Source organism: Lactuca saligna, chromosome 8 (genome assembly GCF_052625555.1).
Source record: "Lactuca saligna cultivar CGN05327 chromosome 8, ASM5262555v1, whole genome shotgun sequence".
Classification (NCBI taxonomy): Eukaryota; Viridiplantae; Streptophyta; class Magnoliopsida; order Asterales; family Asteraceae; genus Lactuca; species Lactuca saligna.
In genome coordinates, this window is record NC_136424.1 from 32448540 (window position 1) to 32520628 (window position 72089).

At 35.5% G+C, this 72089-nt stretch overlaps 3 protein-coding genes across 4 annotated transcripts; 2 read left to right on the plus strand and 1 right to left on the minus strand.

Annotated features, from left to right (window-relative positions):
* Positions 1–8557: 8557 nt before the first annotated feature.
* LOC145008040 (filament-like plant protein 4) lies at positions 8558–14648 on the minus strand. 2 transcript variants are annotated; one of them, XM_078966653.1, is made up of 7 exons: positions 14324–14648; positions 13028–13135; positions 12632–12944; positions 10433–12440; positions 10296–10353; positions 8961–9477; positions 8558–8831 (listed from the first exon to the last, which is right to left on the minus strand). In XM_078966653.1, the coding sequence occupies exons 2-6, from the start codon at positions 13130–13132 to the stop codon at positions 9019–9021; spliced, it is 2943 nt and encodes a 980-aa protein (XP_078822779.1). In that variant the 5' UTR covers positions 13133–13135; positions 14324–14648; the 3' UTR covers positions 8558–8831; positions 8961–9018. The 2 variants fall into 2 exon arrangements, with proteins under 2 accessions (XP_078822779.1, XP_078822778.1); XM_078966652.1 differs by having other exon boundaries at positions 13028–13138.
* A 3963-nt stretch (positions 14649–18611) lies between these two features.
* LOC145009532 (uncharacterized) lies at positions 18612–19220 on the plus strand. Its single transcript, XM_078968213.1, has one exon. It carries the CDS (start codon positions 18612–18614, stop codon positions 19218–19220), a length of 609 nt encoding a protein of 202 aa, XP_078824339.1.
* A 123-nt stretch (positions 19221–19343) lies between these two features.
* Positions 19344–19949, plus strand: LOC145009533 (uncharacterized). The gene has a single exon (XM_078968214.1). The coding sequence runs from the start codon at positions 19344–19346 to the stop codon at positions 19947–19949; it is 606 nt and encodes a 201-aa protein (XP_078824340.1).
* Positions 19950–72089: the final 52140 nt, after the last annotated feature.

The window sequence follows — 72089 nt, forward strand, 5'->3', positions numbered from 1 at the left end:
TTTTTTTTTTGTAAAATTTGAGTTTGGTGATTCAAACATATTTATTGGAAGAGTGGAGGAGGAATGCATAGAAAGTTATCTTGGGTTTATTGTTACTCTTTATCGGTTATTATTAATGGATTTTTTTTTCATTTTTTTCTTTATGCTATTTTCATTTTCGAATACAAAGCTATATGCACATTCCAATACGAGATTATTAAGTTGATGCAAAATTCAATTATAAGTTGTATTTGATTGGTATTTTCTTTAAGAAAAAAAAAAAACTAAGGTTTAATTTGACTAAGTGGTTCGAGAATTACATTTTATTGATGATTGTTATTTTCTGATTAAGTCTATCACATTTATAGCTTTATTCTCTTAGAATGCATGGAAATGTTTAATATTTGAAAATTGATTATATTTTCTTTATGGATTTAGTATTTAAAGAAGCAACTATTGATGTGGAAAATAAAGAAAAAAACATTCTGTCAAATATATAAAACGTTTTTAGCAATAACATTCTTTAAGAATAAATTATTGTTTTTGTTAGATTTTGATTTTTTTTTTCTTTTTTAATTAATCATACTTAGTTTTAATCTTTAAGAATAAATACAATTGTTAATTATTATTAGTCATATTTTTTTTCTAAAATGAATGTAATAATTGTTTATAATTTTTTTTAAGAATTAATTTAATTAGTGATTCTTAAAGAATAAAATTCATTTTATATAAAGGTTATATCATTTAGTACATGTTATTCTTGATAATATGTTGTATAATTCTTTAAGCATGCTAATTATCAAAAAGATCATGAATGCGACCATATTTAGTAAGAATAAAATCGAAAATAAATTTACTAGTTTATGAATAACATTCTGACATTCTAACAAAATAAAATCGGTTATTATTAAAGTTATCTTAGAATTAAAATTGAATTAAATTAAAATATTCAAAATTTTAAAATTAAGAGAACTAGTTATCCCTTAAAATCCGAAATTTTCTTTTTTAAATATAGTTTAATTGATAAAAATACCATTATCCTGGAATTCATATGATTATATGGTACATGTTATCCTATTATAATATCATAGATTTTCTTTACGACAATACAATACATATCATCTGCATTATATATATATATATATATATATATATATATATATATATATATATATATATATATATATTGCAATTTAGTCCTAAATACCAGTAAATGTAATCAAAAAGGGATATTTAATGGGTTAGCCGGTATCCCACCGGTACTATGCGCATGTGGCACCTTACGTGTACAAGAGAGTTTTACCCTTCCATTTCCACTGCATTCGACATCTGGTAAATCAATTGAGAGAAAAAGTTAGGGTTTTTACAAAGTGAAACACGAAGGAAGTAGGGTTTTACTGAGAGAAACGAAGGTAAAACCTAATGGTTGTCAAATCAGAGAAATTTCACCATAAGTCATCTGAAGAATACGACTCTGAAGAATACGAAGATGATGAGGAGGTAGCTTGATACTGAGCACATAGATGTGGAAATGGAAGAAGATGATTTCAAGACACAGGGTAAAGAGAGATGCAAGGATGCTTTCCTTAACTTCAGTTCCGATTATGAACATAATGAAGCCGATGAAAATAATGAATTAGTTGATGAAGAAGGGTTTGGTTCAGAAGAGGAAACCGATGACATAGCAGGGGCTAATGATCTTGATTCGGTAGATGCGGTTGGTGCAGGCTTCCACATTCATGACCCATCAATTAAGTGGAATAAGATGAAGCCCCTTCTTGGTGAAAGGTATGAATCACCACATCAGTTGCAACAATGTCTCACTAATTATGCTATTAAGTCAGGGTATAACATTAAATTTGTGAAGTGTGACACTTGAGATTAACTGCCAAATGTGGTTCTAAGATGAAGTCTCAACCCTGTCCATTCAGAGTTCATGCTTCCTAAATGACTCAAGAAAGGTATTTTCAGATTAAAACCTTAGTCGATGAGCACAAATGTGTTAGAAATTTCAATATTTCAAATTTATTGAGTCCCAATTGGCTAGCAAGACACTTTTTGAAGGATTTGATAATGAAACCTAACTTGAAGTGTAAGGAGATGCAATCAATAATTAGGACCAAATTTCATTGTGGTGTGTCTTGGTCTAAGGCTTACAAAACAAGGTGTAGAGTAATGACCACTATAGATGGTAAACTCACAGAACATTATGCTAGGGTGTAGGAGTATTGTCATGAGTTACTAAGGTCAAATCCTAGTAGCACTATCTAAGTGGGTGTCACTGTAAATCCAGATCAAACAACATACTTTCACAGGATGTATTTGTGTTTTAAAGCAATCAAGGAAGGTTGGAAAATAGGGTGTTGTAGGGTAATTGGTCTAGATGGATCTTTCTTGAAATGGACATATAAAGGAGAATTACTCACAGCAATAGGGAGGGATGCAAACAACCAAGTTTATCCAATTGCTTGGGCAGTTGTTGTCATTGAAAATAAAGCTAATTGGAAATGGTTTCTGGAAATGCTCACAGAGGATCTTAATCTGCTAGATAGAGGAGGGTTTACTATAATTTCTTATCAACATAAGGTTTGTAATTTCTTAGCATATTTATGATTTTTCCTTACCATCATCTTATATGTTTATGTATTCATTACATTGTAAGGATTGCTTGAAGCAAACAAGGAAGTACTACCAAATGTGGAGTATAGACAGTGTGCAAGACACATATATGCTAACTTTAGGAAGACCTATTATGGAGTGGAGTTCAAGAATATGTTCTGGGCAGCTTCCTTTTCAACTGTAGAGAGTGAATTTCTGAGGAAATGGATGATATAAAAGAGGTTAATCCCAATGCATATGAATATTTGCTTGCATGACATCCTCACACATGGTGCAGGGTATTTTTTAGCACTGATGTAGCATGTGGGGTAGTTGAAAATGGCATTGCAGAGTGCTTCAACGCCATCATATTGGATGCTAGAAAGAAACCCATTCTAGCAATGCTTGAAGATATTAGGTTGTACATGATGGATAGGTTCTACCATACGTTACAAAAGGTAGAAAAGTGGGAATCAGTGGTTTGTCCAACTGCTATCAAGAAAATGAACAAGTTTGGAGAGGATTTGAGGTTTTTCTTAGCATTTTTATTGTTCCTTATCATCATTATTCTAATTTCATTGTTCTGATTTCATATAGTAATGCCATTATAGGAATTGGAATGTGAATCTAAATGGACCATCTATTTTTGAAGCCATGAATGGATTAGAAGGGTACGTGGTTGACTTACAGGGCATAGTGTGCAATATTATTCACTGGACAAGATCATGTTCAATTCATAAGTGAGTGCTTTAACATGGACAGGTTTAAGGCCATATATGAAAACAATATACTACATGTGAATGGTAGAAATGTATGGCCTAGAACATCATACACAAAGCCTCTAACCCCTTTAGCTAGAAGAATTCTAGGGAGACCAACTCTAAAAAGAAAGAGGTATGTCACTGAATCTCAAGACAAATACTCCTAAAATAAGATGAAGGTTACTGGAATAGGAAGGACAGTCTAATGCAAAAATTGTCTTCAAAGGGGTCATAACAAGGCATCATGTAAGAATCCCAAGGTCACACCAGAACCCAAACCCATGAAAAAAATGGGTAGACCAAGATTGGATCCTGATATCATTCATTGAACTAGAGGTGGTGTCAGAGGTAGTAGAGGTGGTGCAATGGGTAGTAGAGGTGGTATATGGGGTAAGAGAGGTGGTGCAGCAGGTAACACAGGTGGTGCAGATGCAAAGGGTAACAGAGGTGGTACAAGTAGTAAAAGAGGTGGTAGGGGCAGTAAAACATCTGTTGGAATTGAAAGTAGTGGAGTGGCTGAAGTTGAAGGTGGTGGAGTTGAAAATGAGGATGCCACTATTCCTGAAAAATAATTAGTCCATTTATGGAAGACAATGCAAGATTTGAAACTATCAAGGTATTCACTTGAAGAAATTAAAAATACACTTAATCTGATAGATTCACATACGAAACAGCTCAATGATTACAATGACATTATTGATCAAGTTCTTCCTATGTCTATGGTAAACCCTCTATATTACCTTAATGTTAACATTCATATGTGTTATTAATTGCTTGATGTTATTAATTGCTTGATGTTTTACAGGAAGAGGAGTATCCACCTCAGACCGAGACACAAGATGGGGCTGAAGAAATTATCCCTCAGACACAACCAAAAAGTGAAGAAGAAGAAGAAGAAGAAGAAGGCATTAATGACACCCAGGAATTACCAATACACCTTAGGATTGTGAAAAGAATAAGGCCCTCTGAGAGGATTGTTAAAACCAAGCTGAAGAAGATGGGATGTGTTGGGACTTCTACAAATTCAGCATTGGAGTTGGATTAGGGTGTTAGGGTAGTAAGGGTATTATGGTACATCTTTTGTGAATGCTACTTTTGTGCATCTTTTGTGAATGCTACTTTTGTACATCTTTTTTGAATGCCCTTAAATTACTGATAGCCATATTTTGTACATCTTTTGTAAACACACTGAAACATTGTGAATGCCCTTAACATGGTTGGTAATGACATATTGGAGTTTGTTGTTTAATTATTTTAGCCACAAGTGTGCATACTTCATGGTTATATTTATCAAGTGTACACTATTTATGCAAACCATAATAACATATTGCCATTTCATTAACCAAAACATTACATGATGCACAAGAACATATATCCATTACATCATGATAACAAACCAAAAGATTGCATCATCCCTACCATACATAATACCCTACAACTTACACTAAACTAACCATACATCATCCCTACAATTAAACAAACGAAACAAACCATCATCCACTTGCAAAATCCAAATTCATTACCAAGCACATGTGTATTCTCACGCATTGCAATTTGATTATCAGGTTCAAGAGCATTTACAAGGGCAATAGGGACATCAACATTCACTGGGGCAATAGGGCTATCAACAGGTATTTCACCTTCATTAATAGGGTTATTGAAAGGAATAGCTACACCCCCATTAGCAACAGCTCCTAATTCATACATTCTTTCTCTATACCACTTATTCAATTGTGGTGGGTCAATCCAAGGAAAATACCCACAGTCCTTCTCCTCATCCTACATGACATAGAAAGATGCATGTTTTTAACATAGAAGAATGGTAATTTAGTGAAATAGAAGAATCTGAGTGAGATTTGAATATTCTATACCATGTAATTTGGGCAACCAAAAAACCTCCGAACTAGATTCTTTCGAGTCCATGATGTCCACATTCCATCCATATCTCCACAATAGCACATTCTGATGTTGGTGCTTGACGAACTCGACATCGATTTCCTGTTTCCAATTTGCCCTAATTGTTCGCTCCTTTGACAATCGAATGAAGAAGAAGAGCTCGATTCATTGATTTAGCCCTCTTAAATGGCACGTAGGATGTTATTTAACATGATGAATTCCACGTAAGCTACCACATCAGTTAGATACCGGTTAACCCATTAAATATCCCATTTTGATTACGTTTACCGGTATTTAGGACTAAATTGCAAATATATATATATATATATATATATATATATATATATATATATATATATATATATATATATATATATATATATATATATATATATATTTATATATATTCTAGTTGGTCTTATTTGCTTCTATTTATCATCATAATTATAATAAGATCACATGAACACATAGGTTTTCTTGGACTATAAGTTGTCTCCTCATTATGCCCATCACTCTAGCATTCCTTTGATCACATGTGGAATTGTGGACCCTTTATAACTTTATGATCCTTTCGAGAAGCCATAAACAACTAAAAAAATGCTGCAAAATTAAATCATTTTACGGTTTAATCGTAAGAAACGAATAAATTAGTATCTAAGAATAATTTAAAGTGACAAGGATGGTTGTGTCTATGCTCTCATCGACAAAGAGACCAAGACTAGTGGTTCAAATACATAATTGATGTGTTACAAAAACTTTGTTGGGCCACCAACTCCAATTTGATCTTATTAAGTACGTAATTTCAAAGCATATAATTATTATTGACAACGTTTTGTCTCTTGTTTGCTCATGAAACTATTAGGCCGATACTTAAGTGGTAAGGATGGTTGTGTTTTTGCTCCCCTCGACAAAGAGACCAAAACTTGTGATTTGTTTTTTTATAATTATAATTAAGATTGGTTTTGTCTCTTGGTGTTCTATGGACTAGAAAAATGCATATTTGTTTTAGAAACAACCACATATAATTTGTAGGTGGCATGTAGTTTGATGATAAAATATTTTCTGTAAATAGTTGAGAAAAAACCATATTCATAAATCAGAAATGCCACTTGGTTGGCTATAACTTATAAGGAAGGGAATGAGAGAATTTTGATATTATATGGGCCTTGAATTGAAGACTCGATCACCAGACCCGTTTCCTCCTCAGCCGGCGTTAATTTGGACCAGACCCATGTTTCTGGACAAGAAGGGGACGCGAAGCCTTTTAGAAAGTCGAATGGATAATCCTTCAATATTTAAATGTCAAGTGGGTTATCAGGAATTGATTTTATAGATTAGTTCGGATTAAATGATTAATGGTTTTGGATCTTGTAATAACTATTATTTGAATTATTTTTTAATTATCAAATGTTATTATATATATATATATATATATATATATATATATATATATATATATATATATATATATATATATTGCACCAATTTATTACTTAGATGGTTTTTATTTTTTGTTAATTGTCGTATTTGTTAAACTAAAAAATAGTTTATAAGTTAGTTTTATAAAGAAGATGAAATGTGTTTCATTGTGCGATAGTTGCATATGTGATGTATCTTATGTGGATTAATCAACTTATTAAGTAGAAGACTTCTACTTTGATTAGCATTTATTTTTAAATGGAAAAACCATTCTAATTGTTCGGTAGTTAGTTTTTGGGATCTTTTAGCTTTTAGTTTTTAATAAAGAAAATTGAATTAAAGAAAAAAACCTCATTGATAATACTAGCTTAAAGTTTTAATTTTCAACAAAAAAAAAAAAAAAAAAAAAAAAAAAAAAAAAAAAAATCAAATCCAAAAGTTCAAATAGCTTTATTTTATATTTTGTATATTAACTGAATTATCTCTTACAAAATAAATCCATATTTTATCATTAAACGTCTATTATTTTTTTGCTTTCTACCATGAATAAATTAAAAATGTTCTTTCATAAGTTTAGCCACTAAGGAAAAACACTATTAAAAGTGAAACATTCTTCACATGGGTGGTACTGTTGACTATAGTCACATGTGTATAATATAATTCGGTTATTTGGTGGGATATTAAAAGGTTAATATATTTTTTAATTTATATATATTTGGTAAGTGAGGTTTTTTCTTTCGGTTCACATTTAACCTTTCAACTTGTTAAACCGTACACATTCAATCTTTATGATTGGTTACTCCAGATTAATCGGTATATTTCTCATTTTGTACACATTTAATCTTTAATATTTTTGTACATATTTAGTATTTGATATTTTTATACACATTTAGTTCTTAATATTTTTTTATTTCAAAATAAGTCATTTTTGTTTTTGTACTCATTCAGTACTTATGAATGATTTATTTAGGTTTTTCTACCGACATTTTACGCGAGACAATCGTTGATGATGTGTTTGAGACTGCTAATGCTTATGTCCATCGCGATCACGACTGTTTGGTTACGTAGGTCTTGTAGTTTGGCTTAGGTCTTCTGTTCTGAACGTCGTAACTTCTCCATCCGATATCAGATCTAACGATCTTTATATGCACATGCTCGGTTTTTAAGTCTACTACAACTTTCGTTAAGACTACTCCCACTAAAATATAATATATTTTTACTTATTATTTTATTAAAAAAAACATCCATACATGCATTCATAAAAAACGTATAAATATAAGATCATAAATAAAAATATATTCTTAACGGAAGTGATCTAAACGAAAGTTGTAGTAGACTAAAATACGAATGTATGATTAAAAAAATCATTAAAATCCAAGATCATATGCAGTTATGACTTTCAGAATACATGACCTAAGCAACCAAGTAATCGAGATCGTCATGAACATAAGCATCAAAAACCCAAACATCTCATTAATGACCGTCCCATGTAAGATGTCGTAAGAAAAACCTAAAGAAATCATTCATAAAAACCAAATGGGTACAAAAAACTAAAATGATTTATTTTGCAACAAAAAAAATATTAAAGCTGAAATGACCGAACGTGTACAGTTTAACAAGTTAAAAGGGATAAATATGAATGAAAAAAAAACTTAATGACCAAATGTATATAGATCGAATAATATATTATCTTTTTAAATCAGTATCCTGGTTAATTTTTTTCTTATCAAACTACCATGACTTTGAATAAAATCTTATAATTGATTTAACTTTTGTAATGTAACATAATTATAAAATATTTCAAATTTTGATAAATATAGGTAAGTGCCCTATGATTTCATCAAAAACTCCTTATTTACAACACGTAGGAGCTACCAAAAAAAATATAGAGATATGAAAATATGTTTTGAGATATTAATCCATAAATTTAATAAATAATAAGATAGTACAACACATTAAAGTTGCAAACAAGCAAATACAATCATCTGAACCTTATAAGCCTACGTTTTTCCCTTTACAAACTTGTACAATTACCACAATCCAAAACCAACAAACCAAACCAATTTAAAACCATGCAAATCCAACCACTCTGTTTCGTTTTAACTTAAAACAACAACAGTTGTTTCTTCAAAAGTTAAAAACATATTTCATCAAAAACTTATGTCATCATCATCTCCACTGAAAACAAACCAACAAAAAATAACAATATAACAATCCATACACTACTTTCATCAAAAGAGAAATGGAAGACCCACATACAAAAAAAAAAAAAAAAAAAAAAAAAAAAAAAAAAAAAAAGAAATTTACCTCGCAACAATCCCAAAATCTCCATAGTAGTAGTAGTAGTAGTATCTACACAAGTTTTTCACTTTGCTTTTGTGGAAAAGAACCTGCTGAATCCACGTCCATTGTTGTTCTTTTCAGGTGTGGGATTTGATGATGATGAAGAAGATGATCCGGATTTAGTTGGGCGATGTTTTGAGGTTCTTGAATTTATTGGTGATTTTAAAAGATTGTTTCCTTCAGAATCCCAAGGGTCTAAATGAGCTGGAGATGGAGACTCATTTCCAATATGATGAACTAAATTATTATTATTATTATTATTATTGTTCATTCCATTGCTAGTTGTTGTTACTTCTTCTTCTTCTTCTTCTTCTTCTTCATCTTCTTCTGTGAATGTTTGACTTTTTTGACTTGTCTCTCTTATTGGAGACCCCATGAATTCGGTTGTTGGAGGTCGCATGCCTTTTAATTGTTTTCCTAGGAGGAATATTGTTTCTTGACACTCTGCTAATTTCTCTGCAGCTGCTGCTAATTCTCTCTCCTGAAAATAGTTTTTTTTTAGAGGAAGTTACGGAAATGGTCCTTGTACTTTCTGGTTATTAACGTGTTTGATCCGATATTGAAAGCTTTTTCAGTTTTGGTGTTTATTTTGAGGTTTTGTAATTTTGTATCGATTTTGGTTTAGTCCTTGTTTTGACATTTTATATCGGATTTGGTACTTATTTCAAAGTTTCAGGGAGTAAATCGATAATGTACCTTGAAATAAGGACCAAAAGTGAAAAAAGGGTTTGATTTTGGTCATTTTTCAAGGTTCTGGGGACCAAAATCTTTATGAAACCTTAAAATAAGGACCACATTTGGAAAAGATTCTCTTTTGAAAAAAAAGGTCCCTGTACTTTGTGGTTTCTATCATGTTTAGTTCAAAGCTGAAACCTTTTTCACTTTTGGTCCTTACTTTAAGGTTTCATATCAATTTTAGTCCCTAATTTCAAGGTTTCATATCAAATTTGATCCTTTATTTCAAGGTTATGAATTGATTTTGCTCCTTCAAAGTTTCCAGGAACCAAAATCGATACAAAACTTTAAAACAAGGACCAGAAATGAAAAAGTTTTCAACTTTAGACTAAACACAGTAAAAATCAGAAAGCACAGGGACCAGTTTGGTAAATTACTCTACTTGACTACACAAACAGTGGTATAGTGAAACTGAAACTTGCAGGTCAGTCCAATTTCAGATTTTGTTACATAACTCATCCTTATTGTTTCGCTTTGTTTCAACTTTAGTCACTGGCTTATTATATTTATAATTTTTAAATGACCATTTTGCCCTTGGACCAAAACAAAGATTACAGATTTTACCTGGTTACTTTTACCATCCGTCTCAGCAACTGGAGGTGGGGTGTTTTCGGTTTCAATCCTAAAACATAAATTAAATGTTAGTATCAAGATTTAAAAATAAATATATAAATTAGAATTTAGAAAATATATTTATTTACCTTTGCAATTGTTCTAGAAGATCTTTGCACTTTTCCTCAGTCTCCTTATGATTCTTCTTCTCTTCTTCTAGCTGATTATCCAACACTGTAATCTTTTCTTCTAGAACATTCACCCGATTTTGCAACTCATTTGCACGAACTTCAAGCGAATTATAAGATTCAGCCATACACTTAAGCTGAGTCTCAAACAACCCGTTTGACTTTTGAGCATTGGTCAACTGAGATTTCACTTCACTCAAACTCAACTCAGTTTCACTCAACTGTAGCTTTGTATTTTCAAGATTCTCATTACATTTTTCAAGATCCATAAAAATCTTCTCTTTTTCCAACTTCAACTCTTCAAACTCCTCAAATGAACATTTCCATGGGGATACGGTTGTTTCAGAGGTAGGTACAGAGTTCTCATTTTCATGGGGTATGTCAGGGTCAGAAGTGGAATCTGAAAACTGAGTTGAATTTGAATAGTCAACTTTATTTTCAGGTAAAGCGATTTTGTCAATGCAATCTGGACTACCTGTTTCAGCATCATTCACAAAAGTAAAACGAAGCTCACCAGCTTTACCAAGAACACCAGAAAGAGAAACAACAAAATCTTGCAATTTTACTTTTTTGTCCTCAATCTCTTTGTAAATGACCGAAAACCCCTCGACCTTCTGCACAAACCCATTCTCTTCAACTCCCACCACAGATTTTGCTTCCTTTTCAACAGTCATTACAAAATTGTAAATCCCAGAAATCGCATCACCCAATTCTTGATCATCGTGTGAAATTACGTTTATACCCTTTGGATTTAATTCTTCGGTCTCTGGTGTTTCTTTACTCACTGAGTCGGTAGCTAGCTTTTCCATCTCCAAGAAATCATCCATGAGCTCCAAATTGTTTGCATTTTCAGATCTTTGAGGACTTTCAGGAATCTTATTATTATTATTATTATTATTATCTTTTTTATTATGAGTCAACTCAGAAATCAAAGCTGTAGCCCAAGAACCTGTGACACTAACTTCATCATCATTACCCTCTTCAGAAAAGGAAGCCACACTAGGGGCGTTACTTGCGTTTTGAATTTGACCAGAATACCCTTTGACTTGACTTTCAAGACTCTGAAGCTTACTAACTGTTTTAGCACAAATGTTTCTAGAAGCTTGTAGCTCAGTGTTACGTTTAGCTAAAGCTTCTTTCAACATCTTTGTTTCCTCTTCCATTCCTAGTATTCTCTCTGTTAACATTTCGTTTTCTTTTTTGTAATTTTGTAAACTGTCAAGGGTAAAATCGGGCAAAGAAGAAAAGCTTTGACTATGTTGACTATGTTGACTGTGTGGACTATGTGGGCTCGGGGGTTTGACCGGAGACCGTTTGACTCGTGACTCACCATAATCTCTCCCTAAACTATCAACTTCAAGTTTCATTTGAGCTAAAGCAGCGGGACCCGGTAATTTCTTTCTCACAAGTCCACGTAGACGTTGACACTCGGCTTCTAATTTAGCTATCTTTCTCACACCTTCTAAATGCTGTTTATTTGCCACGTCAGCAGACCTAACACTCATGTTTTTTTCCTCATTTCGAATCTCCAACTCTTTAGCAACAATATGTAATTCGTATTTCAAAGAATTGATTTCTCTTTCACATGATTCGATATCGGATTTTAACCTTTCGATTTCTGCTTCCTTTTCGGATTTTTCTTCACTCATTTTGATCAACATGTTTGAGCGTTCTTGTAAAGATCTTGAAATTGCAGCATTGTCAGCAGCTGATCGCATCAGTTCTTGATCAAGATTCGAGATTTTTGTATCGAATTCGAGTTTTAATTTGTCCCATTGTTTTGTTTTTGCAAGAACAACATCGTGGATGATTTGTTCGTGTTCTTCTTTCAGGTTTCTTATTTGCCTCATGCATTCCTTTAAAGCTCCATCTAAATGTGAGGCTCGATCTTCAGCAGTAAGTTTTAGTAAAGTTACTGATTCTAAATGGTTTTTTAGGGTTGCTGCTTCTGCTTCTGCTTTTTCCCAACCTATAAAAATTTTGCTTTTTAGAAAAAATAACTATTTTTATTACCCATAATAGTAAGAAAGTTACATTTTTTTAACAGATGATAGCAAGCAAGATAACAAGATTTTCTTTACCCATAATAGTAAGATTTTCTTTGTTGTAGAATGAATAAGTTTTATGCCATAATGTGATAGAATGAAAACATGAACATACCACAAACAGCTTCTTCAGCAACTTTTGCATGTTGTTTGACAAGATTCTCCTTTGTTGTCATTTCTGAATGGGCTTCAGAAAGCTGCTCATTCAATTCCTTGACTTCATCTTCTAAATTTTTAATTTGATCTTCATATACTAGTTGTTGATCTTCGTATCGTTTCACTTGTTCATCGTATGATTTCACTTGATCTTCATATGATTTCATTTGATCTTCATATGATTTGACTTGATCCTCCAATCCAGTTAAATGGGAATATGACTCCACAGAAATCTGGACATAGTTTGGCTTTTTGTAGCTATCTTGTTTCACCTGAAATGTGATGAGGATAATGTAAATAAAGAGATTTTAAAGATTTTATAAAGAATTATTAAAATGTTAGTGAATGTAGAAACCTTGTCACTTTGTGAGGCAGCTGAAGAAGGGACACCAGCAGATTCTGATACAACAACTGCTTTATCAGATGACTTTTTCTTCCATGGCCAACTCCGGCGATCCATGGTCTACTGTTACATGTGTACAAAAGAATAAAGAAAATCAAGTAACAATAATATAAAAGATGAATCCAAGATAAATATGAAGTTAAATGCTTCTTGATTATTCAACCATAAGTTTGCTTGCAGAGTAAGACTTATGTAACATGTTTCTTATAAAGAAATAATCAAATTGTCTTTAATGTAACAAAGAATATTGAAAACAAACCTGGAGGAAGAAAAGAAAAAAAAAAGTAAAAGAGTTTCTGGGTTTCTGGTTTCTGACCCTGCACAAGAACCAGGAAGATGATATTGATTCCTCACTGTACTTTTCTGCTCATGCAGGGCATTCAGAAACCATGGTAACAGTTAAAAGGTAATCGAATTTTCATTTTAAATAATATTAATTTGCGATGAGGGAGGGGTAGGGAAAGAGAATGCAGATTGAGACCCAACACCAACAGCCCTAGAAAACAAATGTTCAGAATTGACATTCAGGAGAAGAAAAGGAAAAAGAAAAAGGCAGGCGAAGATGAAAAGTGACAATCTAAAGTTGAAGAAGGATAGACTAAAATGAAAGGAATCCCAATCAACAAGAATAGCATGCATCACCAAATCTGGAGAATTATCTCGGTGAATAAAAATATAAAAGAAAAACCAAAAAAAAACAAACACCGACATCATTTAGGAAAAAATCAAAGCTAACCACACTAAATTACTAATTAATTAAAATACTCCATGATGAAGAGTACACCGGTTGGTTACAGATTCCTCCAGTTCATATACGTAATCTGTCAATTCATAGGCTAATTGAAAAAGAAAAAATGAAAAAAGCCAATAAGGAATCAATTTTCAGTGAGAATTTTTTAGTAACAAAGATGACCTAACAATGTAATGTAAAATGGTTTCAGATTGTTACTCTTATCAGAAATAGTCAAAATTCATATCTAATTGAAGATCAGTAAAGTTGAAGTAACACCGAATCGCCGATAAACAGTATACTAGATTGAAAGTAGATAAAAAGAAACAAATTCGGAATTAAACTTTTAAAAAAAAAAAAAAAAAAAGTATCAACGCAAATAACCTTATCAATCTAGAACTCGATTAGATCAAGGACGGATAGGAAAACATTTAGTCTCGAGAAAAGCGCAAAGCGAAAACCGATTAATAACTTGAGAACTAAACAGAGATCGCAAACATCGATGATAATAGACTTACCAGTAGCAATGTAGTTCTCGGAGAGAGAAAATGAAAGTGAGAAACGAAAACAATAAACAGATAGAAGTCGATTGATGAAGCTCGATTGAAGAATTTTGTCTTTTCAGTTCCTGTAGCAATTAGAGATCCACACTTTATGCTTGTCTGTAAATTCAGATTCTCGTCAGATGTGTCATATGGCGGTTGTGATGAGTGGACGTGGTGGTGGTGGTGATGGTGGTGGCCGATGTGGTGGTGGTGGTGGGTGGCGGAGAGATAAAATTTTATATATCCGGAGGGGGAAGGCTGCGTTAGGTGTCACTTAAAAACTCAGGGGTTGAGAAGCACTTTAAAATACATCACCATGTATTGCAGTATATAGAAATTTCACTTTCACCCCCTACTTTTACTTTTAGTTGTATCTGGAAATTTCACTTTTGATCCCCTTAATTAGAACCATGGTACATATTTGTACCTTAAAAATTAATAAGTCTACTTAGTTTAAAAATTATGAAAAATCTAAGATTTATTTAGTTTAAAGTAAGAGATGCTATATGAATATTATGAACTATTTAAAAATACAATTAAAATAATGTTTTAGTGTCTTAATAGTTCTGACGACAACGAAAAACCATTATTGTTGCGTCTTGTACTATCACTCAATATTAATAAATGTTTTTTTTATATTATATATGAAATACATTGCATAAATTTGTGTAACACACAATGCTTCATACATTTATTATATGTGATTTTTATGCTAGAAACTTACATTTTAATGTATAAATTTTAAATGATTAAATAACTAATTTATATAATTGTTGATCATTTAATTTTAAAATATCGAAGGCAGTACAATTTGGAGTTGGTGTATTTGATTACTATTTAACGTGTAGAATTTAAATATAGATACATTTTCTCCCACTTTTTATTTTTATTTTTATAAGATTTGTCAAATTAGCGTTCAAAAAATGTATTTTTATTTATTTTAACTTATTTTTGGTATGCATTTGAAAACGTCACCTTAACCCCTACATTAACTATTGCGTAAGTTTAGAAATGTATACTTGACCTCAATATTTATTTTTGATAGTACTATTAGTATACTATACATCATTTCTATCATCATCTCTTTAAAATCCACCAACTTGATTACTTTTTCTTTCAAAGTATTCATTGAATTATGTCTATACTCAATATTATTCATCCCCTCTTGATAATTATCATTTTATTTTACTTTTCTAGGCTTAGGTCATTAATTAGTGTTCGGATATCTACATTATTAATAGATTATTAATAGACTGATTCTATACTACTAATAAACAAATGAATTAAAATACTATGGTCTTTATTATAAATTAACTTAATTGACATCATATGATATAAAAAACTAACCATAATATATGAGCAAGATGCCTATTACATGCAAGGTTCTACGGATTAAATAATTGGTTATTAAGTTTCTTGATTTAATAATTTATGTCTACGAAATCAACCTTGGTGTTTTACCTTCAACCTCTAGTACCATGACCATAGTCTATTATTTCTCCCTTCAAAGGCCCCCAACTTCAATAAATATCAATGAACCCACATGAATTTTATATATGTGTGATAAGACTATTATATAAATAACATTTAAGTTGATGTTTATGAAAAAAAAAGTATTTTATTTGTAAATATTTCTAAAAAAAGTCAAAATATTGATTATATGAGAGAATAGTGTTCATGTTTTTATAAAGAAATAGTAATAGTGTTTCCCTTGGAATTGAGTAACCTCAACAGTCGTATTTTTTGCTAAAATCAGACATCATACATAGTTTTTAGGGACGAAAAAGAATAGTTTTGGGTGAAAACTTAGAATAGAATCATAATTCCAGATTTTTGTGAAAAACTAGAATAAAATCAAAATCCCAAAATTGTCTTGTTTTGGATGCTAAAGTATACACATATTATATTTATTTTATACACTTTCAACTTCTCTATAAATGTTTTCTATTTATTTTATATTAATAAAATATGTTTAAATAATATTTTTAACGTTTTTCTAATTTTTAAAATTTATTTTTCATGTAACAATCCAAACATGATTTATATCCAAACTCTTCATCTTTTTTAGAATTGGTTAATAAAATAAAGAGTGTGACTAACATAAATGTTACGATAATAACTTTTCATATTAATATGACTAATTTTCAAAAAATTATAAATAAACCAAAATTACAAACTAAATGACAATGGACTCTTTGGGTTTGAGTATCTTGTTTCTTTATCCTTTTTTTATTAGAATTATTTCCATTTTGTTTGCCATAAATAATGCAAATGGATATGCATTATGTTGATTGCGTTCTCAACGTTTTGTAAGGAACACTGGAAAAATATAATATTTTCATGACGATGGAGAATTACAAAAAAAAATTATAATTGTGGAAAGAATGCATCTTTCACATGAAGGGAGCAAAGTGCATATAGCCATATAGGAAACACCAAAATAATCATTTTCTATACCTGAAGGGTAAGTACTGCATCTATTTAATATATAAAGGAGTAGAGTGTAATATTAGAAACAGTTAAAAAGAAGTGGGAATAATCATATGATATCATAATAAGATTTACTTCTTTCCTCTATTTACAAAAAATTGCAAATCACTCCCTCAATAAAACCTAAATTACAACTATTTTTTAACAAAAACTTACATAAATTAAATACGTATGATTGGACTTTGGAACAAACGTCCCCAAAATAATAAAATTAGTATACATAATATAGAAATAAGACGAATTAATATAATACTATACTGAATAAGACATGATATTATAAGTTTAAAAAAGAAATATGCAGTTATATTTTATAACCATACATCCATAACAATATAAAAAATCATGAGTATGGTATCACATTTTATAAATAAAGGGTACATATTAGTGCTGTTGATTTTATTAGTTCAAATTACGTATTACTGAAAGTATTTAGCTGAAAATAAGCTATTAATTATTTGAGTACACAAGATTCTGAAAATCCATTAATTGCGTTTAAATAGTAAATACATATACTGAAAATGGACAAACCCTAATCTTTGTGTACCAGTTTTAACAACAGTCTCAAAACTACACATACATACTAAAAGATATACACATACATACATACTTCTTAGAAAGGAAAACTTGTAAATTACTCAAAGTTGTTTAATTGGTTTCTTTTAGAATAATATTTTAACCCTAACTCTAGATAATATAACCCTTTCATTTTAATTGATATTTTACAACTTTAGCATCAAATTGTTTTTATTTATTTGGTTTTCATTATAATATGTAAGAGTTTACTTTATGTTTCATGTTAATCATCTTAGTTAAGTATAGTTAAGTTGTATAGATTTGTTGTTTATGCCGGTGATCAATGGTTGGTCTTGTATAATAATAATATAAATATCAAATTAGTGGTTATACTACGTTAGTGATTTATATTGACTTAGACATGGTCTATTTGTCAAGATAGTTTTTATATATGGAATCTTTATGGTCAACAATAAATTTTTATAGTTTGTATGAACGTAACATAGTTACGTATAAATTATGTATATATTTTGCCTTCTTTCTTTTTCTTTCTTTGATTTTTTAATTCGAATACATGTAAATTGGTATCAAGGTTATGGTTAAACATGGGAAGGTTAAGATCGACATGTTTAATGGCTACAAACTTGGCTTTTATAAGATACATTTTGATGATCAATCTCTATTAGAAGAGGCTTCATAAACCCTTGTTCGAACAAACCCTAAATTGATGAAACAAGAGGACCGGTGTTTTGGATTAATAGGTCCTTGGTGTGATGGAGTTGTCATTGCCAAATAATATTGTGTACAATACCGTCTACAAGATTACAATGTTTAGATTAGTCATGATGTTTTATGATATGTAAAAAAAACATTAATTGTTAATAAGATATTTTTTTGATTAGTAAAAAAAAATAAGGAAGACATGTTGGTAACAACCTTAGGCTTTGCGGTATGGATTGGGCTTGGCTATGCGTAGTGTATACGTGGCAAGGTCACCTATACGTGAACACCGCCCCAGGTGTGCGTAAGTGGCTTGTGGCGTGGGGCTCGCTACGGACGAAGACAGCAGATGTGATTGGTGCAACATTTTTTATCGTTCTTTTTCCTTTCTTTTGACCGTTACCAAGTTAAAAGAAAAAATCAAACAAAACTGAACACACATAGATAAATACATACACAACATATAAACAAACACATTTCCATTCACATCACAAGCATATTTCTATTCCCTCTTTCAAACACACTTTCAAACATAGATATGAATAATTTTGTGGATTCGATTTCTTCTTCTTCATCAGATGATGATGGTAGCTCTAATGAAGATGACTTGGTGTTGCACACATTGTCTGCGACACGTAATATGGTGCAACAAAGAGGCGAAAGTTCAAATATCGAGAAGAGGCATGGAATTTCAATAGTTCGGGACCATATGGCGGCACACGAGCTTTTGGTACGTGATTACTTTGCACCTAATAGTTTGTATGACCTATTAAAATTTGAAGATTGGTTTCGTATTAATAGAAATTTATTTTTACGTATTGCTAGAGATTTGGAAAACAATTATGAGTTTTTCCAATTGAGATGGGATGCAAGAGGTAAACGTGGTTTTAATACACTACAAAAATACACAACATCCCTTAGACAATTGACATACGACATAGCAGCAGATGCGCCAGATGAGTATCTAAAAATGTCTGAGAGGATTGGGCGAGAATGTGCTTATCTTTTTTGTGAGTGTGTCATAGAGCTTTATGGTGACATATATTTGCAACATCCAACTAGAAATGATATCGAACAGTTGTATGTCGTACATGAAGCTAAACATGGCTTACTAGGAATGTTTGGCGAAATTGATTGTACATATTAGGAGTGAGCAAATTGTCCCAATGTATGGCGAGGTCAATTAACACGAGGTGATCATGGCGTGCCAATTATTATACTAAAGGTCGTTGCTTCACATGACCTACGGATTTGGCATGCATTCTTTGGTATGGTGGGGTTAAACGACGACCCGAATGTGCTTGGAGCCTCTCCGATATTTAATGATATTTTGCAAGGGAAAGCATCAAACATGTCGTTCGTTGTGAATGAACATCAATATAATTATGGATATTACCTTGGTGATGAGATATATCCAGTGAACTCTACGTTTGTCAAGTCATACTCATTTTCGGCCGATGAAAAACGAAAATTGTTCAAGTTAGCACAAGAATCGGCAAGGAAGGATGTGGAACAGGCGTTTGGGGTCCTCAAACAAAAGTGGCACATTATCAAATATATGGCACTGTCATGGGATAGGGTGAAATTGACGAAGGTGTTGACTGTTTGTGTTATTTTACATAACATGATAATTGAAGAAGATGGTGGGGCTATTTGTATGCATAATCCGAAAGATATTCTTAACCCACCTGCAGTAATACAAGTCGGCAATCCTGCATACTTCACACAACTTTTGAAAATACAAAAAATTGAAACACATCACAATTTACGTTATGATTTGACTGAGCATATATGGAAAAGGCAATTCCAGCAACACGGTGACAATGACAACGACGGGGATGACGACGGGGATGACGACAAGGAGGACGACCAGTAATATTTTCTATGTTTTTTTAGTAATTTAGGTTTTAAATTATTATGTTTTTTAAGTAATGTAGATTTTAAATTTCTGGTTTTTAATTTAATGTAAAATGTTTTTGATTAATATCTATGTTTTTGTTTTTGTTTAATAACTATTTTTTAAATTATTCTAATGTAAAAAAAATTAAAAAGAAAAAGAAAAAATGATGTGGAGTGTTGACCATTTCCAAGAGTTGCTGGGTTGGTAGTAGGTTGGTAGTGGAACTGACAAAGCGATGTGGTGGCATCACTTTTTCGGTAGGTTGGGTGTGACCATACCCCTTAGCCTTATAGTCAAATTCAATTTAACACTATCTAAAGTGGTATATATTGAAAATAAATTTGATGATAAAGTTTAGGCTTTGTTGTTACCATCTTCATTGTTAGAGAATTTGTTTAATATTGTTATAGAAATTAGCAGTTCATTTGGAACTACTAGCTTACATTCGAAGAAATTCACAATCTAATCCTAGGAGAGGTTATTCATAGAAACAATGCATTTGAAGACTAAAGGTGGGGCAAATGTATAGGACCGTTGAAATCAAGAAATATGGTTTAATCTAAGAACATAATGATAGTGAATAGGGTTAAAAATATGGATTTGGTAAAATAAAATTTGGATATTTCATAGATCGTATATTGTCACTTTGTCACTTTTGGTATTGATATTTCTTGGCTATCTATGGTTTGTTGAGAAATGCAATGTGGGATAATCTATGAGTAACACTTCAAGTTTTAGGCATAAATTTTAAGTATTTTACTAAAGAGCATATGGAATGTTATATTTCATAAGAGTGGACCAAGCTAGCGAAAAATGAGTATGTATACTCATATATTTGAAATTTTGACAAGTTCAGTAAAATTTCTAAAATATAGTTGACTTTTTTTGGTAAAAAATAACTACTAGACATCTCAAGCTTCATGTCAAAGTTGGCTAAAGAGATGGTGTGGGTTGTCATGAAACTTAGTTGTTAAACAACTTTGCCTACCATGTTGCTTAAGTTGTCCTCGGGAAGACCTAAATTTGTCTAGTTCTTTTACATTTCTTCATTATGATCATGTTTATGTATTTTATTCTAGCTCTAACACTCTAAGAAGTTTTGGGTTGTTGTCCTTCGACCCCACCCTCTGATCATTCAGTAGGACCACCACCAAAGGTTCTTCCCTTTAAACCCCATAAGGGTCTTTGATCATTGACCATGTAATGATACATGACCTCCTTAACCCCCTCCTTTCATCATTTTTTGGGATCAAACTCCATTTATATATAAGTGTGCACTCAACACCTCCTAACTTGTATTATATCATAATTTAAATCTTCATTCAGTTCTCGTATTAATTCCAATTACACTAAATGGCCGATGAAACTAAAATCATCAACATATTATGGTAGGAAAATGTGAGGGTATTAGTCAATTTTAGTGACACGTTGGTATGTTATGTAGAGAGTATATTCAAATTTTAGATTATAGATTTTGGTACATCATTCGATGACTAACATATGTTTGAGAAATGATGTTAAATTTCAAGTATTGTAATGACCCGAATTTTCTACATCTAATTAACCAGGGATTATTAGAGTTTTTCTTACAAAGTGTGGAATTCTATAAATATTAAAACACTTTACATCCAAGGGTTAATCACGAGTTTACAATAAAATCTATTACCTAATAGAACAACAAGGAAATACAATTAAAATAACAATCTAGTCTAAGTCTGTAACATTCGAGATTTGGTATGTTTCCCTTTTAGCCCCTCAATGCAAATTTTCTATCTTTTTAGTCCCTATCTAGTACGTGGGGCGTACTATATGAGTACGCTTAGCGTACTGGGCCGTTTATGGATCGTGCATGTACCAACGTATGTTGGGCGTACGTGGGAGTACGCACGACATACACAAGGCTGGGGAAAACCCTAATTTTTAGGGTTTGTGCCCTATTTAAGCAACTTATATCACCTTTGGACCTTCTATTGATTACCCTCCATCACTTTATACCCTAATATCGAAACCCTAAGTGTCATTTGTGAGTTTTGAGCTTGAAAGTGATTTTTGGTGGTGTTTTGGTGAAGTAGAAGAGGTAAAACACTTGGAGGTTGCTTGGGAGTGGCTTGAGCTTGTAGATCCAGGATCATCTTCATCTTAGCAAGCCATTTGAGGTAAAAAGCTCTCATCTTGATGGTTCTTTGTGCTAGATTTAACTCAGGGTGCTATTATTACATTTCATGGTCTCTTCAGAAGCCATGGAGGTTAAATCTTAGCACCTTATCCATAAAAATGCAACCTTTATGAGTCATTTTGGTCCATACATGAGTTAGGTTCTTTTTTATGGTTCCTTTTGAGTTTTGGGTCTTATTAAGTCGTGCATAGGTGTAAATTTGCCAACTTTACGTGTTAAGTAACATTCTAGAATCAGATTTGAGAGTTTAGCATCTTGGCTTAACTGAATAAGTGCTTAATGAGTTGAGTTAGTTGTCCGCGGCGTACACAAGGCGTACTCAGCTCGTACGTTAAACGTATTGTCCCCAGAAGGAGTATGCCAAGCATAAGTCAAAGTACGCCCATGCACTCAACGTACTCTGTTGTTTGACTTTTGGGTTGACTTCCTCGGGTTTGGGCTATATTTTAGGCTTTTAGGGTTTAGGCCTTGTTGGGTCATGGATAGACTATAGGCTTTCTTGGAATTAGGTCCATGATGGTTTTAGGGCCTAATTAGAAAGTTGAGCCATATTGGGCCTTGGGATGCCATTTAGGACTTTGGGCCTTTATAGCAAATAGGTTGGGCCTTGGTTTTGGGACAAGTAAGAAAATGGTAAAATGGTCTTTACCCTTGATATGGAACAAGTAACTTTGATTCTAGACTATGGTCGAGATCCAAATATTAATTGGATAATATTTGATGATGTTAGAGTGGGGATTTTCCGAATCAGCAAACCAAGATTTATTGAGAGATTCAGGGCTTGAGATGAGTTTCCTCAATGGGTTTAGCAGGTCGAAGGCATCAATGCTAGCCCATGGTTTATTATGTTTAGGATGCTAGTTGTATGTGCTCTTGCATGTGTTATGTGTTTATCTGTATACCAGGCGGGACTTGATGATTATTTTGTATGCTATTTATCTTTGTCATTTTTGCATGTGTTTATATGTTTGTATGTATATCAGGCGGGGCCTGATGACTGATAGATCTGTTTCGAGCAGGGCTCGATGCCGGGTGGGGCCCATTATATGTTTGATATGTACGGTATGTGGTATTTTGGGGAACTCACTAAGCTTTGTGCTTATAGTTTTCAATTTATGTTTCAAGTACTTATGGATCGAAGGGGAAGAGCTCAGGATGATTACAATGCACACACCATATTGTTCTGCATTTTATATTACTCTGATGTACTTGGATATTTATTGATACACTTTGATTCACCATGATTTTTAAGATGTTGTTTTGGATAATGGTTTTAGTAATTTTAAAAATTAAAACTTTTAGTCTTAATTTTTGGGACGTTACAAATAGTATCAGAGTCTTAGTTTGAGGGATTCAGGTATACTCTCGAGTGTGTCTGAACTCAAACTGAGGGTTTGGTAGAATTTCTCAAAAAGAAATATTTATAAAAAGGGTTTTCTATTAAAAGAAAAGGGGTGTGGTTCATGCAATTGACCGAGCTCAAGTAAGTTTTTCCAAAATATACATACATGTTTTATGACATGCTTTTAATTGTGAATCTGTGAATCACATGCTAGTTAGGGCTAAGGATCTGCTCAGGATGTGCATGATAGAATGCCAGGAGAGATGCCTTTATATGGCTACTATAAGAGCTTGTAAACTAGCATGCTAGTACTAATCAGTCAGTGATAGGATGCTCTATTTAGGTTATGCTTATTCTGATTACTCAATGCTCAAATTTTTCTTGCTTTGTGCTTTTAGGAGTTCCCATTAGCTCCAGCTAACTAGTAAGAGAATATACTAAGTTACATATTTTTTAGACTAAATAATTTTAGAAGGTTAGGTTTTAACTCTATTGTGCAACTCTTGTCTGAGTCCAACCATTATAGTGTGAGACCTTTCATTCGAAGAATTATCTAGTGTTAGCGATATGTAATTATACTCGTGAGCTAGTTATAGGATGTTAGGGGGAGTTCCTTCTATAGCTATGGCGAGGAGTAGTATGGTGGTTGCCCTAGGAAAACCTAGGAAGAGATTTAGTGTTGGGAGCCTTGTCATTTTGAGGATTGTATGTATATATAAGGACTGACTTGGAGGATTCAAAGTGATCCTTGAGGAAAGTACAGATAGATGTGGAAGGTAGTATGGGCTAATAATACTGGAAGCATAGGATCCATACTCGAGCCAAGGAGAGCTGCTATGAAAACAGGAAGCATTTAGAGTATGAGACTCCCCGATATATATATATGTGTGTGTGTGTGTGTGTGTGTGTGTTTTGGTGGTTTGTATGGTCAATTTTTAGTATGGCGACCTTTCGAGGCATACTGGTTAGTAGTTCTTGTGCTGGTGAGGGTTTAGGCTTGGGTTCTGGAGCTGGGCAGTTGAATGATCAGACGTAGGAGTTCATTTCATCTGAGATTACCCGTAACATACTTGACCAGAGTCTTGTGACCTTTGGTACGGTCAAGGAGGGCATTATGGAGATTTTGGATTAGAGTTTGAGCGCTTTTCAGTCTAACATGGTGGTATTGATAGGAGCTCACACATTAACCTTTTGTGAGTTTTGAGCATGTAGGGGTCCAGAGTACTTTGGGGAGAAGGACCCGATCGCAAGCAGAGGATGGTTAGCGGATGTCGCTAACGCCTTCCACACTAGCAGTTGTCCCGATGGGGCAAAGGTCAGACTTTGTAAGTCCCCAAATCTAAGAACCAGCTAGTGATCAACAAATAAACAAGCCAAGATGATAAGAACAAGAAGGGGTATAAACATAATTGATCCAAATTGCACAAGTTTTATATCAACCGAAAACGTCAGGCAGAATGGACAATACACACACAGTTGACCGAAAACGACTCCTGACAACTAACAAACTAAGACACTATTTATATGGAACAGTAACAACAAAAGTGTTGCAGCCGAAAACACCACATGGAGTGAAAACGGGACGTTTTCAGTCCACCCAACCGAAAAACCACAAAACACCTAAACAAAGTGTAACAAAGACTACAAACCATAAATTCCTAGCTCAAACCAACAAAACATGTCCTAACAGTCTCCCCCTTGGTTTGAGGCTAACATAAATTCAATCCTTCTCAATGAGCAGCACATCAGATCTTCCCATTGCCCCCAACCACATCTTCTTGTTAACTATCTCTGCGACCATACCAATAAACTCTTTGGAATCAACCTCCGAAAGATCATTCTTGACCACGATTTGATGTTGTGCTAGAGTATGGATGTTACGCTCCCCAAACTGCAGAAGATCCTTGGCTTCAACAAGACAGAAAACACCTTCAGGGAATTTGATGATTGCGGTGGTTGTGGCCTCATCATAAACCCAATATTCCATATTGTGTAGAGACCCGTCTTGGAACTGCTAAACAATAGGAATTTGACTCGTTTCCTTTGTGGGAGGCCACATCACAGATTTTACTGTCCGGTTGGTTTTGGGATCAAAGACGCCTTTGAATTTCTTTACAAATGAATATGAAGTCTTCATTCCATCTAATTTCCTCCTTACTTGGTTCTCTAAAAAGAGTTTGAAATCAGACCCGCGAGGATCATTTGATGGATTATGGAATGGAGCTTCAGCAAGTTCAGTAAGGTCAACTTTAGTCCAAGAGTTAAAGTAATTTTTGTGTTCATAGTACTCCAAATTTCCACTTTTCCTCCTCACCACCCATATATATAATATATCATGAAATCCCCACATTAAAATTCCAGACCGGTTTCTGTACTTGACCTTCAATCATTTCTTCCTGAGCTCAGTCACATTCAGTTAGGGCTTATCTCCATATACATTCTTATTAGAATTCTTCATGAAGAGCAGATTCCTTTTTCATTATGTAGATATTTTCTTCTGAGCTCACTTTAAAGTTACTCTTGGAACAGGTTGAGCAGGTTCAGTTTCAAAACGATCAACAACATGGGTCGTTCTGACAGGTTGAGAAGCATCTTGAGGATCTTAAGTCGCTTGGACAGGGGCACAATGGGAAGCCTCAACTTCATTGGGTTCACTGATCGATGATTTGAATTTTTTGCCAAATTCACTTATAAACTTATTCTTTAAATAAAAATAACCAACAGTTAAAGCACCAAGATTAAGCTACAAGTCAGAGATTTGTTTTGATTTTTGTGTATTTTCTTTCTCGAGCTCGAAAACTCTAATGTCTAGAGTTCCAATCAAAACATATTTTTCAATGAGATTTTAACTCAATACTCAAATCTCCTCCTCGAGTTAAAAAATAGTTGAGTCTTATTTGACAGGGCTCCCTGCACCAATTGATATTCCTTTGCCCCTGGGTGCAGGATCAACACCTTCACGAGCCAAAAATCTGGCAAGCCGTTCAGAGGTTGCATCGTGCGCATGTTGAGGAGTTGATGAGCCACTAGGAGCTGAAGATCTCCCGGCTTCAAAAGAAGTATGAACAATGTTGGGCTCCTCATGCATCATTTGGTTGTCAAAATGAGTTGGTTGGGTTGGTGAAACAGATGCAATTGATTGTTGGACTGGTTGAACTTGTTCCTTGATAAGCACTCTTATCCTTGGATATGCTCTTCTTCTTTTAAGTGGAGGCTGGGAGGCTTGTGTCTCTTGTATATCACTCTCAGATGGAATAACGGTTAGAGTAGTAACTGCTTGGGGAGGAAGCCTCATAGTTGAATCCAAATCAACAATAAAATCGGCCATCTGATCGGGTGTTTGTTGTGGCAACTTGAGAATATTTGTTTCTCCCTGAGTCTCCATTAGTGAAACTCCAACATCATCGATATTATCAAAGAACGAATTGAGGTCTTCATCATTCGGCTCGAAATCAAAACAGAAGGCATCATCATCAAACCTTAAGGCATTATCCCCTAGATCCATCCCAAAATCACCTTCATCATCATCTTCATCATCATCATCATCATTATCATCATCAACATTAACCATGGGGACATGTTCCTCTACAATAATTGCTACATGAGGAGTAGTGTCATCTTCATGATCAGAGACAGTAACTTCATCATCTTCATCATTTGAGGCTTCTTCTGAATCTGAATCCTCACGAATCTCAGCAAAACAACCAAACTTCTCTAAGGGCCTCGTTCCTTGAAACACAAATTTTGAACCCTTGCGGGTTTGCTTCATTAGGCCAAAAGTGCTAGGACCCAGAGACTTCAAATCTAAAGTTTCTCCCCTTCCTTTCAATTCAAGATATTTGGCTAAAGATCATCTGGAGGAACCTTGGGTACAATAAAAAGATGCCCTTTCTCTTCCCCTGTAGATTATTCTTCATTTCATTCAACACATATCTTGAAAAATTAAAGTCAAGATCCATGACTAGAGCATCGAGGGCATCGATATTCAATAGAGAAATTTCATATGCACATGCTTTCCTACCAGAGATGCATATAACAAAGGAATGGGAAAGAAAATTCCAGTATGGAGGGAACAACTTTTTTATTGTTGGGGGAAGACTCCTTGATAAACCATCCTGTCAAGGATCTTCTTGATCTGATCCACATGAATTTCAGTTGGAAATCCTGGCTGATCCTTAAATTGAAGCACATCTCGAATATCCTGTTCAGAAACAATAATTTCTCTTCCTTGAATAGATGATTTCACTATGCCTTCTCCATTCGCTCCCCTTTTGTTAACAACAGATTTGTCCTAAAATTGATTCACTAACTCCTAATAAATAATGGGATTTTATTGTAAAGCGTGAGTAAGTCTGTAGTTTTTAAGTCCATGAACCATGGACCTAAATTCTTGATATGCCCATTGGAGGATCTGACAAGCATGCTGCAATATTGTGGTTTTCTGAGAATTTTAGGTCTGCCATTTATGTGCATCAACCAAGCCAAGTGAGAAGATTTAAAAATTTAAATAGTTAGGATTAAATTTCTCAAATGTATGTTTATTTGGCTCCAATTTATTTTTATCCAAGTTGAAAATAAGGTTGATTAAGGGTTTTTGAACGAAAAAAAACTACATTTAAAATTTAAAAGCATTTTAATATTGGTTTTCGTCCGCAAACGGTTTTCAGTCGCAAATGCATTTTCGGCCGCAAATGGTTTCGACCGAAAACGCTTCCTATTCCAGTTTTGACGAAGAACACTGTCGGGATTACATTTTTGGCTTCCAAAATCTGCAAAAACAAGTTCGAATCACATGAGAATTAGCAGAGTAGGTTTCACCATCGTTATACCTTGAAGAATCGAGGGTCAATTTCAAATTATAACCGCAAACTATGAAAAATCGATGAAGGGTACTGAAGATCACTCAAGAACACATGAGAGAAAAAGAGAGGGGTTTTCGGCCGCAAATGAAAAGGTGAGGGTTATCAGCCGAAAATCCCTCCTTTAAAACCCTATACTATTCTCACCCAACACCCATAATCAAATGAGTTGTAAACCGAGAACTTTTTAAGACAAAACCAATAAATTCAATTTTTTAAATCAAAATTGAAACATTTTGAAGACACAAAATTAAATTTAAAGTAAAATAAAATAAAATATAAATATAAATATAAATAACGTAAATTCTAAAATTTAAATGCAAACTAAAAATTAAAAAATTTTAGAAAATAAAATAAAAATAAAAATAAAACCAATTACTTTTCAAAATTAAAAGTTTTTGGGATCGTAAGTTCTGACACAGTCTTAACATGTTTTTCGGTACCTCGACCTTCATGAATAGATCTGATCAATTGTCAGTATTGTGGTCCACTTAAACACGAAGGACTTTTGGCAATTTTGATAGAAATTAAATGACAAGTCATTTTACCTAAATTCTTAAACGGACCATTTAACTGACGGCGACCAAGGGTATTGTTGGCCACTTAAATTTAGCAGCAAGATCTACCGACAACTTATTAATTTATTCAATTTTAGATAAACTAGAGTATGTTTCCCACTTCCTGATATACCATGACAATCAAGTGTTTCCAAAGAATTCCTTACTTTAGATGAGTAGACAATTATTAGGAGAGAAAATAGATTTAGAAGTGCATATGTTGTGCCCCAGGTCGGAGCTCTTCCAATCACACAGAGGGGACAACATGTGACTAACACAGATAGCGGGGTTGAGAGATAAAATAATGCATATGTTGTGTTCAAGGTCAGATCGTTTCAATCACGCAAATGAGACAACATATGACTAATAGACAGAAAGAAATGCATTGATAAGAAGGTGCATAGAAATAGAGTTGCATATGTTGCATTCCAGGTCGGATACCAATCATGCAAAGGAAGTAACATATGACTGACAGATAGAAAGCAAGAAAACAATTTTCTACAGACCTACTCTATCAGAACCCCCCAGTTACCCTACCAATACCAGAATTAAGGTCATGAGACCATACACCAAGGAAATGTTAAACCACAGCTCTCTCTATCTCTCTATATATGTATATATATATATATATATGTATGTATATATATATATATATGTGTATATATATATATATGATTTTAATGTATCCTGCAGGTTCTCATGTTTATCTCATTGTTCAATATACCCAAGCATCGTATATTCAGTCCAAATGAGACTATGTAAGTTCATATCGTCTAGTCCTTTCATTGTCAATCAAAGTCTAGTCCTTTTAAACCCTTCGTTCCTACCAACACATTGAACACAGAGTCTAGACAATTCAGATTCATTACCTTACACTTGTTTAGACCGCCCTTTATCACTTAATCTTGCTATCACTTCCCAAATGATCACCTAGATACAAACACCATAAGAACATATTTTTGGATTTTTTTTTGTTTTATAATTTTTTATGTTTTTATTTCTCACCCTAAATTTTTGCATAGGAGAGAAAAGAAATGAAAATAAGATATGCATATGTAAACGAAAAAAATAGTCTTCAAAACGAATCATTTTAAGAAAACCCACAAGCACATCGAATCGAGTTTTGCTGAAAGGTTTGGTAAACAGATCCGCCACATTATTATCAGTGTGGATCTGCTTCAAACGAATAAGTTTACGCTCATAGATGTCTCAGGTAGAATAAATTTTGATATCGATGTGCTTGGTTTTGGAATGTTGAACGGGATTTTTAGTAATTTGTGTCACAACATCATTATCACAAAATATGAGGTGTCAAGAAAGTTCAAATCATAGTCTAGCAATTGGTGTTGAATCCAGACCACCTGTGAGAGTGCCCAAAAGCCAATAACAAGAATGTTGGAGGTACAGGAAGGGTTTTGGCATTAGGGAACGAGGAAGCCATGAAGAACCCCATGGTGGTTACCTATACATTTCTCCTCAATAACACATATGCATGCATACTTTTTGATAGCTGTGCGGAGAGGAGTTTCGTGAGTCATAAATTTGAACATTTCCTCAAACAAAAACCTCAAACACTTAACAAAGTATTTACCATAGAAATGGCTAACGGGAAAACTCAAACCGCAAACGACATATACGTAGGATGAACTCTAACTCTAAACAACCATTCCTTCCAAATCGAATTAATGTCAGTAACAAGAAAGAGCTTTGACGTTATCATTGGCAAGGACTGGTTACGTCCTCACCATGTCGATATCATGTGTTACGAAAAGGCCGTTCGCCTTAGCCTACTAAGTAATGAAACCCTTGTCATCTAAGGTGACAAACCTGGCACAAACCTCTGAATCATATCTTGCATCAAGGCTCAGTTACTATCTACACAAGATGTACCACACGTTCCTAGCTCACGATATTGACTAGAAGAGAGAAGTGAAAGACATCAAGGATATCCTAGAGGTATGTAACTTTCTCGATGTATTCCCGAAGACCTTCCGGGAGTACCACCCATGCGAAAAATCCAGTTCAGAATCGACTTGATTCTAGGAGCCACCCCAATAGCCAAATCAATGTACCGATTAGCCTTGGCCGAAATGTAGGATTGTCCAGTCAACTAAATGAACTGCTAGGTAAAGGATTCATCATACCAAGCTTCACACCTTGGGGAGCCTCAATACTTTTCATAAAGAAAAAGGATGGATCATTTCATATGTGTATTGACTATCGGGATTTGAACAAACTCACCATCAAAAACGATATCCCCTACCACGAATCGAAAACCTATTCGACCAACTTCAGGGAGTGAGCTACTTCTCAAAAATCGATATGAGGTCGGGGTACCATCAGCTATGAGTCCAGGAGTAAGATATACCTAAAACAACGTTTAGAAATCGCTACGATCACTATGAGTTCATGGTGATACCCATCGGATTGACTAATGCGCTCGCGGTGTTCATGGACCTAATAAACTGTGTATGCCTACCTTACATAGATAAATTCATGATAGTATTCATCGATGACATACTAATCTATTCACGAAGTAAGGAAGAACATAGTCAACACCTACAAGAAGTCTTGGGGACATTAAGGACGTAGAAACTATATGTGAAGTTTTTGAAATGAGAATTCTAGATCCGAAAAGTGGACTTCTTGGGACACGTGGTTAGCAAGGAAGGAATACATGTGGATCCTTTCAAAATCAAACCAATTGAGAATTGGGAAGCACCAAGGTCACCGACAAAAATCCACCAGTTCTTAGGCCTTGTTGGCTACTACAGGAGGTTCATACAAAAATTTTCCAAGATCGCAAAGCCACTCATTACCTTGACTCAGAAAGGAGTGACCTTTAATTGGGTAATTGGGTTGATTGTTTGATGTTTAAACATAATAATTATATTATTGTGGGTTGAAAACCCTATGTACTCACCAAGTTTCCCAACCTGACCCACTCAGTTTATTTATATCACAGGTGTTGATATGAAGTCACATTACACTAAGAGATTAAGGAGATATAAATCACTAGTGATAATGAATGTAGGTTCTGTTTATGCTTATGTTTATGTATTGACAATGACATCCCAAATGTTTTAAAATGAATAAAAAATACTTTTCTTCGGAAATGCTTTGATAACGTATTTATCATGTCTTATTGGGAAAAAATTTCACAACATTTTTATTAAAAGAGGTACTCTGATTTTTATAAAGCATAAACAAAATCGGTTTTTTCTGATCGTAAAATGGGGATGCCGCATGGTACTAGATAATTCTTCAAATGAAAGGTCCCACACTACAACTGTTGGACTCAAACAAGAGCTACATAATAAAGTTAAACCTATCCTTTTAAAATTATCCAATCTCAATAATATGTAACCAAACGCATTCATCCACTGGTTAGTTGGTACTAATAAAATTTCCTAATATCACAAAGCACTCAACATTCGACCAACAAGCAATTCAAGTCAGAACATAACCTAAACATGTCGTCCTATCAAATACCAATCTCATACTAACATGCAAATCTATAAGCTCATACAATATGCACATAAAGGCATCTCTACTAGGGATGTCAACGGGACCAAAAGGGACCGGAAATAGCCTCCCCCGCCCCCACCCCCGAATTCAATTTTTTCCCCGGGTCCCGCCCCCGAATCCCCTGGTATCCTAACCCCCGATCCTACCCCCGAATGCATCCATTGCCCCATGTCCCGCCCCCATTCCCCCGTTTCATGGGCTTAAAAATGGTTTTTTGGGCTTAAAAAACTATTTTCTATAACTATAACACCTTAACATCTAATTACAAATCCAACATAACAAAAACAATAAATCCTATGTTACAAAAACTATAAAATCAACATTACAAATATAAAATACAGAACTATTCAAAACATCTAAGTGACAACTAAAGACATGAAGACATAAATCAAGTTAATAGAGTCGATAAAAAATTGGTAAACTAATAAAATAACTAAGCCAAAATTATATGCTTTAAACTCATGTCTCTAATTAAGAAACAAATTAACTTTGGAACGTAACAATCCATGACCAAGCCAGCACCATCTTCACTTTTTTCACCATATTTTTGCACCATTTTACTCCAAACCAGCACCATTTTCTCCCTGTAATCATGTGTAGCATCATTAGTATAACAAAAAACCAATTGATTCAAATATCATACATATAAAAATATCAAGAATTGAACATGCCTTTTTAACATGATTATAAGTTCAATGTATTCATCTACATTGGATTAAGGAGTAAAAATTATCACACTAAATAAATTGTTAAAAGCCAAGTTCCTCCAAAGTTCATTATTTTTCTTGGCATTAGTAATACATATGTTCATGAAAACCTAGAGTGAAAAAAAAAAGTTCACATAAAAAGCTTTGAAACTCACTTACAGATTCATAAAAGACATAAAATTGCAAGAACCATTTTTCATTTAACAAAATAAAATACGAATCGATTAACAAAGATTATGTGACTTAAAATTTCATATAGAAATTCACAAAACTCAAGAGATGACAAAAGATGAGAAATAAACCCAAATCATTATTAGATCCAAAGATAAAAAGAGTGGACTAGTGAAAGATTTTACCAGTGAAGAAAGACATGGATCAACGTCGTGGATTTGAAATTAGGTTGTCAGCAGGAGGACGACGACAAACGGATTGAAGCAAGCGGCAGAGGGTGACAGTGAGACGATAGAAGCACGATGATCGACAATTACAGAATTCAGTGGGTTGTTCAATTATATAGAGAGGGACGATAGTCAGAGATTGCTAATAGGGTTTGATGAATACGAAGAAATGAAGTGGCAAGTCGGAAGCATGAAGAACTAAAGTTGTGAGTGTGAGCCTGTGAACACTGAAGATGAATTTCTCATTCTCTCTATGTCGGCGACCAAAGGAAATGAGAGAAACAACCCTAAAAATCAGATTATATGTCTATATATATATATATATATATATATATATATATATATATATATATATATATATATATATATATATATTATTTATTATATATATATATATATATTATTTATTATATATGCAAATGGGGCCCCGGCAGGAGTACGGGACGGAAATACACACTCCCGACCCCGATCCTGAAAATAAACGGGGTTTAATCTTTCCCCCGCCCCCGCTCCCGCTCCCAAATTTTTAAAAAAATTAGCCTCATACGGTATCGGGGTCCCACTGGAGTTTTGGACATCACTGATCTCTCTTGTCATTCTATCATGCAATTCTAACCAGATCATTAGCCCTAATCTAGCATACAATTCTCATATCATATTGTAAAATATATAACATGTATGTGTATTTTGGGAAGACTTACTTGAGCTCAGATGATTGTACGCATTGAACCCCTTTATTTTATTAAAATCCCTTAATTAAAATATTTATTTTTATGAAAATCTACCAAAGCCTCGATTTGAGTTTAGGCATACCCGAGAGTACGCTCGAATCCCTTAAATCAAGGCTCTAATACCAACTTGTAACATCCTAAAATCTCAAATAAAAATTTTCAGTTTTAATTCATTCCAATCATACAATAATCATGTCAAAACAGTCAAAAGTGTACCATATTAATATAATATCAGAGTACAAATTCCCAAAATCACATGATGTGGAAAACGTGGGCAGATGCAATGTGATTAGGTCAGGCCTTTCCCTTTCGAGCTAGAAGTACCTGAAACATAAATTGAAAACTGTAGCACAAAGCTTAGTGAGCTCCCCCAAAATACCTCATACCATACAAGCATAACAGTCAAACATGTATTGGTATATTTCAATCCTTTTGATTTTTTTCAAATGGTATTGGGTGTATTTCAACCCCTTCAGTCTCTTTCAACCGGTACTAGGTATTTTTCAACCCATTCGATTTCTTTCAACTACTAATGGGTCTATTTCACCCCCTTCAGTCTCTTTCAACCAGGAGTGGGTATATTTCAAGCCCTTCGATCTCTTTCAACCGGTATCAGAACTATTTCACCTCTACAGCTAGCATGCAATCAAAACAGCAAGAGTCACAGAGACATCAAGCATATACAGGCATAACAGGTAATAGTCACGAAGAAAATCATCATTCTACAAACAAAATCTAGTGGGCCGACATTGGTGCCTTCGAACCACGAGTATAATGGAGGAAACTCACCTCCTACTGAAGGTATCAAATCAAACTCGAGCTATTGACTCGTGAAATCCTCTCACTAAGTCATAAGAAAAAAACCCTAATCAAAATCAGAGGACATAACTCAAAGTGGTGTTCAGGGTGATGATGATTTATTTAATGAAGAGGATATTGCTCATACTTTAGATGTTCCACCAAAAACTTCTACATCAACTGGAAAAACTACAACTCCGATGGTATCTACTCCACCATCTTCATCTATTTTGACTCCACCTGAGTCATATGTTTTTTAGCAAGTATTAAATGATCCATTTATTAATCTTTCTCAAACCCTTACACCACCTCCTCCGAATTCTTATCTGATTCAAACCATTTTACCACCTCATCCAAAATCTGTTTCTGAATCGACATCTCAACTATAAAACACTTCACCATTTCAAATTCCGATCTTTACATATTTTATGAAAAATTCTTATGTGTCATAAACTACGACGACCACATAACCTCCACCAGAAGTTCCTACTTTTGAATCTGATAATAAGGAGAATAGGACTTCAAGCATCCTTGAGAACACATCTGGTGTGGACTCAAATGTCAAAATTGTTGTGAACACATCGGAGCCTACATCTACTTCTACTCCTCACACATCTCCACATTTTGATGAGGATTTTCTTATTGGTGATGAACTTGAACTAATTGATGATCTCTTAATTCTTACTTTCAATTTTCAATTTGATAGTGATGATGATGTTGATTTAACTACTCTAATGACTCATTGTGAATATTAGGAGTTAAACAAAAAGTTGGATAGGATTCTTCTACATACCAATTATCTCTCAACAACCAACTAGAAAAACATAGTTATATCTCATCAAACAACTATAGAGATGTTAACACAATCCAATGTAAATACTTTTGAAGCTCTCAAGAAGTTAACTGAAGAGTCAGCTAAGAATGTGTCTGAATTCAACAAGATGATTGAAGGATTCGTTGATCTCTTCAAACCGAGAAGGAGGGTCTTTCAAGTTTGCGATTTGGTCTTAAAAAAGACAGTTTAGCTCATCATACATCTATTTCAAATTCAGTTATGAGGTTGAAAAATGGCCTTACACATGAGAACAAAGTTAGGGATTCACTTGCTGAGTCTACTCAAAAGGCCAAAGTTCTCAAAGAACAGTTGAAAATGCAACTATTCAGCTTAGGAAAATGAATGAAGAAGTTATTTGAGTGAAGGAACATGATTTTGAGATCAATCAGGGTCTTGTTCAAATTGTTAAAAACAAAGATGCTTTGTATTCTGATTACATTTTGCAGCTTATGGATGCGAAGTTGAATCCCATTCTCCCAAAACTTAATAATATTTTCAATGTTATGAGTAACAGAGCTACGGTGCAACAAGGGAGAGATCAATTAGTGAATGAAGAGGAAGTTCCAAAAGGTAATCTGAACAGTTCTTATCAAACTGGCAAAATAGTTAAGATGGCAAATGCTAAAAAGATTGTCCTTGAAAGGAAAACCATGGAAGATAAGTTGAAAACCCTTAAAGAAATGAAGTTTGGATGGAAGGGTAATGTAGCTTCTCGATCAGTAAAAGGAAAAATCAATATTCTTTCATAAGAAGATGTTGATCATAATACAAACTTGTCTGAAAAAGAATTGACGGAACAAGCAAAGCGTAATGAGGAGCTTGATGCTTTGAATGCTTTAATAGTAAAGTTCGATGCTAAAGAAGCTGAAAATAAAATTTTTGAAGAAATTCTTGCTTCTAAGAAGTCCATGTTTCTAGAATGGACTATTGCTCAGATTTAAAAAGGAGCCATTGACAATCCAATTTTTTTTTTGGTTAGAACCTCAAACTTCTTTTTCTATTGAGAATGAAATGGAGTGTCAGTTGGACTTTTTGATTAATGCAAAAGCATTTCAATTTTAATGCTTTGAAAGTATTGTGAAGGTTCTTATTTCAAATTTATGCATAAACAAGAAGTTGTTCAAATTGTATGTGAAATACTCAAAGCCACAATATAAGTCTTGGAGTTTGAAAAGGATAATAGGGTTGAAAGTTGGAAAACCTTTTGATGCTTATGGTTTTGCAAATATCATCTTTAAAGCCTTCAGAGGTCATAATCATGAAGCCTATGAATTTACCTTGGCAAATACTCCTTTTATAAATCCATACAATTGGATTCCTTTGCTTAGGAATGGCAATGGGGCGGGTTCGGGGCGGGGCTTGGATTCTCAAACCCGCCCCGATAACTTTCGGGTATCTTATCGGGGCGCCCCATTGGGTTTCGGGTTTCCCCATCGGGTTTCGGGTATCTTATCGGGTTTACAACAACTGATAACGAAATCTTTATTCTCTTTTAGGGTACCCTAATGTCTTATAAAATATACATGTTCTAGCAACTCTTTTAAATTAAAAACATGATGCATCACTTTAATAAAATAAACTGGACGTTATATAAAAAATTATTTGATTTAAGTTTTGTTTAATACGTCAAAACACATAAAAATGATCATTAACACCAGATTGTTAATAACTAAAAAAATTGTCCACGATAAGTATTTTATATTTGAACGTGTACAATTAACAGCAAAATTTTTTGAACATATATATATATATATATATATATATATATATATATATATATATATATATATATAATCGGGCCGGGGCGGGTCGGGGCGAGGATAACCCACTCCCTGCCCCGAACCCGATAAAAAACCCGATAACGACCCGTTACCCGACCCGAAATGATCGGGTTTCGGGTTTCCCCATCGGGTTCGGGTTTTTTTGCCATCCATACCTTTGCTCAATATTGTTTCCAAGGACACTTTGAAATACGAACCAATTTATCGACATTTGAGAAGGATGGTATGGGCATACATTCTTGAAGTTTTAGACATGGATGTTGAGATCCTTGTTGTTCTCAAAAGAAAGCCAATTCTGAAACCCTTTCCACCACTTGATGATTTGGATAAAACCAAAGTTGGTTCTATTGAAAAATAACATTGGGGAGTAGTATATAAGACCAAGGAGAATGAGAATATGAAGAATTGCATGTTGTTCTTACGAGATAAGCATTTGTATTATATTGCTTCATTGAATCGAATTCTTGCAAGAGATGTGGCATGCAAGTCAAATAGTGAAGCAGATTTGAAATGTGTTTCAGATTTGCTTAAGTGGTGGATGGTTGTTCGAGTGAATTTATTGAAGACTATTCCAAAAGCTTTTGAAGTTGCAGAGAAAGAGAAAGTAAAGACTACAACAACAACTTGACACAAAGGGGGAGATTGTTAAGGTTTGGAGTTTGTGTTGTGTCAATGTTGTATGCACCTATTCGCAATTGTATGTCTTGTATAGAGTCTTTACCTATTCCAAAATGTTATGTTCCAATTTTGGAATTTATGTATTCTTAGGTTTTTAGTTTTGAACTGTCGACTTAAGATTCTTTTCTAGTGCTTCTCGTTTGCCTATATATAAGAGCATTAGTTAGATAGAATGGGAATCTTTTGACAGAATAATTTTGCATAATCCTTTGTAACGAATTGTTCTTTTACCCATTAATGCAAATCATATCTTATTTACCTTTTTTTTGTTCCTCTCAATTTATATGTTCTTCTTATGATGTTTTCATTTTAGAATCTATCATTCCCAAATTCTTATAATATCGATGTCTTGTATCCATCCAATATATTGTAGAAAGAAGGAATAATTGGTCAATTATCTTAGGGTCGGCATGTGATATGATTCAGAGTTCTACAATGGCTTTAGAAAGCACACTTTGCTAGTTATTCGAAGTCTATAATTGCAATTGTAGCCAGTGACATATCTAAGTGTGAGACTATTGGATTAAGTGTCTAATGTCGTAACTAAACTGGTATAACTTTATAGAATAAAGAATAGTCCTTTTTGGATTGTCCTCAATAACTAGAAATAGCTAGAAATAATTTTAGGAGAGTGAGGAAATGGTTTGTTGATTTATTATATGATTAATAAATTATTTAGAAATAGTTTATAATTAATTGGAAATTAATTTTGGATTAATTAAAATTAATAAAATGTGTAAATTATAAATTGCAATTGTCTAATTGTTGAGCAAGAGAGACAATTCTAGAACCTCCCTATGGTGGATGGTTTATGAAGGGTTCCAGAAGGGTTCTAGAAGCATCCTATAGTTGTTAAGGATAATTGTCTTGAATAGATTAAATCTTATTATTTAATTATTCAAATTAGGGTTTATCCTGGAGATATTCTAGAAGCGTTCTGGAAGCATCCTATAGCTGATAAGGATAACCACCTTGAATAGATTAAATCTTATTATTTAATTATTCAAATTAGGGTTTATCTTGGAGATCCACCAGCTATAAATAGGGACCCCTAGCATGCCAAAACCGATCCCTAGCCTTCACAAGCCAGAAATCATATTTTCTCTCCATCCTCATATCTCCTATTTCATTCCTAGGGTTTCTAGGGTCTTAGGTGTGAACCATTAGAGACATTCACATTACTAGAGCTTACTTTCCAAGGAAGGATTGGAGATTCAAGGTTGTTATATTCGATTATAGCAAAGGGTATGTGTTTCTAATTAAGTTGATTTTCGAAATTAGTAGATTAGATCTTTACATTCATAATATGTTGCTATATTGTGAAAATGCCATAATCTCTAGGTTGCATGTACCCATAAGTAGTTTTGTGATTCCCCTTCGTAGATCTATTTTTTTGTAACCTAGAAAACCCATCAATTTCAACCATAAAAACCAAATGCATAACCATTACAGAATCGAACAAGAGCTTATATGGTTAAAGAACTTTCTATTGGAGTTAGGTATGAAGCATGAAGACTGCATTATTCATTATCACAATCATATTGCATTTCATCTTGCGAAGAATTTAGTGTTTCATAGTAGGAATAAACACATCTATATGAGACACTACTTCATTAAAGAGCTAATTAGTAATGGTGCATCGTTCTTGCGGATAATCATTGGTATAAAGAATCAAACATATATGTTTACCAAGATGATAACATAGAAGTTAATAATAGGATCACCTTCAACTGTACTCGTAGATAATTAATGAGAAGGTTGCGATAGAGAAATGAAGTTACACATTTTTTAAAATTTACGAGATGTATACACCATAGAACACATTTGATTTATTGTTGACCCTCCAAGTTAAGATTGTTGAGTTTGTTAAGACAATTGTTTTTAGCAGTATCATGTCCTACATTGGCCTTGGGATAAACAGTTAGTACCAAATCTTGATCTCATATCGATATTGTACCGGAACCGATACCGAACCATATCAAATTTAACATATGAGACGGTACTCGGTACTTTAAAATCATAAAATTCGGGATTCGGTACCGATGTTATTACCGAAAACCGGTACCATTCCCGGTACAAGTATCGATAATTTCAATTGGGTTCGGTACTCAAGATTGGTTTAGAACAAATTGGTTTTTGGGAACGGTGTCGGTTCCATCTCACGCTCATCCCTACATTGGTTAGACGTGCTTCCATTCGTCTCCTTCCTTACTGTAACACAATTACCTATATGCAATTGTGTTTTTTTTTTTTTCTTTTTTCTTATAAATGTATGTTTCTTGTCCGAACAAGTAACATTAATTCCAATACAAAACATCAACTTCATTACATTTTTTAAATAAGACTACATATACCATAGGGACTTGAGTTTTAATTTAAAATCCAGCAAATAATTTTATAAGTCATTTATTTTAGGTACATAGCAAAACATCAATAGCTATCAAACTAACAACAAATAAAACATACGTTTACATTGAATGATTCAAGGTTACAATAGATGTCGACAAAATAAATTAAAATAAGACAAAAAAAATATAATATGTAATTTATTTATATAAAAAATGCATGAAGTGCGAAAAAGGTTATTATTAATAAGCTTGTGGAAGAAGTGAGGTATAATTTGTTTATGTGCTTAGCTGTAAACGAGTCTAATTGCAAATGGACCACCGTCACTCACACACTACAGCTCACCACTTGAGTGTGACCCAGAAACCATACCCTGTTCCGCTGCTCCACTCAATCCCACCCTCACCCATCTTCCTTCATTCTAGCAGAAACATACCCAGTTAAAAGAAAATAATATTAATTAATTAAATAAAATGTATGAAATTGAGGTAGAAAATAAAAAATAAAAAAAAAACAAAATAACCCTTTTCCAGAGCTAAGAAGGCTAGATGTAGACTATTATACAAGATATGATGGAAAAAGTACATGCTCTCAGTGGAATGTCGATCTGGAATTTACAATGATGGATCTGAAAAAATGAAGAATAATTAAAATAGATTTTTTTTTTTTTTTTTTTAATTGAATGTGGTAAGAAGGCAGAGCCTTTAGGCTTTTGGGAGTGAAAATGGCGAGGAGTGAGGACCCACCACCCACCAGAAATTGAGCTTTGTGTTTTGAATTTTATGGTCACTCATTTATAGAGTTGAAAAATGGAACCCTACTAACTTTTACTATTTTTGGAAAATTTATCTTTTGCAAATTATTTTAGAGTAAGTTACACTTTTATCTCATTAGTTTGCATATTTTTATAGGTGAGATATATATTTTTATAGGTGAGATATGAGACATGATCCTAACCATTTACCATTTATTTTGAAGATAAAAAAATAAAAGAAAATGTAAAATGAAAAATAAAATGAAAAATCCGAATTTTTTTTAATATTATTTTCGTTATTTAATTTATCCAAAAAATTAAAAAATAAATAAAAATAAAAAATTACAGTTTTTTTTTTCGAAATATACGTGAAATATTCTAATAGATATTACATTGTAAATAATCAAATCGGATTTTTAGAATGTTAGAATACCATTCTAAGTCATAAAGTTTCCAACTTTGTAAGACTTTCCATGGCTAGAAGGAGTCCAAAAACCAAAACTCTAACTTAATACACAAACTAAAGCATCATAACTCTTTTATGGAGGGAAGAAAGAGACCAAGATCACATTTTTATGGTTCCTAACACTCATAAACTTCTGAAAGGACAACTCTTATGGTTTAAAGTAGGCCATACTCATGATTACCAAGACTATGGGACCAAAATGAATAAAAACTTAAGATTTAGCAAGATCTAAGGAAACATTCATCAAGTTCATAACTTTATAGCTTCTGAAGGTTACTTGCATGGAGAACAACTCAGATCTACAAGGCTTGAAGCTTTCCAAAAGCACTCCAAAGATCTTCATCCTTCAAAGATGGACACCAAACACACAAATGGCTCAAAACTTTACAAATGAACATTAGGGTTTGCAATTGATCGATTTGGGAGGATGGAGTCTAGAGGTTGAAAGGGTTTTAGGGGTTAAGGTTTCTTAAATAGTGCTCAAACCCTAAAAATTAGGGGTTGCTCACCTGCCAAGTATGCCTAGCGTACTCATAAGTACGCCCACAACCCTTTTACGTGATGTATACACCCCAAGTACACATGGTGTAGGACAAATTTTTCAACACATTTATATTTTTGGTTCAAAAAGGAAAAATATCTGATGTCTGGGTGTTACAAATCTACCCCACTTGAATCAGACTTCATACTCGAAGTCCTATGTTGCGAATAACTCTGGGTAGTGCTCCCGCATATCAGCCACAGGTTCCCAAGTCCATTCGGAACCCTTCCAATGTTGCAACTGAACTTTGACCAACGGAACCACCTTCTTGCGCAATACCTTTGTTTTCATATCCAAATCGCCACTAGCCTCTCAACATAGTTCAGACGATCATTAACCTGAAAATCATCCAAAGGAACCACTATTGAATCATCAACTACACACTTTCATAGCTAAGAAACATGGAAGATGTTGTGAATCCGACTGAGTTCCTTAGGCAAATCCAATTAGTAGGCCACCCTTCCTACCCTGGCAGCCACTCGAAACGGACCGATAAATCAGGGACCAAACTTAACCCTCTTCCTGAAGCGTATTACACCCTTCCAGGGCGATACCTTAAGTAAAACCATATCACCGACCTAGAATTCGAACTCGGATTGATGCTTGTCAACATAACTCTTCTATTGGGTCTTAGATGTCTACAACCTCTGTCTGATCTGTTAAGTTCTGTCGTTTGAAGGACTACCTCGGTCTTTCCCATGACCTTGTGACCGACCTCCCCCCAATAAACTGGCGTACAGAATTTCCTTACATAAAGGATACTGGAGTGATAGTTGTTGTTGTAAGAAAACCTAGCCATAGGTAGGTAAGATTCCCAACTCCCACTAAAATCTATAACACAAGCTCTCAACATATCCTTGAGCGTCTGGATGGTCCACTCGCTCTGGCCGTCAGTCTACGGATGATAAGCAGTGCTAAAGTGCAATCTCGTACCCAGTTCCTCGTGGAACCTATGCCAAAATTGATAAGTGAACCAAACATATCGATCAGATACAATGGAAAATGGAACACCATGTCGAGTGACAATCTCGTGCACATACATATCGGATAATTTCTCGGCCGAGGATCTCTACCGAATAGCTAGAAAGTGGGCACACTTGGTCAGACGATCCATAATGACCCATATCGCATCAAATCCATTAGCCGTCCTGGTAATTTGGTGATGAAATCCATGGTGATTTGTTCCCCTTTCCACATTGGAACCTCTGAAGGCCGTAGCTTGTCGTGTGGTCTCTAGTTCTCGGCCTTGACTATCTGACAGGTCAACCACATCTCAACATACTATGTCATCTCCCTCTTCATGCATGACCACTAGTAACTAACTCTCAAATATCGTTTCGCAACGTGGACCAACTATATGTTCAACAGTGAGGGCCAAACGCTACCTACATCAGGGTTGCACAAGGTATGTCGCCTACGTTATGGATACCCGGTAGAGATGGCAAAAAAAACCCGTACCCAATGGGTACCAGAAACCCTAACCCGAGTTGACCGGGGACGGGGATGGGTATTACTCGAATATAAAAAGCGGGGATGGGGATGGGGATGGTTCTACCTACCGGGTACCCATACCCGTACCCAAAACCGGCCCCGATATGTACCTGATATATATATATATATATATATATATATATTATATTACTTATGTTTTTATTTTTAATAATGCATAACCAAATTTTCAGTAGACAAAGTAAAGTTTTTTAACAATTAAACTTATAGTTTTGGGAAGAATTTTTATGTCTTTTTTTGCAAAAAAATGATTTTATTTGTAACCATGAATGTTATTGTTCGTGTTTGAAGACATTCAATTATTATAGTGTTTTTATATTAGTTTTGTTAGTTAATATATAATTATGAGTTATTTTTCATAAAAGTTCAAAACTTTGTAACAGGGAAAAATCCCCGATTACCCATTGGGGATGGGGATGGTGATAGATTTTTAATCCCCGATGGGGATGGGGTCGGGTATGGGGATGGGGATGGGGATGGAGATTCGGGTATGGGGATGGGGAACACGAAACCCGGTATACCCGTACTCATTGCCATCCCTAATACTCGGGAGACGGGTAAGGTGATTATGAGTGATGTACAAGTGGTACGAGAGTACTCGGAAGTATTCCCAGAGGAGCTACCTAGGATACCTCCGAGAGACAGGTAGAGTTCAGGATTGACCTAGTCCCTGGTGCGGTTCTGATAGCCAAGGTACCATATTGGTTGGCTCATCCTGATATGCAGGAGTTGTCTACACAACTGTAGGAGCTGTTAGACAAGGAATTCATTGGGCCGAGTAGTTCACCCTAGAGAGCCCCGATCCTATTTTTGTAGAAGAAAGACGGGTCATATCGGATGTGTATAGATTACCAGGAGCTGAACAAGGTAGCAGTGAAGAACCATTAACCACTCCCGAGGATTGATGATCTCTTCGACCAACTACAGGGGGCATCTTGGTTTTCCAAGATAAACTTGCGCTCAGGCTACCATCGGATGAGGGTTAGAGACGAGGATTACAAAAGACTGCTTTCCGGACTCGCTATGGCCACTACGAATTCGTGTTGATTCCCTTTGGGCTTACCAATGCTCCTGCTGCATTCATGGACCTCATGAACCGCGTATGCAGACCGATGCTGGATCGATCTATGATAGTTTTCATCGATGACATCTTGGTTTAGTCCAAGATGCAAGAGCAACATGATGAGGACTTGCGAGAGGTGTTGAATACCCTGAGGAGGGAGAGCTTGTACGCCAAGTTCTCCAAATGTGTGTTCTGGTTGCGCGAGGTGTAGTTTCTTGGGCACCTTGTCAACCATAACGACATTTTAGTCGACCCGGCCAAAGCAGAGGTCGTGATAAGATAGGAGGTTTTGAAGTCTCCATTTGAGACTCGGAGTTTCCTAGGATTGGCAGGTTATTACCAAAGATTCATTCTCGACTTTTGCAAGATAGTCATACCCTTGACCCGGTTGACGAAGAAAGTCGTAGTCTTTTGCTGGGGGCCTGAGCAGCAGGCAACGCTTAAGACATTGAGGTATAGGTTGTGCGAGGCACTGATACTAGCTCTGCCAGAGGGCGTGGAGGATTTTGTAGTATACTGTGATGTGTCCATTTCAGGTTTGGGCACGGTATTGATGTAGAGGGGGCATCTTATCGCCTACTCCTCAAGGCAGCTGAAGCCTCACGAGGCGAACTACCTGACGCACGATCTGGAGTTATAGGTGGTTGTTTTTGCCCTCAATATATTAACCTCTATGAGGTCCGATGTACCATATACATGGACCACAAGAGCTTGAGGTACCTCATGGATCAGCCGAATCTGAACATGAGGCAGCATCGATGGCTAGATGTGGTGAAGGATTACGATTGTGAAATCCTCTACCACACAGGGAAGGCCAACATTGTGGCTGATGCACTTAGTCGCAAGGCAACCCCGATCTGAGATATTTTCTTGAGGATGAAGGTGGTGACTCCACTTTTGGAGCAGATCCGAGAGGCACATGTTGAGGGTACGAAGGAGGAGCGCCGGAAGTGTGAACGGATCATAGGCCAAGTGGCCTCATTTGACTATGACAGCCGCAGGTTACTAACCCTGCACGGGAGGGTCTAGGTTCCGTACTGGGGCGGAGTACGATGGATTTTTATGGATGAGTCCCAAAAATCTAGGTTTTCTATCCATCCTGGGGCGACGAAGATGTATATAGATCTTCGCCCCAATTATTGGTGGCCCAACATGAAGCGAGATGTATCCTAGTACGTTGAGAGATACCTAACATACAAGAAGGTCAAGTCCGAGCACCAGAGGCCTCACGCCAGGACACAACCATTGGATATCCCTATGTGGAAATGGGAAGATATTACTATGGATTTATCACGAAGCTGCCAATGAACTTACGGGGAGTAGATTTGATTTGGGTCATCGTTGATCGATTGAACATAAGTGCCCATTTCATTCCGATCCAGGAGAGCATTTCGGCCAAGAAGTTGGCTGACATCTACATTTGAGAGGTTGTAGCATGACACGGAGTGCCAGTCTTTGTGATTTCTAACGGAGACGTGTGGTTCACTTCCAGATTCTGGAGGAAGTTTCACGATGAGTTGGGTACTCGCTTGCACTTCATCACCGCCTTTTACCCACATACGGATGGTCAAAGTGACCAGACCATCCAAACTTTGGAGGATATGCTGTGAGCATGCGTTTTAGACTTCGATGGTAGTTGGGACACCTACCTTCCTTTGGTAGAGTTTTCCTACAATAATAGCTATCACGTGAGTATTGACCATCCTCCCTTTGAGATGTTATACGGAGGAAGTGTATGTAAAAACAAGATCTACAACATTCATTTAGACTTCGTTAGCTAATTTTGACTTTATTTATATTATATTATTTTTAGTAGGCCGGGACAGGAAAACTCCGTTATAAAGTCATAACTCCTTCGTCTGACGTCCTTTTTCATCCGTCTTTCTGTCGTTGCACTATTATAGATGAGATATTCAATTCTCATTTAGATTGTATTGGCTAAATACCACTCTAACGTAAATTCACTATTTACATCGCGCTGTGTCGTGCTGGTTCTTTCGCGAAACTTCGATAGGTCATAACTTATTCGTTATAACTCGGATTTCGGCGTTCTTTATATGTACGGAATCCTTGTAACATATACTATAACTTAGTTAAGATTATTCCTTCTAAATAATCTTCCATCAAAAAGTCATTTTTGATGCTTATTATCTCTAAATTGACTAGTCCGGATCTACGGGCGTTACACCCGGCTACTGGTTGAAAGATACCGAAGGGAAGCCTAACTTCCAGTTATGCATGCCAGATACTGGTTGAAAGATACCGAGGGATAGACATTATATGAGTATGTATGTGGTATGATGGGGGAACTCACTAAGCTTCATGATTACATTTTTCAGTTTTGTTTTCAGGTACCTCTTCATTGAAGGGGAAGGAGCCAGCATGGTACCAGCGCATCACACACACAGGATTTCTAGATTATGAGATTCTTGGTATTGTACTCTGACATTATTACAATTTTCATGATATGGTTTTGAGAATTTTGATTGGTTTTATGAAATGATGTGACACGATGATGCTTTCTTATAAATGTTTTTTCTAAACCTTTAAATAAAAATGAAAATTTTGGCCTTGAAATTTGGGATGTTACATACAACCATGTTGTAGATACCGTCGAGCCCTGGCAGTAGAACAAGAGTTTGATCTAACCCTAGTACCATCGCCATAAATGGTTTTTGTCACCCTCTAACCACTACTTGATGCACTTCACAACCTATCATGGCACTAAACCTGCTCAGCCAATTGATCCCTACTATCATGTAGACACCCCCTATTAGGATAGGGATGAAATTGATCAGGTAAGACACCTGTGACATCCCCATTTTCACAGCCAGAAAAAAACCGATTTTGTTTATGCTTTATAAAAAATCAGAGTACCTCTTTTAGTAAAAATGTTGCGAAATTTGTTCCTAGTAAAACGTGATAAATACGTTATCAAAGCATTTCCAAATAAAAGTATTTTTATGCATTTTAAAACATTTGGGATGTCATCGTCAATACAGAAACATAAGCATAAACAGAACTTACATTCATTATCACTAGTGATTTATATCTCCTTAATCTCTTAGTGTAATGTGACTTCATATCAACACATGTGATATAAATAAACTGAGTAGGTCAGGTTGGGAAACTTGGTGAGTACATAGGGTTTTCAACCCACAATAAATAAGTTTATTAATTTCATCAACCAACAATAACTCGATTACCCGTTCCCGTTATCCTCACATTATGTCCCTAAAACACCTATCATAAGGGACCTAAAATAAGGATCAACATCGGGATGGACACTAATGTTAAGGGGATTCCTCAGCAATAAATGTCCTTAAGGTAACCATGAGGGGGATAAAGTACACTCGGTGAGCATATAGTTCAAATAAACACCTACAGGTTGCGAGCCTGCTAGCATTCCACTGGACTGTCTAGAATAGTCAGTGGTCGTCATGTATACTCCGCTAGATAACTAGATCATCAATAACATCTATATCGAGGCCTCTCATTATTTTATTTGGTCACACAACAACTATTACATCTACCCATGTTTTACCCAACACATTTTGTAGATATAAAATACATATACATGATAAATCATTTAAAACGTGTATAAAAATATTTCACCTAGCATAGACAGCAAACATTCAGACAATATTCACACATAGCACGTAATTTATATTAAATACTGTTGGGTTTTGAGCAATCTAACACTTCCTAAGTATGCATGCAACCCTAATAAACCTTGGATCTATATTTGTCTAAATACATGCAAAATAATAATTTTTCCAAGGTTCATAACCTATCTAACATGGCATGGGGTACTTTTAAACATAAAAGAATTAGATGAGATTACATACCTTTTGATGATGAGTTTGATTCCTAAGGAGTTTGAGGGCCAAGCACCAATAGTGTGAATGCCTCAAATGGAATCACAAATCACCACAAACTCTTGGAAAACTTTGAGAGAGTGTATACACACTTATAAAATCGGCCACACACAAACACACATACTCTAGTTACACTAGTTTCACTCTTGGCTATTTCATGCAACATAAGCATGCTTATATAGTGTACATGATTAGGGTGAAACCCTAATAACCCATGACCTTTCCTTTTCCAAGGATCCATGGGTTAAAAGCTCCATGGATCATCCATGGACTTCCATACAAGCCTAGCCCATTAACAAATGAGTGTTAGCCCACACCATATAAAACCAATAGCCCACAATCTAATTAGTCTTCCTTTTAATCTCTAAATTAATTCATAATTAATTTAAGACTAAGACTAATTAAATAACATGACTTCATATTAATATATTATAACTTATAATATATTAATAATCATATGTGTATAACTCTCATAAAATTATCCATAAATAGTTTGGATGAAATGCAACCCAAATGGACCATGCCGGGTTGGGTCAAGTAAGTACCAAATAAGTTATGGACTTAGACACCTTATCCAACAGACTCCCACTTGGATAAGTCTAATAACTATATTTGTGTATGTTACTTCAGGAACCAACCATCAATCGTAGCTCTCGAAAACTCTGTTGAACTAAGAAGCGCCATTTTAGATAAGTGATCGTATAATCCTCTGTTCTCATGATATCAGTCGGACAAATACATGGAACAACATCGTACTTATTGTCCAGCAGTTTGTTTCCCGATTTTCGATTTGTTTGACAAAGAACTTAATCGAACACATCAATTTAGTTCTGACCGGCCGGTACATAGGTCACAACAAAATCATCGAGGGGCCCAGATATCGCTTCTATTTCTAGAAGGAACAAATAAACTTCGACTCATATACTTGTTCTACTACTTGTTGAATTGTATACAAAGGCACATTTTATAATGTCAAGTTACTGATGCGTTGACGTGCAATCAATGCACAACCAACTCATAGGTAACAACTCATATCTCTAGGTTTGAAGATTTATATGATATTACCGTCTCACGATCACTCGAGATAAATTCCATGAACTGATACAAGTGAGCGTGGGTTTATTCCAATACTAATAACTTATGAGCACTCATGAATGTTGTAGCAACCATTGCTATGACTAAACCCATTTAGCCATCTACAAACCCGATTCATGACAGTCTTGACTCATACCTACTTCCAACATATGAACGACTGTGGAGTGTTTAAATAACTTAGTCATTCGGAAAGAATAACCTAGCTATTTTGGAAGTCAAAACATGCAAAGTGAAACACAATAATAATCGAATCCAATATGGTCTCAGAACCCTTTTGAATATAAATAGAACCACCTTTATTTATCACCATATTGATTACACATTATTCATTGTATAATGTTTCAAACAATCAACTTAAGACTTGAATAAAAAACAACAGTCGTCCCATGCTCCTAGCATGTACACTTTGTTTTCTAAACAATAGTTATGCCATACTCCAAGTATGCACACTATGTTTGTCTATGATCCTTACATTGTGATGTAGATCAATTGAACATGATTCCAATGATACTCATTTCACAATCCCAAATCCTTATTGTAAATGTGAGAATCCCCGATTCCTATCATTTACCAAAAAAATCTGTTAGATTTTAAACTATTATGCAATGTTCCTCTTGTAATGATTATTCACAAAGTCACCAAAACCTTGTCACCAATCATTACAGAGTATTCCAAAGAAGGTCAACTTCTATGGAACGGAAGTCTCATATTCAAAGTACATTGCTTTGAACATCCTTCTTGCATTAAGGTTTTCTAATCTTACATAGATTGAATAACTTCCACCTATGGAGACATTTCCATAGTCCCATTTTGACTATCACTTCCGAACAAGAGTTACTTCTTTTCAGAACATGTCAATACGGTCCTTTCCGACAACTTACATCATACTTCCAACTTTCCCTGAGCAATCAATCTTTGGCGAACCTCAGATTTGTCCTCGACAATTGCTTAATCACTTTAGTCATATCCAGTTCTAGACTTTTCCCTTCTCAATGCCTTCAACATTTGGAAAATTTAGAAAAGATGAATATTATAGCACATGCAATCGATCCTATATCCGAAGCATATGGGACACGATTCATGATGTTTGACATAAATACATGATACTAGACCAGTCTTTTGCTACAATATTTTTTATCTGCCATGTTTTCAAAAATTAACTATGAAGAGGGATACCGTAGTCATAATTGAATTTTGAGCAATATATATATAGAATTTCCTTAAGTCGAACCATTCAGACATAAAATTCATATATATGTCCTTGACTAAAGATGATTAAAATCTCAATCTAAGCTTCTAGAATTGAAATGAAGTATAATTTTCTCTCCCTTAATTATAGCAAAACCACTTTTTCAACCCCTGCAACTTCACGAATTGAAACTTTGTTTTCTATAATTAGCATTGCTAACTTGCAATACTAATCATAATTATCATGCTACCACTAACATGATGATTATTAGCATAACACTTATGCTCCCACTAGCTCTGACATATTTCCAGAAATCTACTGGACTTCTGAAATTTAGATTCATACACCCTTTCTTAGATAGCTCACCTGTGTGTCTAAGCAATTTCAGGAACTATGAAAAGGGATGTCGTAATCATAGTCTTAATTTCTTAGGCATTTTCCATTTCTCACAAGTCCATGTTAGTGTGCCGGTTAACCACACACGCTCCACTAATGACTTTTGAAAATGCAAATAACACAATTGATATCTACGTAAAATCTACTTAGTGAAAGCGTTTCCTCACCATCATTTTCATGAATCGGAGAGAAACCTTATGACACTTAGATTTTATAGTGTATGAGTTCCTATCCATGTGAATTTGTCAAAACCATAATCACAAGATAAGGTTAGTGACAAATTTAGCCTTACATGGATTAGACTTGTTCAATCTTAATTTCTTGTCACCTTGGTAGCACAAAAGCCCACCATTGCTTCCAAGTTGAACTCTGATAACTCACATACAAATTCAACTTATTTGAAGTAGGTACAGAAATAAGAATTATGTCAACACGATAGGTTGCAAATCTTAAGTCGTGTGCTAGTGATAAATTACAGGTTTTACTCTTGATTAAATCTTGAAACTCTTTCAGGATCTTTAAGGCTCCCACTGTCCCCTTGACATATAAGTTTCCCCAGTCAAGAACCATTCCTTAACAAAACAAATATTCAAGGGATAGTGCGGATTCTTATCAAGACTAACACTTCACACAATTGGTCTTAGTTGGTCTTTGTCTCATCCAAGACATCACAACTTACCAATCTCAAATGTACAAGAGTAGAAAACATTTTACTCTTACATTTGACTAGTGTTAATAAATCTTCCTTTATGTCACTCAAGGTTACAATCTTGGAGTATGACTCTAAGAATTGTTTTCGAACGAAGTATGACTCATCTTCTTGATTTTAACCAATCCAACAATTTTATGACCTCTATTCTTAGCCATAACAATGCACTAAGACGTCCTTAGAGTATGAATTTGTGATATGGTTTCATAATCATTAAGATGATCATGAAATATGATACTAAAGTACTCTCTCATCCTTTCAGATTTGAGAAACTTTTATCTTTCTACCTAAGTTGATTTTTCTCATTTGTTTTGTCATACATTTTATCCTTTCCAATGTTACAGAATTATACTTAACCTTATAAGTATAATCATATTTACTAATCTTTAGTAAATCATGACAAATCAATCTTTGTGGTGGACCTTGACCAGCGCACACCCAGTGTACCTAATTCCTTAGTCCTTCAATTGACTCACATATACATGTGATCAAAGAATTAGTCTTAATTTTCAAAGATGAAAATTCTCATTCATCATACAATACAACTTGTATGATTCCAAGTTTCTGTCCAATTGAAACTTGGGTGATGAAAAACTTTCTTCATTTGGTAAATTCAGACACTACTACAAATGAAAGAATCAAATCCACTTTCCAATATTGCTATTACTGGAAACATATAAGCAACAATTTTCCACAGATGCCATTGTAAGGATATTTTTAAAATAAATAAAATTAAAACCCTTTTTTTCTTTTATTTTAAAACTTTCCGGAAAAACTTATCCTTACAATCCACATGAAAACCTTGTTGTTATCTATTCATAAGCAATATATTATAACTCTTAAGCAACAACTCAAAATTCTGATTACCGAACCATGCGATCGAAACCCACCTTCGCAATCAGAATCAACATATACTTACTTTAAGCTTCCTATCTTTTCTTTGATTCTTAAAAACATCAACATGTGACCCATTCACATTATGTAATAAGAATCTCCAAATAGGAACTTAATAAAGTTAGACAGTGGACTTTACCCGAAGTAGAGTCAAACCTCTTGACTTGATCAACCTTATGACCTTTCAGGTGAATAGGGAAGCTTCGCAATCAGTGTCCCTCCCTTTGGCAATAAAACATATAGACCCTTTGGTAATGGCACATGAGACTATCTCAGACTTAGCCTTTCTCTTTACCATTTGGTCAACCGAGTTGACTATGGCCAATCCCTTTCCATTGGGAAGAGAAATGCTTTTGTAGATATCCAATGCTACCATTGTCAATGTCCATTTAAGACTTGGGAAGTTGTTCCTTTAATCAAATTTGCTTTACTGGTGTTCCAAATAATTGTTGATTCCACAACACCAAGCAAATAGATAACATCATTAAGGTTCATGTCACAGTCTGTCTCATAGTAGTCCCAAAGAGACTCACTATGTTACTAAGAAAGTGATTGAACATCTAACTTTCACGAGACTTTGACACCCAACTCTCCCGGCTTGTCAATATGTGACTTTATCTCCAAGATGTGATCACACATAGACTATGCTTGCCAATAGGGATTGAGTGACTTTAAACTTTTCAAGAACTTGTGGGTGAGGGAGAATAATTGGAGGAGGTGGAGGAAGTGAAGCATGATGTTGAGGGACACCATCTTCAAGAGATTTGGGAAGATCATAGTTGTCTGAACCAGACATCTATAATGGGAGAAAATCAAGTTAGTTGATTCAAAGTCCTTAATATAACACCCAATATGAAATATTAAGGCTAGGACCCAACACAATATTTTATAACTTGGAAGAGGGATGCCATAATCCAAGCTATAGAATATTTGAAGGTAGGCGAATGACGATTCTCCAATTTCCACCATGAAAAATGAAATAATTTATTAGGTTTTAATTGGATTTGAAATTCCTAGATCTTTTGAGATTCATTGAACTTTTCAATGGAATGTTTCAATCTCGAGTGTGCCCTCTCAAATTTTGTGACTGGGATGCCGAGGATCACAAAACAAGGTATGAATAACCATACCAATTCACTTGGTACCCTTAATATTATCACCTAATCAATGTGTTGGTTAACCACACACGCTCCATTGATCTATGACAAACATTAAGTCACCCTTCGTGATCCTTACTAGTCCAAGTTAGTGTGCCGGTTAACCACACACGCTCCACCAACGACTTGGTAAGGTACAAAGTGTGAATTCCATGGGATAACACCAAATTCACATTTTTCCTAAAATAAATAAGATTAGGAATTAAATAAAAAATATTTAGTTACTTTATAATAATCATTATACTTTTAATGAGAATTTAAAGTCATTGTCCTACCTGTTCGGCTAACGACCCTCCACCAGTCTAGCAAGCGGTGGGTGAGAGTGGACACCCATTAAGTCGCCATTTTATAGGCAACAATCTTATACCCACCTTATACACCGGCTTTGTGAATGAGGCCTACTAACGGTAAAACGACTTGTTCTTATACATATATATAATAATTAACCATTAATGTTATAAATAGTATAAGTGTTGAATTTTAACTTTTTAAAATTCGAAGTGTTGGAATTAAAGTTTATTAAAGTGTGTTAAACTTTTCCAAATTCCAAAACTTGAGGGCAAGTTTTGTAACTCTTCAAAACTTTTCATTTCATAACTTATGAATTGAAGGTTCGTAAAATGAAGACTCTTCATTTTATGTAACTTATGTGTTTTTAATGTGTGTTACAGAAAAGTGACCTTTGGATATCCATAACTTGAGGACAAATTATGGACTCCATTAAAACACATAAATGATTAAGAATTAACCCTAAACTATTCAGCAAATAATTCCTATCATCTTCAAAATTCATAAGAACATGAACATGATTATCAAAGTTTCAAGAATTATATGAACACATACAAAGCATGAACTTTTGATATATGCTATTGTAAATAGATTAGAACAACCATTACACCAACTAAAATAAGTTTTAAAACATCAAAATAGTTTAGGGTAAAGTTTCTAGTCCACTTCCAACAGCAAAAGTCGAAAATCTGCATTCTGAACCTTCTACTCGCCGAGTGCACGAACCTACTCGACGAGTAGGATTAATTTTGCCTTGGACTCGGCGAGTCCTTATGCAGACAACAAAAATTTCGACTTTTTTCACTATTTTGCATCAAGTATCAAACAAGCAAGCCTAGGCTCTGATACCACTGTTGGGTTTTAAGCAATCTAACACTTCCTAAGTGTGCATGCAACCCTAATAAACCTTGGATCTATGTTTGTCTAAATACATGCAAAATAATAATTTTTCCAAGGTTCATAACCTACCTAACATGGCATGGGGTACTTTTAAACATAAAAGAATTAGATGAGATTACATACCTTTTGATGATGAGTTTGATTCCTAAGGAGTTTGAGGGCCAAACACCAATAGTGTGAATGCCTCAAATGGAAGCACAAATCACCACAAACTCTTGGAAAACTTTGAGAGAGTGTATACACACTTATAAAATCGGCCACACACAAACACACATACTCTAGTTACACTAGTTTCACTAGTGGCTATTTCATGCAACATAAGCATGCTTATATAGTGTACATGATTAGGGTGAAACCCTAATAACCCATGACCTTTCCTTTTCCAAGGATCCATGGGTTAAAAGCTCCATGGATCATCCATGGACTTCCATACAAGCCTAGCTCGTTAACAAATGAGTGTTAGCCCACACCATATAAAACCAATAGCCCACAATCTAATTAGTCTTCCTTTTAATCTCTAAATTAATTCATAATTAATTTAAGACTAAGACTAATTAAATAACATGACTTCATATTAATATATTATAACTTATAATATATTAACAATCCTATGTGTATAACTCTCATAAAATTATCCATAAATAGTTTGGATGAAATGCAACCCAAATGGACCATGCCGGATCGGGTCAAGTATGTACCAAATAAGTTATGGACTTAGACACCTTATCCAACAGATACTTCATATCTATGTGTAAGATGAAAATAACTATGCACTCACTTGAAAAGGTGGTGATTCCGAACTGAGACAGCGCTTCGCTTCTTAAAAATAATTTCGACGAAACCTAATATTATTACCACTAGAGTTTAGTATATTATTCGCCGAGACTAATTAATAGTCTAGCTATTATTACTATTATATAAGCGTTAAACAATTATATAACCCATAATAATAGCCCAAGTACTTATTATAAGTTCCTAATAACGTTACTATAATTAAATAAAAGCTATATTAAAAAATAGTGTATGCGTAGCTCACTTACAACGGGTTTTATAGAAAATCGAGTTTTGCTTGGAGCAACGTTCCCGAGCCGAAAAGCTCTTCTTCTCAGAGCCGTCGAGCAATCCGGGGCTTCTGCCTCGTGCTAGGGAGGTTCCTTAGGCTTTTCGGGGGGTTTCGGGACTAGAGAAAGATCTAGAGAGAGAGAGAGAGAGTAAAGAGAAGAAAGAATGTGAAAGGTGTGAAGAAAATGAGGGTGGGAGAGGTTCTATTTATAGGGTGAAAAATGGCTAAACTTGGTGCCACATGTCACCATCTAGTGGCAAGACTTGGGGAGAAAGCAATGGCCAAGATTGTGCCACATCACCCATTTTGGCACATCACACTTTCGACTTCTAAAATCCGTAACTTTCACATGCGAACTACGTTTTTGATGTTTTTATATCCACACGTAGGTAAAAATAAGATCTACAACTTTCATTTTGACTCCGTCGGCTAATTCTCGACCGATCTTAAATTTAACATTACGAGGGGATTATACTGTTAAATGTTCGCGTAAAATTCATAACTTCTACATATGGACTCTATTTTCGTCTGTCTTTTTACCATTGAGTTCCTATTAATGAGATCTTAAATTCTCATTTAGGTTGCATAGGCCAAAAACTGCTCGATCTAAAATTCGAGTTTCGGGTCGTGCACTAATATGCCAAATTTTAGAAAATTCATAACTTGCTCATACGAATTCAGGTTTGGGCGTTATATTTTTTTGTATGTTCTTGGTTTAACGTATACTAAAACTTTTGTTTAGATCACTAAGGCTAAAAAGTCATTTATCAAAAATTCACTATTTACGTCTCCCGATGTCGTGCCGGTTTTGCCGTAAAACTTCGACGGACCATAACTTCTTCGTTATAACTCGGATTTTGGAATTATTTATATATACGTAACTCTTGATACATATTCTACAACTTGGTTAAGATTATTTATTCTAAATAATATTTTGTCGAAAGGTCATTTTTGACCCCTATTATCTCTAAATTGACTAGCCCGGATGTGTCGGCGTTACAACACCCAGAAAATCTCCAAGGAATAATCCCGAAAAATGCTTTATGAAGAAACCCTATGCTTGTTGGAGATGGAAACTTGCAACGAGCACTCAAACTCTTCAAGAAAAATATAAAAACTCTTACTAAAGGACAAAGACATAAAGGATCGAATCGCACCTGAGTCAAAAAGCACAAGAGCAGGCAAGAAGTTCACAAAGAAGGTACCTAACAGAAATACAATCATAATCATACAACAAAATAACTTGACAAAATCATAAATGAAAACATACTAGTAGCAACGTCCGACACCACCCTAGCCTCCTCCGCCCTGAGCTGAAAGGCATGATCCTTGGCCTTCGCGGACTCAACTCTTTTTTTTGTCCATTTGTAATCATATATGTAGGTGGGTTTGGTGCCTGCACTGGCCTGGAAGTAAGCAAAGGACAGTGGGACTTCTTGTGGTCCACTTGATCACAATGGTAACAAATCCTGTTGGTTGGTACTGGGTACTGTTGGCGATAATACTTCGCAAATTGCCCCTACTTTCCATTTTTTTGGCACCCAGTCTAGATCGACAAAGGCCATCATGTGCCTTCCAACACTTTCCACAAGTGCAACCCTTTTGTATTCTAAATTGTGAAACAATAGGCGTCAAACGCTTTTGCGTATGTTGTGGATGCACCGAAGCCTGCCTCTCCCCTGCGTCTGGATCTCAATCTCAATCTCCTACCTCTGTGTGGCATATTGAAGCATGGAAAGGTTACTATAACATTGGGTAGACACAAACTGCAAAACCTCCATCTTGAGCATGCTCAAGTACCGCGCTATCCTAGGCCTGCTTCGAGGTAGAATACTCAGGATAGAAAAGGGATCTCTCAGTAAACATCTTGGTGATCTCAATCACCGACTCTGACATCTGCCTCAATGCCAGATACTCCTAGGCTAACCACTCTTATTCATTCATTTAGTCTTTCTCTCTTTCTTTCTTTCTTTCTTTCTTTCTTTCTCTCTCTCTCTCTCTCTCTATATATATATATATATATATATATATATATATATATATATATATATACACACAAAGGGAACATACTCCGTGCAAAACATCTCCTGAAACTACCCCAAGTAACAACAACCCTCTACTTCAAAGTATAAGAATTAGTCACTGGGTCCCACCTATCCTTCACGCCCAAATGGGGAAGGTTCAGGGTGCACATGATCTTCCAGTCCTATGGACAAAAACATGTGAAAAATCAGTCCTCCACATAAAAAATCCATCTCATGGATACGACCGGATCCTTAAACCCGTCGAACTCTGGGGGATTCGTGTTGTTATGTCCCAATACTAGAATGTGTTGGAATAGTGTCTAAGGCTGTAACTATATTAGGCAAGTATTTGATCCGGTTGTGCATGGTCCTTTTGGGTTGCCTTCACCATAGCAACTTGATGGATGATTTGTTAAGAGAGAGTAAATATTATAAGGAATAATATATGGTTATTTGATTAATATAAGTCATAGATTAATTGGAATTAATTTGGTGACTTAAAGAGATTAATTAAATAAAGGGGTATAAACTGTCAATTGTTTGATAGTTAAACTTTAGACTATAAATCCATTGGGATATGCTTTGGACGAATTCTATGAGATATAGGATAGCTAAAATCATCCAAAGGCTTATCTATGGAATGGATTTGGATAGCCTTAAGAGAAGATTATCCAATTAGGGTTTAGGTTGTAACCCTTAAGGAGTCTACAAGTATAAATAGACCCTAGGGGTGAGGGAATTCGACACACCATCTAAAGTAGAGATACTCTGGCCGAATTCCTCCCCTCTCCTCTCTCCTAAATCATCTTGCTTGCTATTGGTGTTTGTAAGCCATTAGAGGAGTGACATTTGTGACTCTAGAAGCTCCAAGACAACAAGATCAACAAGGAACTCAAAGGTATGATTCTAGATCTGTTTCAATGTTGTTATTTAACCTAATTAGCCATTAGAAGTCTTGGATTCAAAGCATGTTTAATTAGAAAGCCTAGATCCAAGCATTAGGGTTTTGCATGCGCACATAGGAAAGTTCTTATGGCTAAAACCCATCAGTGGTATCAAAGCCTAGCTTGGTTTTCTTTAAATTGTTGCTTGATTAACTGAAACAAACCTGCAAAATTCGATTTTGGGTTTATGAGTCATGTACTCGGCGAGTTCCAAAGTGGACTCGGCGAGTAGGCCTGTACTCGGCGAGTCCGAGCGTCTGGATTAGGCAAAACCGGGATTTTTTCATGTTTATCTTATGGAAACTTACCTTAATCATATTAGATCAACCCTAATCCGATTTTTTGATATATATGACTATTATCTTGATCTAATTAAAGATATTTATCATCTAATAAAATATTTAATTTCCTTATGTGATAAATGATTAATTATTTTGATAATTATCTTAAAAGAAATCTTGGATAAATCAAATAAAGATAATTAGGATATTAATTGTTAATTGGAATTATTTGTTATTTGATCCTTCATGTTTTAAATGTTTAAAACCTACCCTAAAGTTTTGAAATTTATATTTGTGATTAAAAGTTTTAATTTAGACAACTTGAATTTCAAACCCTAGATTTTAAATGGTTTTAAAATACAACCCTATACTAATATGATATTACTAGAATAATATATATATATATATATATATATATATATATATATATATATATATATATATGTATGTATAACTAAATGCTAGTCTTACCGTTAGTAGGCCTCATTCACGAAGCCGATTTATAAGGTGGGTATAAGGTTGCGGCCTATAAAACGGCGCTTAATGGGTGTACACTCACACCCACCGCTTGCTTGATTGGTGGAGGGTCGTTAGCCGAACGGGTAGGATAGGGCAATATCATCCTCTCATTAAAAGTATAATAAGAAATACAAAGTAACTACACGTTTTAAAAATTTCCCAATCTTAGTTACTTTAGGAAAAGTGAATTGATGCAATCCCATGAAATTACACTTTGCACCTTGCTAAGAAGTTAGTGGAGCGTGTGTGGTTTACCGGCACACTAATTGGTTCTAAGTGAAGGTGGCAAAGGGTGATTCATTGTTTATCATAGTTCGATGGAGCGTGTGTGGTTTACCGGCACATCGAATATGTGATCATTACAATGAAGGCACCATGTGAATTTGCATGGTAATTCACACCCACTTTGTGATCCTCGGCATCCCAGTCACAAACAAGAGGGGCATATCGAGATTTAAACATGCCATTGAATAGTTCAATGAATCTCATCCGAACCTAGGAATTCTCAAAAACACTTAGGACTAATAGTTTAAGTTTTGTAATAGAGAATTAGTGAATCGTCATTCACTTACCTTCAATTTATTTGCATGTTAGATTACGACATCCCTTTTCTAGTATGTAAATGTTATTGTTGGATCCTAGCCCTAATTTTTCTTATTGGGTGATAATTAGGGATTCTTATTCTAATCTATCTTTGTCCTTTTCTAATCGAAGATGTCGAACGCAAACAACGCTGCTGCTAGTTCTTTCACGTTGATGAGCCTTTGCCAAAAGGTCACCTTCGATGGAACGAACTTTAGCGAATGGATAAGATACATTCGCACCATTGCTCGCTATGAGGATAAAGAGTATGTCCTCGATGAGAAGCTCGAGAAAATCAACCCCGAAGTTGCTACTCCCGAAGAAATCACCGCCTTTGAAACTCATGAGCGAGATGCAACGAAGGTACATTGCATCATGATCGCCACCATGAACTCCGAATTCCAAAAGTCCTACGAGGACATGTATCCATACGAGATGCATCAAGACTTGTTGGAGAGATACCACCAAAACGCGAGACAAGAGCGTTATGAGATTTTCACTAACATGATCTCCGATAAGATGGGTCATGGAGAATCTCTTACCGTGCACCTGGAAAAGATGCAAAGGTATGTCGACCGCCTTCGCAAGTTAAATGTTGACTTCGGTGAAGACTTGGCGATCGACATGGTGCTTCACTCTTTGCCTCCAATGTACAACCAATTTAGGATGACCTACCACATGAACAAAGAAGAGGTCACCCTAAGCAAACTCCAAGGTCTCTTGAGGGTTGCTGAGAGCAACTTCAAGGACAAGTCTGTTGCACCAACTCCCAATCCGTCCGCTGCTCCTGTCTTGGCTATTGGTCAAGGGAAGGGAAAGAAGAGGAAAGCTTCATCGAATAACTATCGCAAGGTGAAAGCCCGAGATGGTGCCTCTTCTAGTGGGACCAAAGTTGATCCCGCTAAGCCCTGCTCCAACCCAAAGGAGGCAGAGTGCCACCACTGCCACAAGATAGGACATTGGAAGAGAAGCTGCCCGGATTACCTGCAAGCGATCAAAGAAGGAAAGATCAAGCCATCTTTCGCAGGTATATACACAATCAAATCTAACGATTCTAATCATGCTATTTCTTGGGTTCTTGATACCGGTTGTGGTTATCACATTTGTTCTAATGCGCAGGGACTAAGAAGAAGTAGGGATGTAGAGCAAGGAAGGATCAATCTAATCATGGGGAACAGAAGATCATCGCCTGTGACCAAGATTGGAGTGTATTCTTTAGTGCTTAGGAATAGTTTGGTTTTAGATTTGAACAATTGTTGCTATTCGCCAGAAATGGCTAGAAACATCATTTCATTTCATGGTTTATATAGACAAGGATTTAGATTTTCTTTTAATAATGAGAATGGTTCTATTTTGGCTTATCTAAATGGTGTCTTTTACTTTGAAGCTATACCATGTAATGGAATATATGAAACTGTTATGATTGTTGATAACTTAGGAAATGATGTTTTAAATATTGATTCTTCCACTAGTATGGATAAAGCATCCTTGTGGCATTGTCGTCTTGGACATGTCAACAAGAAACGCATAGCACAACTCCAAAAGGATGGAGTGTTGGAGTCATTCGACCTTAGGGAAGATGACACATGCGAGTCTTGTTTACTTGGAAAGATGACTAAGTCACCCTTCACGAGTACTTGTGAAAGGGGTGAGGGGCTATTGGACCTAATACATACCGATGTATGTGGACCCTTTAGATTAACCACGAAGGATGGGAACCGCTTCTATGTGACTTTTACCGATGACTATAGTAGGTATGGGTATATCTACTTAATCAAGCAAAAGTCAGACACCTTTGAAAAGTTCAAAGAGTTCAAGAATGAAGTGGAGAATCAATTGGGCAGGAAAATCAAGATGCTTCGATCCGATCGAGGAGGAGAGTACCTAAGTCTTGAATTCCACGATTATCTCAAGGAGTGTGGAATAGTTTCGCAATTGACGCCTCCTAGGACACCGCAGTTGAATGGTGTGGCAGAAAGGCGTAATCGAACCTTATTGGATATGGTTCTCTCTATGATGAGTCGTGCTTCACTACCTATCTTCTTTTGGGGGTATGCCTTAGAGACTGCCGCCCATATCCTTAACCGAGTCCCTACTAAGAAGGTTGCCAAAACACCTCACGAGATGTGGACAGGGAAAGCTCCCTCGTTGGCACATATCAAGGTTTGGGGTTGCGAGGCTTTCGTAAGACGAGATACTCATGACAAGCTTGAACCTCGAAGTGAGCGATGTATTTTCATCGGCTACCCGCAAACATCCTTTGGATATCTCTTCTATAGACCGAAAGACAATGTTGTCTTTGTTACGAGGATAGGAGTTTTCCGAGAGCGAGAACTCATAAGCCAAGGAGATAGTGGGAGGCAAATCGAACTTGAAGAGATTCAAGAATCAATAGATGAAGGAACCTCTACCGCTGGCATTCAACCCAAAGAGGAAACTCCGGTTGAACCGATTGACGAATCCTTACCTCTTAGACGTTCCGATAGATTTAGAGTTCAACCCCAGTTTTATGGTTTTCATATTACTACCGAAGGGGACACGTATATTAGTGATGGTACCCTAGTAAATCTTGATGAACCTAGTAGCTATAAGGAAGCCATGGCAGGCCCGGAGTCTGCGAAATGGAAAGAGGCAATGGATAGCGAGATCCAATCCATGTATGATAACCAAGTTTGGAATTTGGTTGATTATGTGCCCGAACGTAAGACCGTTGGGTGCAAATGGATCTTCAAAAAGAAGACCGACGTGGATGGGAACGTACACACATATAAGGCGCGATTGCTCGCGAAGGGCTTTACTCAAACTCCCGGAGTTGACTATGATGAGACCTTCTCACCAGTTGCGAAGATTAAATCTATTAGAGTGATGCTAGCAATTGCCGCATTTCATGATTATGAGATTTGGCAAATGGATGTCAAGACCGCTTTCCTTAACGGAAAGTTGGCTGAGGATGTTTACATGGCTCAGCCAGAGGGGTTTGTGGATCCGAAGCATCCAAATAGAGTGTGTAAGCTTGAGAAGTCCATTTATGGACTTAAGCAAGCATCTCGTAGATGGAATCTTTGCTTCGATGAGAAAGTCAAAGAGTTTGGATTTGTACGAAGCGAAGACGAATCTTGTGTATATGTCAAAGCCAGTGGGAGTATAGTAAGCTTCCTCGTTCTATATGTCGATGACATATTACTCATGGGAAACGACGTCCCGACTCTGCAGGAAGTCAAGTCCTGGCTCGGGAAGTGTTTCGCTATGAAGGACCTCGGAGAGGCTTCTTACATTTTGGGAATAAGGATTGTAAGAGAAAGAAGTAAGAGACTAATTGGACTTAGTCAGAATACTTACTTAGAGAAGGTACTAAAACGTTTTAGTATGGAAAACTCAAAGAAGGGATAACTACCGATACAAGGAAATGCCAAGTTGAGTAAGACTCAAAGTCCGAGTACCGAAGCTGAGATAGCAGAAATGAGCCGAGTACCATACGCTTCCGTAGTTGGCTCAATCATGTACGCTATGACTTGTACTCGACCTGATGTAGCCTTCGCTTTGAGCATGGTTAGCAGATATCAAGGGAACCCTGGAAAAGCACATTGGATTGTGGTGAAGAACATCCTTAAGTACCTTCGGAGGATGAAAGAATGGTTCTTAGTCCTTGGAGGGAGTGATGACTTGAAGGTGCGAGGGTATAGTGACGCCAGCTTTCAGACCGACAGGGACAACTATCGTTCGCAGTCGGGCTAGGTCTTTACCCTAAATGGAGGAGCAGTGACATGGAAAAGTTCCAAGCAGGAAACCGTAGCTGATTCAACGTGCGAATCAGAGTACATCGCAGCGAGCGAAGCGTCGAAGGAGACAATATGGCTAAAGAACTTCATTGGTGATCTTGGAGTTGTGCTGGCCATAAAGGAGCCCATAGAGATTTTCTGTGATAACGAAGGTGCGGTTGCCTTGACCAAGGAACCGAGGGATCATGGTAGATCTCGACATATCAACAGAAAATATCACTTCATTAGACATCGTGTAGAAGAAGGACAACTTGTAGTGAAGAGGATATCATCAGAAGATAACCCAGTAGATCCGCTTACGAAGGGACTGAGTAGGGTTAAGCACTTGCAGCATGCTAGGAGTATTGGGCTGAAGGATGATATTAATATAGATTAGATAGTATTAGAAACGTATAATAGATAAATGTAATTAACATTTGATGATTAAATAAAGGAGTTTTATTTATGAGTAAAGTTACTGTCACATGTTAATTGTTTAACTATTGTTTCACTTTGCATGTTTTGACTTCCAGAATAATTGAGTTTATTAGGAATAATCGAATTATTCAAATGGTCCACAATCGTTCATATGTTGGGAGTAGATATGAAGGAAGATTGTCATGAATTGGTGTGTAGAATGTCTAAATGGTGTTAGACATAGCAAGGGTTGCTGCAACGTTCATGAGTGCTTATGAACTGGTTTTGAGCATTGGAATAAACCCGCGCTTGCTGGAATCACCTTATGGAATACGATATAAAAGGTGATCGCAAGACGATAATATCATATAGTCTTAAAACCTAGATATATGGTTTATTATTTGTTAATTGATTGTACATTGATAATGCGAAAAAGCATCAGTAACTCGTTGTTATAAAACGCATTGTTGTGTATAGTTGGTTAATGAATAAGTAAATGCATATAAGTCGAAGTTTATCTGTAAATTTTATCCTAAGAGGGTAGAAGAGATATCTTGGCCACTCGATGATTTGATTTGACTTATGTGCCGGGCCCGATCAGAACTGAATTGATGTGTTTGATTAAGTTCTATGTCAAATAAATCAGAGATCAAGAAATCTAAATGCTTGACTAACCATTCCATAGGATTGTCAGCATGATATCTAACAGAGGACTGTACGATCCCTTATCTAAAGGACAAGATTGATTAGATCAGAGTTGACAGCGTCTTTGAGAGCTACGATTGCAAACCGAATTGTACTTGTATAGTTACTAGACTTATCCAAGTGGGAGACTGTTGGAATAGTGTCTAAGGCTGTAACTATATTAGGCAAGTATTTGATCCGGTTGTGCATGGTCCTTTTGGGTTGCCTTCACCATAGCAACTTGATGGATGATTTGTTAAGAGAGAGTAAATTTTATAAGGAATAATATATGGTTATTTGATTAATATAAGTCATAGATTAATTGGAATTAATTTGGTGACTTAAAGAGATTAATTAAATAAAGGGGTATAAACTATCAATTGTTTGATAGTTAAACTTTAGACTATAAATCCATTGGGATATGCTTTGGACGAATTCTATGAGATATAGGATAGCTAAAATCGTCCAAAGGCTTATCTATGGAATGGATCTGGATAGCCTTAAGAGAAGATTATCCAATTAGGGTTTAGGTTGTAACCCTTAAGGAGTCTACAAGTATAAATAGACCCTAGGGGTGAGGGAATTCGACACACCATCTAAAGTAGAGATACTCTGGCCGAATTCCTCCCCTCTCCTCTCTCCTAAATCATCTTGCTTGCTATTGGTGTTTGTAAGCCATTAGAGGAGTGACATTTGTGACTCTAGAAGCTCCAAGACAACAAGATCAACAAGGAACTCAAAGGTATGATTCTAGATCTATTTCAATGTTGTTATTTAACCTAATTAGCCATTAGAAGTCTTGGATTCAAAGCATGTTTAATTAGAAAGCCTAGATCCAAGCATTAGGGTTTTGCATGCGCACATAGGAAAGTTCTTATGGCTAAAACCCATCAGAATGATCCTCTCCCCTAAACCCCCACAACAACAAGAACTATGGTAGCTACAACAGCAACAACCTCAACCACAACGACATCTTGCTCATCAAATAGCTTAATCATCGTGGTCTTGATAGACCCAAAAACCTCCGGTATGGCACCCCGAATAGCCATAACTACCTTAGTGGCGATCAACTCACGAATGTCATCATCCGTCAAACCTGACCTCTTCGGGCCGCCAACTCCTGAACCAGAACCTCTCGTGAACACCATACTGAAAATGAACCAAAATATATCAGAAACGCCACAATTCATGATATTGCGACCATTACAGAAAACTAAACCCTCGAGTTTGTGACTTCTTTTCTACGCGTACAGTTCTTGTGCTTCCAGTAGTACAGGCCGATACTACCTTCCACACCTACCCATATTTGTCTCATTGGATCATCACAGACCACCCGAATAAAAAACCCCATGATTTGGATACGCATATATTATCTACTCACTCTCTCGAGAGTGGTTAATCATACCTCAAGTTGGCCTACTACCATCACACATACTCATGGAACTTCCACTAACCATGCAGCCACTCGTGCATGCTAGTCATACATAACGCTGGATTCTATAGACAGTCCAATACTTGATTATACCCTAAGCCGACAACAAGACAAGGAACAGGAAATAAAGCTAAATCAAACACTCTCAAACTATAAAATCTTAGTTATATACAACTATGATGCACACATTAAGCAACTACAGTAATGATGCCAATTCCTTCTAACATACAAGAAATTCTACTTGGCTATCAGGCATCATGCATCATACAATTCTATCATGCAATTCCTGAAGATCCCTAGCCTACTACTAGCATATTATTCTATCATAATCATCGTAAACAAATAACAATATGGGTAACTTGGGGTATACTTTCCTACTTTAGCTGATCGTACACATCTCATCCTTCCTTGGTCACTTTTGAAAACAAATTTGAAAAAAATATTTGATTTTTTTTTGTTGAGTATATTTGTGTTGCGTCTTGGGCTATGTATTTTGTATCCGGATTGGGCCTGTCCATCCGTGTCTATCTAGATTAGTTTCATTGTTATCTAGATTAGCTGTTAAGGTTATAATATATATATATATATATATATATATATATATATATATATATATATATATATATATATGCATGCATGTATGCGTATATTAACAAGTTGTATATTACGTTGATTCTTGTAACCCTAAACGCCTCTACAGATTGAAGTTCTTTATCGAGCTTTTCTGAGGTGTTATTGTATTAATCATTCGACATATTCAGCGCCATACTTGTGTTCTTTATTACGTTCTTATTTAATATCTTGCTTAGAATCATACGATCTTAGAAGAACTTTGTTCTAACAATTGGTATCAGAGCAGGAGACTGTGTGATCAATACACATTCCTTCTATATTCATAATACTTTAGGGTTTCTGCTTTTATCGTATAAATAGAAGCCGTCGTCTTCATATCGACGACAACTCTATTTTTGATAAAACCCTAATCTCAAGTTTACAGGTTTGATTCTAACAGCTCACCATGTCTCACGATGATTCACATACAAACCCCATTAACATCTCAAACAGCATCGGATCAACAACAAGAGTACCCATACTCTATACTCAAGACTACGAAGTATAGGCTCATCACTTTGAAGATTACGTGGTTGGATCGGAAGACAATGGCTATCTCATCTGGGGAGCTATCACTCTTGGACCGTTTGTACATTCGGAGACAAACACAACTGTTAAGACGCAAAAGGATTACAACAAGTTGGTGACAGATGTTCAGAAGATGCCATAGGATGAGAAGGACAAGATCTTGTGTAACGTTAAAGCCATGCGGATGATAAGATTCGCCCTGCAATCTGACACCTTTCGGCTTGTAGGTTCATGCACAACTGATAAAGATATCTGGGATAGGCTGAAGGAACTTTACTCAAGTGATGAAGATCTGGAACACTCCATTCAAACTCTGTTACTATCAAAATTTGGAGTTTTCGAACATAAACCTGAAGAGAAGCTTGTACAGACCTTTGATCGGTTCAATCATCTCTTAAGTAAGATGATCAAGCATGGGATAGAGAGGAAGCTGATTGAGCAGAAAGTACCATTCATAAACGGGCTGAGATCAGAATGGATGGTTGTGGTTTCCACTGTGAAGGTGCATGAACAGTTCAAATCGTACTCGCTGGCGAAGCTAGTAGGGATACTGAAGTCCCATGAAAATGTTGTAACCAAGGAAGTGAAAGTGGTCTCTGGTGTGGGATCGTTGGCTCTTGTTTCTAAAGGAAAAAAGTACTGCTGAAGAAGAAGAAGAAGAGTCAGACATGTCAGAGTGCGACCTTACAAGTGAGGAGTATTCCTTGATGATCACAAATCCAAAGAAATTCGCAAGGAGAAAATTTCCCATCAACAAGAACCGAAACTGGCAGGGAAGTTATAGTTCTGAGAAGATGAAGGATGAACCGATAGTCTCCTCTCAAAAGGATGAAGAGAAAAAGGAGAACAAGGTTGCAGGAGACTCTGGATACGACTGCAACTATTGTCACGACAAGAACCATTTTGCCAAAGATTGCATGTTGAGAAAGATGGCTGAGTAAAGAGATGGTGAAGATGATGAGTCGTATTATATGCGCAAATTAGAAGAAGTCAAGAAGAAAAAGGCATCCAACAGCTCAATGAATGCCTTAATCGTACATGAGAATGCTGGGGAAGATGAGTTCGGTGGCGTAGAAGTCTGGTCAACCGACTCTGAAGATGAAGAGGTTAGAAGACCCACTCATGGAAAGGCGTACTTGGCAAAGAATGAAGGTTCAGGTGGAAAGTGATTTATCGTCACTGCTGGTCCATCAACCGAAAGTGCAGATATGGAACCGAACTTGACAGAAAACAAGTGTTTTGCAGCCAAGCCGGTGAGTGAGAAGATCAACGACTGCGATCGATTGATCAAAAAGGTACATTCTATTCTTGAGTCTCTTAAAATTTCAAAAACTGATTATCAAGAAGAATTAAATGAATTAAACTTTAAATTTTCTAACCTAAGTAGTAGCCTCATGCAAACCCGCTTAGTGAATTCTAACCTAACTGACCAACTCGGCAGGGTGTCTTCAAAAAGTGAGGAAAGGAGAATCTGGATTGAGCTGAAGGAAGCAGAGTTAGTTAGGGATAGGGATGAAAGTATTTATTTGCAAACATACAATTTAAAGTTATTAAAACAAAGAAATGTTTTCTGTTTAATTGCTAATCGTCTTTATACTAATATTGCTCAATTACATTTAAATTGTGAAATTGGTAAGAAAATTTATAAGATGATTTTGCCCTTTCTTGAATTTAAGGAAGACGAAGTTATAGCAGAATATGAAGAAGTCAAGAAGAAAAAGGCATCTAACAGCTCAATGAATGCGTTAATCATACATGAGAATGCTGGGGAAGATGAGTTCGGTGGCGTAGAAGTCTGGTCAACCGACTCTAAAGATGAAGAGGTTAGAAGACCCACTCATGGAAAGGCGTACTTGGCAAAGAATGAAGGTTCAGGTGGAAAGTGCTTTATCGTCACTGCTGGTCCATCAACCGAAAGTGCAAATATGGAACCGAACTTGACAGAAAACAAGTGTTTTGCAGCCAAGTCGGTGAGTGAGAAGATCAACGACTGCGATCGATTGATCAAAAAGGTACATTCTATTCTTGAGTCTCTTAAAATTTCAAAAACTGATTATCAAGAAGAATTAAATGAATTAAACTTTAAATTTTCTAACCTTAGTAGTAGCCTCATGCAAACCCGCTTAGCGAATTCTAACCTAACTGACCAACTCGGCAGGGTGTCTTCAAAAAGTGAGGAGAGGAGAATCTGGATTGAGCTGAAGGAAGTAGAGTTAGTTAGGGACAAGGATGAAAGTATTTATTTGCAAAGAGACAATTTAAAGTTATTAAAACAAAGAAATGTTTTCTGTTTAATTGCTAAGCGTCTTTATACTAATATTGCTCAATTACATTTAAATTGTGAAATTGGTAAGAAAATTCATAAGATGATTTTGCCCTTTATTGAATTTAAGGAAGACAAAGTTATAGCAGAATGTGAATCAGAAGTGTCGTCTGAAGAAACATCAATGTCGTATAGGCTAGGTTTGGATAAGATAGAAACTTTCATCGATTCTAAGGAGCATAAAAGTATGTTAAAAGATATCTTAGGTGAAAATGATAGGCTAAAGATTAAAACTGAAACTATACAAACATTCGATCTGTCAAATACTAAAATTGTTAAAGATAATAAAATAAACTTAGATAATTCGTCTGAATTTGATGCGGAAAGCGAGATGAGTGAAATCTCAGTAGAGGATGAAGTTGATTGCTCTAAGTTTATCAAAAATGAAACCGAGAGTGAAAAACCTCTTATATTAGAAAACTCGATTGAGTTTGCTCATCTGTCAAAAGAACAGAAACCAAAACTCAAGGAAAAAGCCTTGGTCTGTCAAAAGGTTTAGACCGTGCCAAATCAGGTTTATGCTACGACTGGGGTCACTCAAAGGCAAACGGAAGAATTAAGAACAATAGTTGACGAAGATAACGCTGAAGGATTCGAAGACTATTTCTGGTCTGCTCCTATTGATAACGCAGACGAGACTGTGGGACTATCTGAGAAAACCACATGGAGAGTCAAAGGTAGATACATACCATAACCCATCAACAAACCCTCCAGTTTCGATATTCCAAGCACAAGTGGAACCTGTAACAGCTCAAATTTTCAAATAAATTTTTCATTTAAAATAAAACATCATTATTCGACAAAAGAATTTATTCCAAGTTTATTGCAAAAATATAAATAACGAATCCCCAAGATCTTCAACAATGGCAGTGTGTACGTGTCACGCCGGCGCCTTCCCACGGTCATCACTAGTACCTGAAAAACATAAACACAACTGGTAAGCATAAATGCTTAGTGAGTTCCCCAATATACAACTTACACACATACGCCTTTCCAGGCCCTGACCTTCCGGTCCATATAACATTGCCTTCCGGCCCGTAAAGTAATTGCCTTCCGGCCCATAACATATCGCCTTCCGGCCCGTATTATATTGCCTTCCGGCCCATAGTATATTGCCTTCCGGCCCATAACATTTACAAAGCATAACACATATAACATAACACACATAGCACATATATCATACATCATACCTGTTCCTGCTATCACATAACATAATGCCTTCCGGCCCGGATAAACATACATAACATGTATAGCATCTACCTTTCCAGTTATAGCATAAATCACATATATCACATACGAACTTCCGGTCACACAGTCAAACCCTTCCGGGTGAAGTATAGTGAGAAGACTCACCTCATAGTATGCAAGCTATAA

Bases quoted from the DNA above. Each gene is read 5' to 3' on its own strand.
- LOC145009532 (XM_078968213.1), top strand. From the start codon at position 18,612: ATGAATAATTTTGTGGATTCGATTTCTTCTTCTTCATCAGATGATGAT.
- LOC145009533 (XM_078968214.1), top strand. From the start codon at position 19,344: ATGGTGGGGTTAAACGACGACCCGAATGTGCTTGGAGCCTCTCCGATA.
- LOC145008040 (XM_078966653.1), bottom strand. From the start codon at position 13,132: ATGGATCGCCGGAGTTGGCCATGGAAGAAAAAGTCATCTGATAAAGCA. The intron at 12,441-12,631 runs GTATGTTCATGT...AAATTTTTATAG, and splicing joins TGCTGAAGAAGCTGTTTGTG to GTTGGGAAAAAGCAGAAGCA. The intron at 10,354-10,432 runs GTAAATAAATAT...TTTATGTTTTAG, and splicing joins CTTCTAGAACAATTGCAAAG to GATTGAAACCGAAAACACCC.